At 36.7% G+C, this 69,568-nt stretch overlaps 10 protein-coding genes and 1 pseudogene across 11 annotated transcripts in view; 9 read left to right on the top strand and 2 right to left on the bottom strand.

Moving 5' to 3' along the window:
* LOC122084503 (NAD kinase 2, chloroplastic-like) overlaps window positions 1-7,779 on the top strand; it is a 14,263-nt gene extending 6,484 nt beyond the window's left edge. For both annotated transcript variants that reach the window (XM_042652792.1, XM_042652791.1), the window contains exons 7-8: window positions 6,728-6,829; window positions 7,420-7,779. In XM_042652792.1, the coding sequence (XP_042508726.1) occupies window positions 6,728-6,829; window positions 7,420-7,623 (306 nt within the window). In that variant the 3' untranslated portion in view covers window positions 7,624-7,779. The remainder of the gene's footprint in view (window positions 1-6,727; window positions 6,830-7,419) is intronic.
* A 1,944-nt stretch (window positions 7,780-9,723) lies between these two features.
* LOC122083118 (1-aminocyclopropane-1-carboxylate oxidase 5-like) lies at window positions 9,724-11,640 on the bottom strand. The gene is made up of 3 exons (XM_042650809.1): window positions 11,457-11,640; window positions 11,094-11,323; window positions 9,724-10,604 (listed from the first exon to the last, which is right to left on the bottom strand). Exons 1-3 carry the CDS (start codon window positions 11,559-11,561, stop codon window positions 10,013-10,015), a joined length of 927 nt encoding a protein of 308 aa, XP_042506743.1. The 5' UTR covers window positions 11,562-11,640; the 3' UTR covers window positions 9,724-10,012.
* An 8,397-nt stretch (window positions 11,641-20,037) lies between these two features.
* On the top strand, window positions 20,038-55,496 carry LOC122084796 (caffeic acid 3-O-methyltransferase-like). Its single transcript, XM_042653227.1, has 4 exons — window positions 20,038-20,682; window positions 51,664-52,051; window positions 52,150-52,463; window positions 55,318-55,496. Exons 2-4 carry the CDS (start codon window positions 51,669-51,671, stop codon window positions 55,494-55,496), a joined length of 876 nt encoding a protein of 291 aa, XP_042509161.1. The 5' UTR covers window positions 20,038-20,682; window positions 51,664-51,668.
* Window positions 20,681-22,499, top strand: LOC122084344 (caffeic acid 3-O-methyltransferase-like). The gene is made up of 4 exons (XM_042652515.1): window positions 20,681-21,070; window positions 21,169-21,482; window positions 21,902-21,966; window positions 22,132-22,499. Exons 1-4 carry the CDS (start codon window positions 20,688-20,690, stop codon window positions 22,432-22,434), a joined length of 1,065 nt encoding a protein of 354 aa, XP_042508449.1. The 5' UTR covers window positions 20,681-20,687; the 3' UTR covers window positions 22,435-22,499.
* Window positions 22,907-25,410, top strand: LOC122084347 (annotated as a pseudogene).
* LOC122084345 (caffeic acid 3-O-methyltransferase-like) lies at window positions 27,749-30,840 on the top strand. Its single transcript, XM_042652516.1, has 4 exons — window positions 27,749-28,807; window positions 28,883-29,196; window positions 30,057-30,121; window positions 30,445-30,840. Exons 1-4 carry the CDS (start codon window positions 28,428-28,430, stop codon window positions 30,742-30,744), a joined length of 1,059 nt encoding a protein of 352 aa, XP_042508450.1. The 5' UTR covers window positions 27,749-28,427; the 3' UTR covers window positions 30,745-30,840.
* Window positions 36,892-39,610, top strand: LOC122084343 (caffeic acid 3-O-methyltransferase-like). Its single transcript, XM_042652514.1, has 4 exons — window positions 36,892-37,638; window positions 37,880-38,193; window positions 38,872-38,936; window positions 39,246-39,610. Exons 1-4 carry the CDS (start codon window positions 37,256-37,258, stop codon window positions 39,546-39,548), a joined length of 1,065 nt encoding a protein of 354 aa, XP_042508448.1. The 5' UTR covers window positions 36,892-37,255; the 3' UTR covers window positions 39,549-39,610.
* LOC122084795 (caffeic acid 3-O-methyltransferase-like) lies at window positions 42,848-45,531 on the top strand. The gene is made up of 4 exons (XM_042653226.1): window positions 42,848-43,244; window positions 43,339-43,652; window positions 44,644-44,708; window positions 45,232-45,531. Exons 1-4 carry the CDS (start codon window positions 42,865-42,867, stop codon window positions 45,529-45,531), a joined length of 1,059 nt encoding a protein of 352 aa, XP_042509160.1. The 5' UTR covers window positions 42,848-42,864.
* Window positions 55,497-58,067: 2,571 nt separating the features above from the next.
* On the bottom strand, window positions 58,068-60,104 carry LOC122084797 (scoulerine-9-O-methyltransferase 2-like). Its single transcript, XM_042653228.1, has 3 exons — window positions 59,852-60,104; window positions 59,026-59,111; window positions 58,068-58,292 (listed from the first exon to the last, which is right to left on the bottom strand). The coding sequence occupies exons 1-3, from the start codon at window positions 60,102-60,104 to the stop codon at window positions 58,068-58,070; spliced, it is 564 nt and encodes a 187-aa protein (XP_042509162.1).
* Window positions 60,105-61,640: 1,536 nt separating this feature from the next.
* LOC122085017 (caffeic acid 3-O-methyltransferase-like) lies at window positions 61,641-64,557 on the top strand. Its single transcript, XM_042653443.1, has 4 exons — window positions 61,641-62,243; window positions 62,338-62,651; window positions 63,600-63,664; window positions 64,193-64,557. The coding sequence occupies exons 1-4, from the start codon at window positions 61,864-61,866 to the stop codon at window positions 64,499-64,501; spliced, it is 1,068 nt and encodes a 355-aa protein (XP_042509377.1). The 5' UTR covers window positions 61,641-61,863; the 3' UTR covers window positions 64,502-64,557.
* A 3,582-nt stretch (window positions 64,558-68,139) lies between these two features.
* LOC122084798 (caffeic acid 3-O-methyltransferase 1-like) overlaps window positions 68,140-69,568 on the top strand; it is a 3,192-nt gene continuing 1,763 nt past the window's right edge. The window contains exon 1 of the mRNA XM_042653229.1: window positions 68,140-68,510. Within this exon, the coding sequence (XP_042509163.1) occupies window positions 68,140-68,510 (371 nt within the window). The remainder of the gene's footprint in view (window positions 68,511-69,568) is intronic.

The raw sequence follows: 69,568 nt of genomic DNA on the forward strand, positions 1-69,568 counted from the left end.
CTTGCTATTTTTCTATGTAGATGATCCAACCCCTCCCCCCCCCCCCCCCGCCTTTCCACCGGCGAATGACCACTTCATTTCAAGAGTACAATTCTTCCCTTCCCCACTTTAGTTCTTTCCATAGTTGTCACGGCGCCAAGGCAAACCAAGGCGGTGGAGGATTGTCTAAGCGCTTAGGCGAGAAGGTGCCCGCCTTAAGGCGAACAAGTGTTATTTTTTATTTTTCCTATTTTCTAACATTATTTAGTAAGTTATATATACCTTGTATCATAAAAAATCAAGATTAAGCCACATCAAGTCATTAAAAATCAACATTTAGCCACATCAAATCATAAAAAATTAACATTAAGTCATATTAAGTTATAAAAAATCAACATTTAGAAAAATGCTCTTATTCTATAATAAGTTTGACTGGTCAAATGATTTTATTTTTACATGAGACTTTTTGTATTAGTTATAATATAAAACCAGCTTTCTAACAAGTCTAAGATTACTTAAATCTGAGTTGCAATGACAAAGTTATGCTTCAGTCAAACTTTTTTTTAAGTGCGCGAATACTGTTAAAATCGCCTGAATGAAAATAATTTTATGAATATCAAAACAAAATATTTTTTTACCGGACTTTTGGTTTTTAACAATGTTTTAACATGATAGAATTTATAAAATTTTCATAATTGAGAAAAACCCTAATATTTAAAAGTTGAAAATCGTCCCTATAACCAAAATCCAGTTTTTGTTCTTGGACTGGGGGGTTGACTTTTTATCCTTTTGGAATTTGATTTTTAAACTATTTTTATTGGATTCAAATAGGGGGTATTTGCTTATTTATGAATAATATCTTAAGTAAATGAAATCATTTACTTGAATGATATTTGGCATAAATAAGTGCCGAAACACAAGGTGACATGCAGTGCAACAAGGCGGCTGTCTCCTAGGCGACGCCTTGACAACTATGGTTCTTTCTGATGTAAGTTCTCTAATATCTCTGTCAAGGTAACCCACAAGTTGCAACTATATGATGTTTAGAATCAATTTATGATGAACATTGATGAGCTAATTTGGTCCACTTGGAATATTGCAGTGTTTCTGGATATTTCTTAGACCCTCCAGACTTTATCATCAACAATAATCTTGAACACATTATATCCAGAATCCTAGTCAACGATATGGTAAAAGTATAGGAATAATGGACGAAAATAAGGTGATTGCATTAGGTAGTGCCCTATATGACTGCTCGTATTGTGTAGGATAGTTTCAGATGTCCATGTCCTTTCCCCTTGCTCTGCTATAAAGACCAGATATCCTTGAGAAATGACTTCTATCAAAAATCATTCCAGAGTTGATCACATAAACTTTTGCGACTTTTCAATAGGGATGTGATTGGGCTTCCACAAATCTTGAAGAAGTAAAATCAAAACCTTCGCTAGAATAGCAATCAGCAAGAGTGGATAGAGCTATTGTTTAGGTCACAGAGGTGTAATATAAGGGAGAATTTAGGGTTGCAAGAAGAATTAGGGTTAGAATTTCGAAGGAATGTAATGGATGATTAGGATAGGCACTGCGGTTGGAAGGAATAATGGTTTTCTGGAGTTTGGATGGGACTTTTAAGAGCAGGAATGAATTCTATTATGGGCGGGCAGAAAATAAGAAGTATAGAAAAACTACCTCCATAGCTAGAGTTTTATGATCCCAGTAAACCAGAGGATTTCTTTAGGATTGAGAAAAATAGGTTATGCGAATGGTTTAATGGGAATCTGATAACAAAAATAGTGCTGAAAGACAGCTGATTCTGTTGTTAGAGAAGGCTGTTGTAAAGGTAAGAAAGTTCGGATCTTCGAATCCGAACAGTCAGGAATTTTGGGGAATATGTTGCTTTCGAGTCTAATTTCCAGCTGGACTGCTAATCATTGTGAAATGAAGCTTTTGGATTCTCACGATCCAAAACTAAGCGTCAACAAAAGTAGAAAGTTAGAAGAAGAAGAAAAGAGGATACTACCAGGGCCTGTGAGTCCAAACAGTAATGGGACAAAACTTGGGAGAAAAATCTCCTTATTCATCGGTAAATTCATGCTTAGGTACAAGAATACATGTGTTTAGCATGCTGCATAATAAAATATAAAGTACTTATTAAAAGCAATTAACCTAACACTTTTAAGTTGGATGACACTTAAGTTTTAGAATCTGCAACATAACTCTATCATGGCCCAGTATAGGCCATAAACTCAAGTTTTAATTACTTAGGATACTGCCCCTCTTGACTGAACATAACTTCTAACCTACTCAACCTATAATGGAATGTATGGGGGGCCGCATAGGGAGCATATAGTGCTTTTGTTTTGTTTGATTGTACTGTCATTGATTTGAATTGACTGACTCAGGAACTTTCCCTTAGGGTGCATTCCTGGTGAGCAAGCCGAGTTCTTCCCTTGATACCAACGGACCCCACCTGAGGGAGATAACGCTGATGCAGATTGAATAGATGGATCTGCTGGTGGTGTTCTTACTTTAGAGATAGAAGGGACAAGATTCTGATGATGGTTGATATGGGCAAGATCTGATAAAATCAGAGTTGGTGACAGAGAAGTCGTAGAGAAGAAGAAACATCAGAATCGTGGGGGTCAAGAGAAGATAAAAGACAGGGAAGAGAGATTTTTTTTTTTTTTTGGGGGGGGTGGAGAGAAGTGAGAGAACAATCTTGCATTTCAAACTAACTAATCCTTTAATTCCATTAATCAAATCGTCTCTGGCTGTTAGGCCTTTCTTTGTATTGCTTTTTATAACTGAAAATAGAAACATACTAAAAATTGAACTTCTAAATCTGCCAATCAATGGAGCTGGATTGACAGTCCTAGACAACAAAACAAGGACAGGCTAATAATAGGTGTTCTAAACAGCCATTAAAATAAAAGAAACTACTTAAATCATGGTTGGACAACTTGGACTCATAGAATCCCTAAACCAGCCAATTACTATCACTTTAATGACAAAATAAAGGTAAGACTCCAACTAAGCCCATGGTTTGGGAAAGATAAGGTTCCAGGAAATCTGGAATCTTTGGAACCGCAAACTATGTTGAAACTTCCAAATGGGCCCCACAAACTTGCTAAACCTTATTTAATATAATTTTACAACAAGATAACTTCTTAACAAATAGTAATGGGCCCCACTACTAATACTAATTAGTAATTAAAATACTAATTTCTTATTCATAATTAAAATCCTAAATATGGCTTATGAGAGGTCCATTACATCAATAAAACCCAAAAATTAAGGCCCAACACAAACCTATTTTAAATTCTGGCACAAATTCAACCGGTGCGTTAAACACCGACCCTAGAAAGTAAATGATATTGTATTGATAAAACCAAAAAGAGCAATTCATACTCAGAGTAGCTATACAGAGCCACACAGCCAGCACATGCCCGCAACAAAAAGAGCAGCTATAAATCCCCTTCACAAAAAACAACCCCACCTATACTTCAACATTCTGTGATCTTTTGGAGACATCCAATAGTTTTGATTTGTGATTATCTAAATACAGCCTATCCAACTAGCTTCTGGCTATTTCCCTTCCCTTTCCCTTTTTTTTTTTTTTTGGGGGGGGGGTGGGGGGGGGGGGTGTTAGTCATCTTCGCTTTCCATTCTTGGAGGTCCCTCCATCACACCCACAATGTGTTTTGGTGTTTTGGCATGTTCATACATTAAATATTTGAGAGGTCGGTTGTCAGTTGAAGCTCTCTCCCCCCCCCCCCCCACCCACCTTGTCTGTCTTTTCCTTCCTTCTGTCTGTATATATATTCTCTGAAGTTGTTTTATTTAATTTTTGGGTGGAAATCTCTGAAGGTGTTTTCAGATTGGTTATATCCTGCAGTTATCATTTATAAATCTCTGAAAGGAGAAATCTTTCATCATTTTAAAAGCATATCTTCTATTGTATGACATTCAAGCCAGTGAATGTCAGATTTTTTTTTGGTCTGCAAACTCTTTTCCTATTTTTCCAAAGGATGGCAAGAGATTGAGAGGGAAGCATTAAGAAAGAAGTTCACCTTATTGAGCGTAATGATTCAGTCTATCATCCTGCATATGATTTTAATCGTTTATGATAATCCACCTACTTAAGATCTCAGGGAAGTGAATATTTGTAATAAATGAGTGACTGCTAGGAAAGATGATTGCAACATTCCTCATCAACACAAACTGTTTTTGTCCTCAAAGGATCTCTTAGTTCATCATTTTTTAGTTAGGAATATTGCTAACTAAAGGTAAGTTGAAAATAGAGTTAACACTTTCTTTTTCTGGCTGACGTGCAAGAGATGGAAATCTAATTGGGAGATTCCACAGTGATTATTTTAGGTATCTGGGCCCAATTATAAATAAAGAAGGTGATGTAGTGGATGCTGTTTCATAGAGAATTAAATAGGATGGATGAAGTGGAGAGGTGCATCCGGAGTATTGAGTGATCGAAGCATTCCTTAGGGTAGTCAATCAGTCGATTCGGTCCTGTTTTGGTCAGGCTTAATCGGTTTCAGGTTGACAATGAGTGAATCCAAAACCAAATCATTAGCCAACTTTCGATTTCGGCTGGTATGGTTTCAGTTTTTCTTGGTCTCACATTGTCAGTTTAATATTTGTTTATACCATTTGGCTCAGCGCATTCAAGTTTCAATAAATTTCTACAACATTTTCAAACAATAAATATTTAATACGAAGAAGATATAAATTAATCATTTGATTGCAGACAAGATGATCTTCTTTAAATAATAAAAATTATCACCCACTTAAGCTCCTCATTGTTGATGATAAAAAATTTTATTCTTAAAATTCTCACACCCACTTAGAGTTCCTTATTGGTTATAATAACAATTTAGTTTTTGTTAAATTATTTCCCATTTAGGATTCCTCATTTCTTTTTGTCGAGTTGTCAGTGATAACAAAAACCCATCTTTCTATAATTCTAATATTATATGAACTTAAAACACATTGTACACTTCAGTAGTTCATTAAACCCTATAGCCACTTCCATCTTCACCTCCTCCTGGCCTAGAAACTCTCTTTCTCTCTCATATTTCATTGGAAAGGGGGGAACTCCATGATATTCAAGACAGTGAGTGGACAAGACTCAAAAGAGAGAGATCTTATCTGATTTTCACTGGTGGAAGAAGATAGCTGGCTCTTGGGGAAGTTTGGTGGCAGGTGACGGTGAGCGGTAGGGTGATTTTATAAAGGTTCAAAACAGAATATGTTGGTATTGGTTTCTTCTCTGGCTATATTGGTCTGTTCAGTTTTCAACTGGTTCCATAACAGTCTGGTCCGAAGCCAATTCGACAAGGATTTGGTTTGGTTCGGTTTTTTTTTGGTCGGTTTGACCAGTTCGTTTTAGGTTTTGACAACCTAGTATTCCTTTAAAATTTAAGGGAAATTTTATAGGACAGTATACAACCAGATATAATGTATGGTTCGGAATGTTGGGCAGTTAAGCAACATCATGTAGATAAAACTCAGTGTAGCGGTGATGATGATGTTGGATGGATGAGTAGTAAAACTGGAAGGATCAAGTAAGGACTGATCATATTAGATCTGGTTTGGAAGTAGCTCCGATACATAATACGCTACAAGAAAGTCATTTACGACGACATGACCATGTTCAATGGAGGCCTTTGGATGCTTCAGTATAGAGGAGTGATTTGATTCAGACTAAAGGATCTAAAAGAGCTGGGGGCAGACCTAAATGACCTTAGGAGAAGTGATGAGGAAAGACATGCATTGCTTAGGCCTTGTATCAAGTATGACATCGGATAGAGCTAATTGGAGGGCAATGATCCATATAGCCGACCCCATTTAGTTGGGATAAGGATGAGTCGTTGTTGTATATGTTTGCAGTTCTTAACTATCCTTAGAAAAGGAAATTAAGTTAACCTCAAATTCTCACCTAATTCAACAGTCCTAGTTATTTTCTGTTGAAATTGAAATTTAGTTTGGTAGGTTTTAGGTTCATTATAACTAATTTTATGGATTCCTTGACCCTGATTCTGCCCTATTAAGCAGTTTGAACAATGAACATGGGGCTCATAGTTATAAATTCTACAAGATATATTAGTATGACTTTGGTGAATTTTAGTGCTTTCTGCATATCCTTGTTTGCTTCCCTTTGTCATATTTATTGTGAATTTTGGCTGGCCATTTAATCCAATATTGTAATTTGTAATGATGAATGAGGTGATAGATACTATACTTTGATCTTAGAAAAATAAGTAGCTAGCAAAAGCATGCAATTCGGCAAAACCAGTAATTGATCTCAATTACTCACAAACTTTTTTTAATTCTTCATTTAAACTGGATGGTTGTTCTGTATTCACTTATTATAGGAAAGAATCATAATTGTACACTGTGCCCACACAGTAATTGTTTTGAAGTGCCTATTGTATTTCATCTTGGTATTTTATGAACAAAGGATTATATCAGTAGATGCATATGACTTAGATGAAATCAAATGTTTTTCTTTTACACTAATTTACATAGAATTTCTGTTTGGCAATTATGACCTAAGTGCTTGGTTTCGTGCATTTATGTAATGTTAGAATTTTTTATCCTCCTGCCATTAAATTTTTTTTTTTTTTTTTTTTTTTTTTTTTTTTTTCCTGATTATTTTCTTGTTTCAATTGTTTATCCAATTGCTTTCTTTTTCCTTACATGCATAAATTGCTTACCCTGATCATCTGGAATGCAGGTTCATCCAAATGTTCCTTGCATGCTGTTTACACCAATCTGCCCGCACTCTCTCTCATTTAGGCCCGTTATACTTCCAGATTCTGCACGGCTTGAATTAAAGGTGAACTTTTTTGTTCTATTGAACTAATGGCATTAAGAGAAAATTAATTATGAAATGGCTTATGTTGGTCACTGGGGTAATGCTGCATGTAAGAGACTCATTACTGACCCAATGGAAATGGGCCGCAGACCCATAACCATTGCAGAAAGCATGCTATGTTTATCGTTAATGTCACATTTGTGTCTTTTAAATATGGGAAACATGCTATTTTGTTGAATTTAGACCTTAGGACAGGATGCTTAGATTGCTCAGATTTCCTAACAGGAACAGCAGGCTGTTACAGTGTCACCCGAGGATGGTCCAGCATCTGTTCAGTTCTTAAAAACATTGACAACCAGATTATTGATAGGTTACCTGCCTTTGAAAAAAGGTTTATGCATGTTGGAGTTGGAATTAGATTAGAAGTGAAGTTGTGTAGACTTTCACGTAATGCCTTCTATATTTGATTTTTCACAACTCAATGGAAGAAAGCCCTGTGAAATCTATGAATAATGTGATGCTTTCAAGGCCTTCTGTTCATGTTACTTAAAGACCTTTTGATATGGTTCTGTTAGCCTGATTTAACCTTATAATACGCTGCAACTTCACAGATCCCTGAGGACGCACGAAGTAATGCATGGGTGTCTTTTGATGGGAAAAGGAGGCAGCAGCTCTCAAGAGGAGACTCTGTTCGAATATCTATGAGCAAGCATCCTCTACCAACAGTCAATAAATTTGATCAAACTGGTGAATGGTTCCTCAGCTTGATCCGCTGTTTGAATTGGAATGAAAGGTTGGAGCAGAAGGCACTGTAGGGCTTGGAATTCATATTACTTAATAAGTTCTGGTTTTAGCTTGAGTGTAAATGTTTGTACATAATGTAAGATAAAAAGAACAATAACACACGTACCTTATGAAAAGAGAACGGTAGTCCTCTTTACTGGATTCCAAAGAAAGTTAAGGTTAGCCTACTTCTTAATGTTTGTATTTTGTCATTGCAGAAGCATGCATCACTAGTCTCCCAAATGTGAGAAAATGGGCCAATCGATGAATTTTTTTTTCATCGTTGTAATTATATGAAGTCTGATTGTTGATAGACAGAGGCATGAAAAATGAAAATATAAAGGCATGGCCTTAGGAATCTAACAGGACATGTTTCAATCTGTTTGCAAGGTGGAAGGTTCACATATGACTCCTAACATGCAACTAATAACACTGCTGTTGATTTGGAATTTCAGTGATAGTCAGGGGGAATATCATTTGTTTCAGCACAAAGGTTGAAGTACCTTAATCTTTGGAGGAGTGACATTGATCAGCCTTGTTTGTCCATGTCTCCAATGGGCAGGATTTCCTGATATGTTAGTGCATCTGAAGAGAAGATATTGAGTGGCACTAAGAAGCAATGGGTGATTCAGATGCTTTAACAACCCTGCTTCCCCCCTCTCCCCTCCCCAAGATCATCAAGAGCACATTCCTCTGAAATTTGGAATAAATTGTGGAAATGCTCTACAAATTGTTTGTGAAATTGTGCGTTCCCCCATCGAATTCCCCATTTAAATTATGCAATCCTCCGTCATGACTGGTCTTGGAATCACTGCAAATAATATTGCAAATAAGCCTTGAAGCAGTTTCTTGGATTAACAGGATTTCAGGATTTCATTTCACCTTTTTGAGGTGATAAAAAATGTTCAGAAAGAACTTGTGAACCCTCTTCCCAACTGAAATGTTCAGGCTCTTGTTTGTTCCATTTCATCATTTTCTCTCTCTCCCCAGTAGATGCCGGAGCGGGAATGCATGGCATATGAGAGAAATAGGGATAGATTGGTGTTTCAATACCTTCATTCTTATTGAGTCTCTTTACTCTAGATCAGTCAAAACTACGAAACACATAACTGCCCTTATGTCATAGGTTTTAACATAGCCTGGCTTCATCTAAAATGCATGGTAAACAGGACCTGGGCTATCAAACACAAGGGTCTCTATTTGAATGACCTTCGAGTGAAAATGGTGAATAGGATGGCTCTGTTTGGTTTCAAGGTAAATTAAAGGAAAGGGAAGCAGAAAATTTTAACTTAAAAAGAGACTTTTGAAATAATTATCACACAAGATTATATCACTACCTCTAATTAATTTCGTATTTGATTATTAAAGTTCACTTCACTTTGCATCCAAATCACTTGGTATGAAAAGTAAATTAAATTTACATCTAAATATATTTATTATTATTATTATTATTATTATTATTATTATTATTATTATTATTATTATTATTAAATATGATAAAAAAATTAAGTCTTATATAATCATATAGGTAATGATTACAAAAATTTCCTTCTTAGGTTCTCTTCCCTTTAATTTCCCTTGCAATCAAATAGATTTGCCATGAATGGACTTAACAGTAATAGGATTGGCTATCCGGGCCTCAAATGAGCCCATCCTACTGCCATGTTTAGTAATCTTGTTAGTTGCCAGTTTGTCAGTATATTAACACCCCAACCATTCTAAAAAAATGTTTTGCCTTTTTCTATTGGAACAAGTTTCCCAGCACATCATGAAAAGGGAATCCATTCACTCATGGGTTTAGATGCTTAGATAGCACACCTAGAACAGTGAAAAGGCAGCGTACACTTCTCTCCCAGACCCCACAGTAGCAGGAGCCTTGCATTGAGTTACACTTTTATAACCAATAATTCTAGTGGGCAAGCTGTGGCACATCGGTTAAGTTGCACTATTGCAATGGTTGCTTTTTTATTTATTTATTTTTTTGGTATAACTGATAATTCTATGGTACTGAAAATGTAGGTTACCATATGGAAGTATTTGACAGAACCAAAGAAAATCCCAAATGGTCTTGCAAGTTAAATCTTAACATGCCTAAGAAAGGTGAAGAAATGATTTTAGTATAAAGAAACTGATAACATTGAAAAGTATATTTTATATATGCTAATAATGTGTACAAAGCAACCTTGCAAATACAATGGAAATCCAACATCACCTAGCTGCGTGTGCTAGGGATGGAAAAGCAAGCATGTTAACTCTGAAGCAAACAACAATAACACCCCTTGAACTTCCTTATCCTTTCTACACAAAGTCAAGAGAAGGAAATCTAGTGGGTTTCTGATCTAGGATCACAACTTTTATCACTAAACCTTTAAGTTACTGAAAGCATCAAGTCATTATATAAAAAGAAGCTCTTTCTGCCTCTTACATGGCCCCAACAGCTTGGAACCTTGGTTCCTTTGGAAGGAACTTCTGCTTAGCATAAACAGACATATAATCACCAAAAACAAACTCTGGGTAAGGTTGGGCAACTTCTTTTGTCACTGGGTTGATTAATTCAGGTGCAGGTGCTATGGTTGCCTTGAGAGAGGGATTGTAGAAAGATGCTATGGATCTTCTGTTACCATCTGGAGTGGCCAATACGCGGTGCCAGACGCTCTTATATAGCCCATTGCTCAAGACCTCAATCTGATCTCCTGTGTTGATGACAATGGCATTAGGAATTGTTTCAACATCAATCCATTCTCCATCCTTGAGGATTTGGAGGCCTTTCACCTCATCATCCTGGAAGAGTAGGATGATACCCCCAGCATCGGTGTGGGCACGAAGGCCATTCACTAGATCAGGACGAGGACAAGGTGGATAGTGGCTGACCTTGGTGCCAAAAAAGGCCTGATCCTCACCATTGAATGCCTTCTTAATGTAACCTTTATGTAACCCTAGGTTCTCATCCATTACCTCCATCACTTTCTCAGCCAATTTCTTCAATTCATATCGGTATTCAGACATGGTTTCCCTGTCATACAATTTAATTACAACATTCCATTAGTAATAATCATAAACTCCGGGATTAATGAATTCAGTCAGGATCTTATAATATCCAATCTTAAGAGTAGTTTTTCTGGTTGAAAGTATTGTTTAATACTAAATATTACTAAAAACTACTCATTTTTTATCACTTACTCTCTGGATTTATTTTGAGGGTTTTTTCTATTTTTCAGAATGATTCTTACTAGATTCACATTTGGAATGAACTTGACTTTGTTTGTTTACTCTCCTCGAACAAAAGATTTTACTTTTGCTTCTAGAACTCAGCTTTAAAAGCTAGACCTTTAGGAGAGGTTGCCCAAGTTCTTCACATCTTCACATTGGGCTACTCACATCTGATGCGGAATAATTTCTTTTATGTGAAACCCTAACAGTTATTCATTTACTCAAAGGAATTTAAGAAATGGAGAATCTTCTAAAAGAGTTACTCTACAACAGCTTCCTAGGAAACACTTACTTGAATTCCTTGTATTGGGATGGCCAGTTGTTCATGTCATCTTGAAGTGTGAAGACATCTTCCCAGTCCACATTCTCCAACTTCTCATCCCTTTTCCCTTCCACCAAGTCATTCAACATCTTCACAGGCATTGAGTTCTTGAAAGCTTCTTCTCTTTCCTTCTTGTAGCACTCAGAGCACAACTTTTTGAGCCTCTCCAAGAGCTCCTCTGAGATCCCATGGTTCACCAGCTGCAATAGTGTTAACAAACATCTAATTAGTTCTTCTCAATAAAAGTCAGAGTCCCAACAAAAAACAAAGCTAAAATAAACTACAGTTATTAACTTAATAAAAGTATGCTCATCATGAATTCATGAACTTTACCTGGAAGAATCCCCATTCCTCACAACCATTTGCGATCTGAGACATTGTCTTAGCCCTCTCCTTCCCATCATTAAGCTTTGAAAAGTCAATCACTGGAATAGCCATTGGATCAAACAAAGAAGTTGCAGCAGGAAAACTAAAGAAAAGAGATCTCAAGAGAAGAAGATGACAGAGGTTGAGAATGTGGTGTGAGTGGCTATGTGGGTAACCTTTCCTTTTATAACAAATTTTAAAGGCCTTCTTCCTCGTCAAATGCACTGATATTATATATATAATCTTCTTCTGAAAAAAAGAAAACGGTTAGGTTGAAGTGTTGGACGGTTTCAATTTATTAGAAAGCACACAAGTAAGGTCAAATGCATATGCTATGGATTAATGGTGGAAACCCACAACAGAAGCATCCTTATTAGAGTTGATATGCCATTTTTTCTCCTCTATTTTATGATTTACAAAGGTGGACAATTTCTTCTTATCATGATGAGAAGCCCATCTATAGTTTTTCTATTCTTAACACTTGTTTGATTGTGGTTTGAGGATTGCTGCCGACCCCTACTATCTTTTGGGTTCACCCTAAGACTTTTCACATGGATATGCTCTTGTATGGAAAGAAATTATAATTAAATAATAAACAGATCTTTAAGGGAAGTTATTTGAAGATTAAGGAACGCTTAGAGTTGACTTTGATAAACAAAGCTACCATTATTAATGCTTATTTTAATGCATTTATTGTCAACTCTATTTGAGCTACATGCAGTATATTATTGGGATATTATCAAAGATACCCGAATAATACATATTAGGGTGTGAATGATTTGTCAACTGATTATACCAAAAATAGTTAGTAATAATATTTCAATAGTCATTCACCCAAAAAAAAATATTTCAGTAGTCTACGTGAACAAGCATATATTGATGACCTTTAATATTTTGCTTTGATCCCAAAAGGCCATGTATATATTATGGTAAGGATGTGAATTTGAAATCAAAACTGTTTATCAAAATCAAACCGAGTCGTTTACAACTAAACCATAAAACAGTTTAGTAAATGGTTCAGTTTTGGTTTCAAGTTTCAAGCCGATTAGGTAAACGGGTTAAAATCGAATCGAGCTGTTTAACCTGTTGGTTTCAAACCGAATTGAAACCGTAAAAATCGTAAAAACCAATTCGATTAACCCGTTTAAATATTAAATAAGGTGGTTGCAAAATATCATTAGTATCTCATTTGATTCAAAGATTGAGTACTGCAAGCCTATAAGTAATTCTAGAGGTAGCTTGCTTATTGTTTGGAATGCCGATTAAATTAATCCAATACATTAAGTAGAATGTATACTAATAAAAATGCAATTTTTGCTTATACCATGGCATATTAAATATATATTTTTCAATATTATAACATATTATTTTTGGGGGGGGGGAGAAGAAGAAAATCCCTGTTGTCAGCATTACTTACTGACTCGTTAGATGCGCTTGAGACTATTTTCTGTCAAAATATTTTCTTTTGCTTAGTTGTTTAGTTGTTTTAACAAAATATAATTGTTTGCATTTCACATTCCCAAGATTGAATCGTTTATCACCAAAAGAAAATTTTAATAAACATGCGAATAAACTAGCAAACCGATTACTAACAGTTTGGAAACCGTATGGAATAAATCGAAACTGAAACAATTTAAAACTGTGAAGCCGAAACTGTTTAAAAACCGTGGAAACCGAAACTGTTTATTAAATGGTTGCAATTTCAGAAAGTGCAACTGTTTAGTAAATGGTGCGGTTTTGGTTTCAGCCAAAATATATGTGAACAACCGAACCGTTTAAATAGAAACCGAACCAATTAACACCCTTATATTATGGAACTAATTAAATGGAAATATAGAGTACTCTTCTAATTAACCATTCTGATCAAGAGCATTAATTGGAAAGTTGAGCAATTAATCCAAAATTTGCACTGTATGGAAGCTAATATTTTGTGATAAGTTTAATATTTGATCAAAGCTATTGAATTGATGATGGAATGACCAGAAATAGAATGTACAGTAGCTCTATGATCTAACCAAAAAGTGATTTTAGGCATGGATATATACTATTAATTACATCTAATGGGTTACTAATAGAAAAAAGAAATGCATGAGAAGCACCATGAATCTATGGGGGGCTCATGAGAAGCTGGCTGGTTGGAAGCTAATTAAGCACTAAATGATGAAAAATAATGTGGTGATTGAACATTTAGGGGGCATTTGGTATTTTTTCTAGGCTCATGAAAAGCTGGCTGGTTGGAAGTTAATTAAGCACTAAATAATGAAAAATAATGTGGGGCTTGGACATTTGGGGCATTTGGTATGCTTTCTAGGCCGATGATGCATTCCAAAATGTCATATCAAATGCAGCTTTAGTCTGCCACCCATGGTCTTTAACATTTAAGATCTATACTTATTTAATGTATATTTGTCTCTTGTCTTCTCAATCTCAATATTTTATGGGGCTAGTCAATAATAGAATATTCACCTCTGGAAGTCTCTAGTCTACGAGACACCCCCACCCCCACCCCCACCTAGCACCAGCGCCAAGTGACAAGTGTCAAGCGCCAAGCGTCCTATTCCTTACCAATCTCAACTTAGAATCATGGTTAGATACAATGAACTATACAACTATTTTGAAAGTATTTGAAATGTATAATAAACTTTCTGATATTAAAGTAGTGTTTGGTATGTATATTCGGAATGCATCAGAAGTCAGATTACAAGAGAACATGTGATATGGAGGTGGGGATGGCAAAAAATACCAAAAAATTAAAAATAAAATAAAAATATTAGGGTTTTCTTATTTTTGTTTTCATTATTTCTATAAGGGGTAAGGTGTACGTAGGGGGTCGGCCTTAATTCATTCCCCCAGGCCATCTTCCTGGTGACCACTCAGGAAAGCTGAAGGGATGTAAGTTATGTCTATATATGTGTACGTGGTGGTGATTCCCTGGCTTGCATTCTAAGTTGTAAACCCTAATTTTTTTAGATAGAACTCAGCCACCACATGTAAAGTAAGGGTTTGTCTCAAGGGGTTCATGTGGTGACAAAAGAAATAGTCTAGGGTGCCTGTATATAGATAGATTTGGTTGGTCTTTGTCGTGCATGATTAATTTTATATCTTCTTCATCAGAATAATCATTTCAATTTAAAAAGACAAAAAAAGAGAAAAATAAAACATTTCAGTCCATTAATGAAGCTTTGTTTCATCAGTCTTCCTTCACAGGTGTGTCTCATTCTTATTCAAATGGTCCAGAGTCATTGTATGTTAATTAAGAGGTCATTAGCTAGAATGTTTCTATGGTCGTTACCATTACCATTACAACCACTAACAGCTTCAGGTCGAGAGTTGGTTAATATTCATATAGATTAAGTCTTTCCTGGGCAAGGTTTCATGTTGATATATAAAGCCTCCATCAGAATGGACATCTGAAAAAGTTAGCCGGCTGGTCGTCGTCAAATTAAGTTTCTAAAAAGACTTCTTAAGATAATCTGATTACTTTTCATGGAAATATTTAAAGATGGCAAGTACTATTGGAAGAGTTATAATATTGTCTTCCTACCCATTTTCTCCTATGGGATAGCTAACCCTAATAATAATCAGAATTAAATATGGATTGGGTTAGTTTTAGTCCACAGCCTGACTAAAACTATTTCAGTTTCCACTTGTCTACTGGACTTAAGCTACCCTTGCTAGCTATTCCCACAAACAGATCAGATTTGAGGTGAAACATTAATGACTTGATCCTTTTGATAGGAGTGACATTCTCAATCCTCAGTTCATTTTCTGTCATCACAGCTTGTAAAATCTTTGAATTCAAATGCTTGAGTACACTAAAGAAAAATTATTTCTTTTCCATGGTTTATAGAAAGTTGCAATAATGGAGTCTTGTCCTTAGTTTTCTGGTTCTAGGTTGAATATTCCTTCAAAGGGAGACTCTCTAACAGCACAGTTATATTTTTTTGAATGCCTAACACAATCTACAACTTCATCAAATTGGTATTCTTTTAAATGGTCCTTAGACACATGTACACATCAAACAATTGGCTTAATTATATGCTTATTTATGTGATGAGCACTGTTTTATAAGTTATCATCGAAAGAATTTAAGAAAAAAAAAAATTATAACACAGGTCATTGAATACTGAGTTATTGAATTTTAAAAGGTTAGTTTATATATTCACTTGGAGAAATGAGGACCTGTGAAATATTGGTTCTCTCTCTCTCTCTCTCTCTCTGGTTCTGTGGCAAAGGGGGATGAACACATCCAATGTAGCTGACATGGTACATGAATCATTAAAGCTGCTTGTCTCACGGATATATATATATATATATAAAGACAATTTCATCTGATATATGCATTCTTGTCATAAACGAAACATCAAGTAATGAGAAAGTCCTCCATTTTTCTATTATGTAGTTTAGTCATAGAAGTTATAATTAGAAGCCCACAGTTCTTGTTTTTTTCCTTCTGAAAGAATTATTTTTCTGTGTTTCATATCTAAGATGTACGCAAACATGCACGTAATAATTTTGTTGCACTTACGTCACGGAGAGAGAGAGAGAGAGAGAGAGAGAGATCACTGGTGCCAGTGCCATAGATGAGTTGTTTACTTTTGCATGTGGGTAAAAGGAGGGAATAGAGACCTGAAGCATAGCAAGGGCCATAGACTGTTATCAAAATCCACTGCTTTAGAACCTTTGGTGATGGGTACAAGCAAAAATGGCGGAAAATTGTTCTACACATTTTGAGGCTTTCTCAACATGTCACCTAGTTGTGCCGAGTGGAACATTATAATTATTGTATTTTGGTAAATGTAATTTTGTAGAAAACGAAATGAAAAAAGTTGAAGTCTAGTTTTTGTTTTCGATCATCACATGTGGGAGTCCATTCTATCATTGCTATAATCCCATATCAACGTATGAGGGCTGATCATATATTGATTTTCTAAGAGAATAGATGTAGATTGATATGGTCTTGAATTCCTTTACTTTGTAAGTTGATTTATGGGGTTGGGATCTTTCAAGACCGTATCAATGGTATTAGAACAGCTGATCGTCATCCCAATACACGCTTGAAAGGCAGATATTTCAGCTACGAAGTTAAATCTCTCTTTCACGTATACATCTTCTCAAAGAAGTAGGAGCCCCTTGTGCTTGGGACATGATTTTGATGTCGTTCTCAATTCCCTTGAAAAGATGGGAGGGGACCCATTGTTGAGTAGTCTGTGGTCAGTTTTGACACAATGTCTTAATATATAACATAAGAGATGTGGATCTTAACTGATCTGGCTTCAAATTCACTTAGTCTAGTAAAAGACAGGGAACTAATACGATTGTCTGTATGCTTGATAGAGTCCTCTCATCAAACGATCTTCGGCTATCGATGTCTACCTTGCAACCATGCCGGGTTGTCTTTGATCCTCCAACCATCTCGGATCATACCCCTGTCATCATCCATATTTCCTCTTATGTCTCTTTTAATTTGAGATCCTTTAGATATTTTGACATGTGGATGGAGCATTCAAACTTCCTTGATATTGTTAAAATGGTGAGGTCTCGTGATCAAACCTTCGCCGCTACACCTAACTTCTTAAGGTCACCACACGAAAATTTTTGTCTCGAACTGATCCGATCATGCGTAAACAGTATCACAATGACCCCAGGAATTAGTCAGGTCAAAGTCCTGACACCCTGAGTATCTCTTAACAAAAAAAAAAAAAAAAAAAAAAAAAAAAAACCTATTATGGAAAAAATTTCTCCTCTCCCCCCATTCCGCTATACAAAAGCATCTCAAGGTCAAACTTAGAATCTCACTGAGAATTTTTGGTTGCATCAAATAATCAAACATCACTCGAACGGTGTTTCACAAGGTCCGATTTCGTCTTACTAAAACACCATACACTATGAAGTCCCTAGTTAGGACACTCAAAAGAGAGATGATCTCATACTGTACTAGATCCATTAAAAAAATACTTCAGATATATTTTTTTAATCAAATCGTATACATTGGATAAGTTTTACCTAGTTTGTTCTCAACCTCAGGCGAAATTACTTGAATTATTAGAGTATTTCCAATTTTTGACACATTTAAGTATGCATATATATATATATATATATCTAAAATGAAAGCATTCATCATACAGTCATGTCCTAGTCGGGCTACAGTACTTATTAGATCACCTATAATAGTATGGATCAACTCGAAACTTAATTGGCTTTAGCATCTTTTTTGGGAAATGATGCCTTGGTCTCATTTCCTTGTAGATTAATTTCAAAACTCGCATGAAGTAGCTAGGGGTGTCAATGGGCTGAGTTTTTTAAAACTCCAACCTAAACCTATGTTCTCTTAACTCAACCCTAGCTAGTTTAGCCCAGTCTTAGATCAGGCTAGGACCCCACATATCATATACCATCAGATCACATTCCGTTTCATGTAATACCACATCCATCACATGATATGTGATTAAAAATGCCATCTGCATAATAGAGATATGTTACTCCCATGACCAATAACGAGACATTATTATGATCTTCCATGTTCCAATAATGTGGAAAAATAACAAAAACCACATACTCTATCTCACTGATACTTCATAAGATAGACCATAAAATCTTATGTGGTTGGTTGTCAGTTCCTCCGCATCTGGATGAAAATATATATTTCCATCTGACAGTGATGCAAATATAAATACATGGGATCAAAGCTTCTCCCCATCTCAAGGAGAGCCTACACTTCTCTTTCCTAATAGGTCTTGCTTTTCAAGTAACCCATACTTATAATAAGCCAAGTTACATTTTATGTATCAAAATATGCTAGTCCAACTTGAAAGCTCATTACAATAACCAATTTTCAATTTTTCATGATAGTCTATTATGTGTCATGGTCTAAAAGAAATTATTTTTCATAAGCTTGCTGGCCTTACTAGCCCCTCCAGTGGGCTAGCACATGATCACTATACATGAATATGTCTCAACTTGAAAATTTCATAATTCAGTAATTATTAGAGGTTTAAGGCTTATAAATGTTATTTAGACAACATCACATGGAGGATCACACATTGCTATAGGGAGGGAAATGCGGTGGTTGATAGATTGGCAATGCATATTGCATTTGCTTGGTTGTCTGTAAGTTGGGTCCCAATGCCTTCTTTTGTTTCTCATGACATCAGTTGGGAATCTCAATTGAGACCAAGATTTAGATTCTTTCTTCTGATTAGGTTGCTTCTCTGCTAATGACAATGTCAAAGGTGGAGTGGTAGCCTAATGGTTTCATTCTCTCATTATTTGAGCATGTAATTCTTTATTCATTTTAATATATTTTTTTGTTGACTTTTAGTAAAAAAAAAAAGAATATTGGTTTATATAGGTTGGTAGGTCAACCATTGGGTCACATTAGGTTGGTTCATATTGAGATAGTCTCGCATCGGATGTGGGTGACTCGATGATCATGTATAAAAGTGACAAGAGATCACCATACTTCAAGCCAATTGATTTTGAGATATAAACTTTAACATGATATCAGAGTGGGTACGTTGGGCCTCGGTCAATGATGGACTCCTTACTCGACCCACGAAGACAGAGCCATAAGAGACTTACTCATAAAGGGGAGTATTGAGATAGTCCCACATAAGATGTGGGTGACTCGACGATCATGTATAAGAGCCACAAGAGGCCACCCCACTTCAACCAAATTGGTTTTAAGATTGTAGCTTTAACAACCCAAAATCAGATAGGTTAGGTTTAGGATTTAAAGAATAATCTACTCTTAATTAAGATTCTGTTTTATTAGTGCGAAGTTTTGACGGGATTAGTCTGATGACCATAAACATTGGTCTCCAGTCTTTTACAAGTAGGATTTAGGAATATTCAATTTTGTTAAGGATTGATTGACGTCTAAGCCTTGTTGGTCAAGTTGGCATATGGTGATCATTAAAACCATCGTAAGGATTTATTGGTTAGAATAATTATAGATAAGTATTTTCCAAACTCTTCCTTATCTGACTTTTAATTCCTCGTAGAGTGAATAGTTTTATTTATTTATTTGGGCTGGATGAAATATAATCTGGCCCCATCAATCTCACGATTACTCACTGGCCCAGAGACAAAAAAAAGCCCAAGATCGACCACTAGCTGAATGCCCACACTATGGGCAAAGGAAATTTGTTCCAGAGATGGCCCAACCCACGATGAACAGCCCAAAGCACTGTCGAACCCCAGAATCCAGGCCAAGAGGAGTAGGCGCAGGAGGCCGAGCCTCAAGGTTTTAAAGCTTGGGATCCCATATCGGGATGGGTCAAGGCCAAAACTAAATTGATATTGATTCGGTTTATTCTGGATTAGATCGTATCAAACATATTTATCTTTATTTTTCAATAAAAAAAATATTTTTATTACCATTTTACCCTTATACCATACCATGGATTGATTGGTTTCTCTCCCGAAAGGAAGGCAGGATGCGAAGAACCCTATCAACCGCTGAAACAGTAAAAAACTAAGGACACCTGATCCATTGAAGAGCATCATTGAGAGACTTGTAATTGATAACTAGCCTCAGAACACCACGTTCCTGCTGATTACGGATTGAACTGTATGCTTCTTGGGAGAAAGAACCTAGTCGGTTTGGTCTTGCTGATGCCTAGACACAGGCAAGGGCCATGCTCCCTTCTCCTATGCATTGAAGATGCTCTTAACTGCCGATGTAGACAACACCAAATCGACAGGGTTTTTTCCCCCTGAAATTTATTAAATTACAAGAAAGCCACCTTGTTGTAATTGAATCTACAGAAATTTTTACAAAGGTCTAATGATCTCTCACGCTCGGCATAGCCCACACCCTAAAATATATTTCTTTATTTTGGGTCAAGTTTTTTTATTTTTTTGTTAGAAAGTTTGGGTCAAGTTTGGTGTACTCTTCACAAAGACCCATCCATGTTCCTTCTTTTGGCGAGAAGGTATCAACATAGGTAGGGAGTGGCAGTTGAATTTCATAATCCCCTACAATAATGCCTAAATGACACCATGACACCATTTCATTAAATCGCAGCTTCAAATTGAAGTCTCAAGTGGGCAGCCAAGTTAATTAACTATTTGGAATTATAACTATTTTTTTATTCCAATTAATTCTCTCGCCCATTCTTGGACTGGAATGCTTACTGGGTATTTGATATAAATCCTCAATCAGTCATCGCACCTCAAGAAAGAAGTGAAGGTGATATGGCTTTGACAATGGAAGAAGAACAGAGTGAATTGTTGGCCATGGAAATGGTGAGTGCTTCTGTTCTGCCCATGGTATTGAAAGCAGCTTTGGAGCTCCATGTGTTCGACATAATAGCCGAAGCTGGTCCTAGCGCACGGCTCTCCCCTCTAGACATTGCATCTCGGCTACCCACTCAGAACCCAGATGCACCACGTCTTCTCGATCGTATGCTACGTCTTCTGGCTTCCCACTCTGCTCTCACTTGCTCTGTTCTCAACCATGACAACAGGGTCTATGGTTTGGCACCTGCCTCGAAGCTATTTCTTAAGGACAAGGATGGAGGGTCCTTGGCTTCCTTCTTCACTCATCGTATCCAGGATTATGATATTATCAAGAGCTGGTATTCCTTAATTAATTGATTTTGAATCATCTTCATCATTCTTTGTAATGGTATAACTAAGTTGACTCTTTTTACTGATTGGTTTACTGAATTCTCAGGTACCACTTGAAGGATTCAATTCTAGAAGGAGGTGGGACTCCATTCTATAAAGCACATGGAATGAACATTGTGGAATATGTTGTGAGCGACCCTAAACGGATTGAGGTTTTTGGAAGCTCATTGTCTGAATTTAATGTACTCTTGATGAAGAAGGTTCTTGACACATACGAAGGGTTCGAAGGCCTGCAAGTTCTGGTTGATGTAGGTGGAGGGAATGGACAAATCCTTAGTATGATCATCTCCAAATATCCATCCATCAAGGGTATCAATTTTGATCAGTCTCATGTTATAGAAAGAGCGCCCCCTCGTTCAGGTATGGCCAACTACATGACACCTCTCATACTACTCGATCCCTGTGCTTTATAGAATGGAATCTCACCTCCTTGGAATGCATTTGTTGTAGGATTTGAGCTTCTCTGTTGGCACTTTTCCTCCCTTCTTGCCTAGCTTTCAAAATTTAGGATTGATTATGTTATGTTGTCCAATTTGAATAAAAATCGATCAACCCAGATACTGATTTCATCTGATTCTTAAAAGGGGGGAAAAAAAAAAAATCTTTGGATGCATTCTCTTTTAGGTTGGTGTCTACTTCCAGGGTTCCAATACAAACCATCCAATTCCTTGTCTTAGTCTATATTGTACATTGATTTTGCCTCTTTTTTTTTTTTTTTTTGAATTCTATTTTTATATTAAAATTTTTTTTCTGAAGGATAAAAGATGATTTTGATGTAGGTGTGGAACATGTCGCAGGAGATATGTTTATAAGTATCCCTAAAGGGGAAGCAATTTTCATGAAGGTATGTAAGATCTAACTTCATTGCAAGCTTATCCTTCCTTAAAACATGAGAGGGAGAGAGGTTTTGACCTTTATTGTATCATAGATCTTTAAGCTTAAGTACTGTTTTTTTTTTTCTGGAGTTTCACTATATTTGACTTACTCAAGTTTTGAATGAAACTTGCAGTCTGTACTTCATGCTTGGAGTGATGAACAGTGCGTGAAGGTACTGAAAAAGTGCTACGAAGCATTACCAGATTATGGAAAGGTTATTCTTGCAGAGTTGGTTGCTCCAGCCTCCCCAGAGACAAATGCTGCTACTAAGGGCATCTTACAAATGGAAATGTACATGACAATTCTAAACGGTTATGCAAGAGAGAGGACAAAAGAAGAATTTGCTACTTTGGCAAGGGAAGCTGGATTTGCTGGTGTTCGTGTGGCTTGTTGTGCTTACACCTTCTCAATCATAGAAATCTGTAAACAGATGTAATTGTTACCCTTCTTTTATTCTTGCTGGAATAAAATGCACTACGTCGCAGGATTTAGAGATCCAAAGATTTTGAGAATAGGCATAACCGCATAAGGCCCTTCACTCCTCTAGGCCTTGCCTTGATTCTACAATGAACCATCATATGTCTTCCTCTTGGGATCTTTCCATTCAGTTTTTTTCCCTCCTCCCATTCGGTTAATTTGTATGTTTGCTCAGAAAGGTTGATTGTTTTTGCTTGTATTGATTACCTTCGCTCCAGTTGAAAGCAAAAATCCTAGCACAAAGCCACTGAATGGGGATGAAAAGGGTTTCATTAAATTTCAATCTAAAGCAAATAAATAAGGAAAGTAATCAAAAACTATGTTTAAAATTTGAGAAAATTACAAGAATTCGCATTTACATAATTTTGGGTCACTTTAAATACAATCATGAGGCAACACTCATTTATTTCGGATTGGAACTATGCCAATGAGATGGCAGGGTCTAAACAAGATAACATCAGAGTTATTAGACACCTCTCCAAATTTCTCTTTCTTCTTTCTCTATGGATCATTTGTACGTAGGTTCAGGAGTTAAATCCTCATATGATACATCCAAGTGACCATGCGGTTTTTTGTTTTTGTTGGTGTACTTTTCACGCGACCCTTCCGCCCACCCAATGTGACTGACTGGCTGGTGAATTTATTATATATTTGGGGCTTACATCCATAGATGTTGCCATGGCACTGTTATGACAACATTTATCGGACTTGTGATGTTGAAGTTGGAGTGGAGTGTTTGACTGAGGCTTGGACCGGAGAGGGTTGAACTGGAATGGGAGTCTTACCTGGTGGCTGTAATGGCTGTCGTCATGGATTGGTAAACGATGCAATTGGAAAAACCCAGTGGACAACCAATTTCAATACTCCTTCGAAAGATTACTTGTATTTAGGATTTAAAGATTACAGATTAGGAGAGAAAGAGAGGAGAGGCCCAACTAATTTCTCTAGTTCATTCTTCGATCTCTTTGTTCACTGGGTATTTGATAAAAAACCTCAAAGAAAGGGAAGAAAGTAATTTGGCTTCCAAAATGGAAGAAGAAGAGAGTCAGTTGTTGGCCATGCAAATGGTGAGTGCATCTGTTACGCCCATGGTATTGAAAGCAGCTATGGATCTTCATGTCTTTGACATTATAGCCGAAGCTGGTCCCGGCGCATGCCTCTCCCTCTAGAAATCGCATCTCGGCTCCCCACCCAGAACCCTGATGCACCCAGTCTCCTCGATCGTATGCTGCGTCTTCTGGTTTCCCACTCTCTTCTCACTTGCTCTGTTCTCAGCCATGATCACAGGGTCTATGGCTTGGCACCTGCTTCCAAACTGTTTGTTGAGGACAAGGATGGAGGCTCCTTGGCTCCCATGTTTCATATTACCCAGGATCACACTTTCGTCAAGAGCTGGTATTCCTTTTATACATTATCCATTTAAATGATTCATGATCATAGTTGATAAATGGTAATGGGTAAATGATTAATATTTGCCTGTACACAGGTACCACTTGAAGGAATCAATTCTAGAAGGAGGTGGGCTTCCATTCTATAAGGCACATGGAGAGAATGTTGGGGAATACCTTAGGAAGGACCCTAAACTGATGGAAGTTTTCGGAAGCTTACTGTTAGAATACAATGTCCCCTTCATGAAGAAGGTTCTTGACACATACAAAGGGTTTGAAGGCCTGCAAGTTCTGGTTGATGTAGGGGGAGGGAATGGACAAATTCTCAGCATGATCATCTCCAAGTATCCATCCATTAAGGGCATCAACTTTGATCTGCCTCATGTCATAGAAGGAGCTCCCCCTAGTTCAGGTATGGCTAACTACATGAGAGCATTGAGAGAACAGAAACAGAGTAAACAAAGCAACCACATTGAGAACTAAGATTCTGGTTGATTCTCCACTAATATGAATCAAAATTTGTCAGAATCAATGGAGACTTATCCAATGGCCACTTTCGAGTCATAAAACCTTAATTCCTCTAGCCTTCCATCATTGAAAACTAAGATTGCTAAAATGGTAACTCTTACATCTGTTTTAGTTTAGTGGTTGGTTCAGGGTTCTAACACAAACACATCCAATTCTTTGGCCTACTCTGTTATACCTTGATTTTACCCCCATTTGTTCTTTTTTTTATTTTATTTTTTATTTATTTAAATTAATAAATTGAAGGATAAGTGATGAATTTGTTGAAGGTGTGGAACATGTTGGAGGAGATATGTTTACAAGTATTCCGAAAGGAGATGCAATTTTCATGAAGGTATGTAAGATCTAACATTGTTGCAACCTTATACTTCTGTGTGTGTGTGTGTGTGTGTGTGTGAGAGAGAGAGAGAGAGAGAGAGAGAGAGAGAGAGATGACCCTATGTTGTATCATAAATCTATAAGATTAGAGTACTGAACCCCAACAGAATGTTGTCTCATAGTCATTTTACCAAGACCATACATTGTGAATTTAAAAGTTCATTAATATCTTTGATTTGCAGGAATACTTGTAGGGCTCCTCAGCATTCATTTCTATTAGTTAGATGTGTTTTCTCACTAATTTTTTAACATATGAATGAAACTTGCAGAACATAGTTCACGCTTGGAGCGATGAACAGTGCTTGAAGTTACTAAAAAATTGCTACGAAGCATTACCAGATTTTGGAAAGGTGATTGTTGTGGATTTGATTGCTCCAACCTCCCCAGAGACAAATGTTGCTACTAAAGGCATCCTGCAAATGGAAATGTTCATTGGAACTATAATGAACACTACAGGAAAGGAGAGGACAAAAGAAGAATTTTCTGTTTTAGCAAGAGAAGCTGGATTTGCTGGTATTAATGTGGCATGTTGTGCTTACGCCTTCTCGGTCATAGAATTCTATAAATAGATGTAACAGTTATCACTCATTTAATTCTTTCTGGAATAAAATGCACCATGTGGCTCGCATACTATTTTGTTCAAACCATGTTCATGAACCAAAGGTCCACTGTGAAGAGTAATATAGAGAATTCCTACCTACCTAAGCAGATTTAAAGACAAGAAATCAAGAAGCAGCATAAGTTAGAGGAAGAACTCTTCAACTCATTCCAAAACATGTTCCCATTTCTTTTCCAACCATGAACTCAAAGAGGGAGAACTAAATTTAGTTCATTGCAAATCCTCAAAAGGAAAGGAGATAAGGTAAAGGTTAAAGAGTCGTCATCTAGATTAAGGTGTAGGGTTTGTTGGGAATGAATCTGCAATCACGAGGAAGAAACTAAGAAAACAATCACACACAACATGAGAAATTTGACTCCAATGGAGATTGGATACGTACGCGTCTGGGTACGATCTGTGGAATGTGTTAGGCACCCCAATCAGCCTTACTTAAAATCAACCTTCTAGGATGATCGTCATTGTACTGTAACATAATACTATAAATAAATATGCATGGTGAATGCAATAAGCAAAAAATAATAAGAAGACATTACCTTTGTGTGCTACAAAAGAGAACGTTAGGAAAATATATGCAAAAAATATCTGAGCATACTAAAGCCACAGTAGCAAATTAGATAGATTAACGAAAGGCTGTCTGAGCTCCAACAGAGCTTTGATGGTGGAAGAGTTGCAGTCGATCTTTTACCAATCCATGTATAGCAAGCTTCTATCCTTCGAAGCTCTAATGAAGCTATAATGCAGACCAAATGCAGCCTTGGTATTTGGGTGCAATCCTCCGTTACTGTGTCACCGAAAATACACTTGGATCAAGGATTTTGGCTATTTCCATCCCATAGTTTACCACCCCACCCCCACCCCCCCGGCCTTTTTTTTTAATGATTAGCACATCCGAACACAAAATTTAGCTTGTTCCATTTTGTGCCCGCAACCAAAGAAATGGAATTTTATATAATACTTTGAAAAATACTAAATAAAACCTAGGAGGGTATTTGTGGACCCAAAGGGGAAGTGAATTATTCTATTTCTTCTAGTTTTCCACATCTTATATACAAGACAATGCAATTATTTTAATTCAGCCAATTAGCCAAATGGATTCAGATATTCTCCAGCAGCGTTGGAGACCTAGTGTGCATCCAATGGTTGGGGAGGACCTGGACACTACCCCCAAATCCTCTCAACTATTGAATGTATGCTGGACACCCCAGTGGCTGGAAAGGATATAGATCCCAGCCAAATATGAAATATTAAGAAAGTTGTCCAGGCCCCATAAAGGCCCGACCATTATACCTTGGAGGCTGGGGCCGGCCACACTGGTAACCATTGTGCCGGACTGAGCCACTCAGCATAGCTTCTATAACAAAACCTTCATGTATGTACGGGAGTTTTTGGAAAAAAAAAGTGACTATGTTGTCAATATAAGGTGTGGGTCCCACTTTATGAAACATAGGTTAGACCATGTGATGGAAGATTTCACATTCATCTTACCAATCAAATTCGAAGTTATAATAAAAATAAGAAGTCATTATGAAATGAATGTAAGATGTGTTTGGTTGACAAGAAAAGAAAAAAAATTCTCCGTATTAGATTGATATAGAAAATAAAAGAAATTTTTTGGGTTGAGAAAGAAAGAGAAATAATTTTGATAATTTTTTTCAAGGCTGTGATTGAACGCCAAGAAAGAAAAAAAAAAGTTTTATTTCCCCATTTTAGGTTATCCCGTCGTATGCTTTTCTCACAACAAATGACAGGTCGTAAAAATAAATAAATAAATAAATGACAGGTTCATATGTTTTTATGGGTTTTTTTTTAATATATTTGTAATTGTATTTATCCTATTGGAGGACGGCATTTTTGGAAAGAAGAATGATGCATCAATAATGGCCCTTTCTTTTTCAGCAGAAGCATAAGGAAACGGATTTCTTCTCCATCGTACCCCACTCCCTTTCTGTCTTGTAGCCTACAGCCTTCTCATTTTTCTTTGCTACTGTTGTTGCGGTAAGAATAATCGTTTTTTAGGAGGATGAGTTTTTTTCTTTAATGAAGACAAAAAATTCACCATTCCCAAGATAAAATTTAAAAATCAACCAAAGAATCTTCTTTCAACAGTGGAATTAGCAAATGACACGAAAATTCTTGAAGTTGAAAAATCATTCCAAATTTATATAATTTTCTTTTCTTATTTTCCAAACACAACCGTAATGCTTCACAAGATTGCCACTTCATGGTAGTGGCACTTTTATAATTTTGTCATATGAAAATTTAATGTCTAAGACAAGGGAAGTGGTTAAAGACTAGTAACGTTCTATCTTTTTAACTCTTCTCTGTGTGAGAATCACTATCAGATCACGTGGCCATTACACCCATGTGGGAATCAAACGATGAGAAACGCTTAGGCATACAATCTTTCAGCTAGGGTGGTTTTTCCGCGACCTCCAATTTCATCTCCTGTCCCTTCTCTTATTTTTCTCATCTACAATAGTTGTTTTGATGTGAAGGTTGTCTCAACAAAGGTTTACCAGGAAAAAGAAAAATGGGTGGTGTACTCCGCACGCAAGCCAACCGCCCACTCATGCTTGTTCATTGAGAAATGAACTCCGACATGGTCACGGAATTAAAATAATCCCTAGATGACACCATTGCACCACCATGACACCATTTAATTAAGGGTTAGTCAGCCTAAGACTGTTGACTGGAATTGGAGTATTCTTGGCTAATCTTGATTGATTACTGCTCTGGCAGATGTCATGGTTGTCGTCATGGGTTTCCTCATGGAGAGAGAGAGAGAGAGAGAGAGAGAGAGAGAGAGAGCTGTTGACTAATTGCAATGGACATGCAAGGAAGCTGCTTGAGCTCAATTGGGCAACCAATTTTTATACTCCTCCATAAGGATTACTTGCATTTAGAAATTAAAGAGTAGAAGAGAGAGGAGAGGCAGACTCAGGGTGATCCATCTGTGACCCCAATAATTATTCCAACTTTGATCACTGGGTGTTCGATATAAAACCTCAATCAGTCATCACACCAGAGAGGATTGAAAGTAATATGGCTTCCACAGTGGAAGAAGAAGAGAGTGAATTGTTGGCCATGCAAATGGTGAGTGCTTCTGTTCTGCCCATGGTATTGAAAACAGCCGTGGAGCTCCACGTGTTCGACATAATAGCCGAAGCAGGTCCCGGCGCATGCCTCTCCCCTGTAGACATCACATCTCGGCTCCCCACCGAGAACCCAGACGCACCCCATCTTCTCGATCGTATGCTGCGTCTTCTGGTTTCCCACTCTCTTCTCACTTGCACTGTCCTCAGCCATGATAAGAGGGTCTATAGCTTGGCACCTGCGTCTAAACTGTTTGTTAAGAATAAGGATGGAGGGTCCTTGGCTCCCTTCCTGTTTTTTCTCCAGGATCACGCCTTAATCAAGAGCTGGTATATATTCCCGTATACATTATCCATTTATAATTAAGGTGTCTCTTTCACTGATTAATTGACACCTGTTCACAGGTACCACTTGAAGGATTCAATTCTAGAAGGGGGCGAGCTTCCATTTTATAAGGCAAATGGTGAAACCGCTATAGACTACATTGGGAAGGACCCTAAACTCAGTGAGGTTTTCAGAAGCTCAATACTTGAAGCTAATGTACTTTTGATGAAGAAGATGCTTGACACATACAAAGGGTTTGAAGGTCTACGAGTTCTGGTTGATGTAGGGGGAGGGACTGGACAAGTCCTTAGCATGATCATCTCCAAGTATCCATCCATCAAGGGCATCAACTTCGATCTGCCTCATGTCATAGAAAGAGCTCCCCCTTGTTCAGGTATGGCTAACTACATGAGAGCTCCCATACTGCTACATTATTCCACTTTTCTAGTAGAATGCACATAAAAAGGAAAAATTTTAAGTAAATTGTGTAACTTTCAGTACAGATTTTACTTGCAAATCTTGTTTTTCCATGGCTTTTACTTGGAAATAAACAGAACATTAACTTTTTCTATCTGTCGATACAATGCTGTAAAATTGTTTGAGAATCCCAATTTCATCTACGATTGAATTGCCTGAGGAAGAGGAATCAAAGTTAGTATGCAAAATTAGGAAAAAGAGAGCAAGAGACTAATATATGGTAGGAAATTTAACAGTGGCCTACCCAGAAAATTTCCAATCTACTGGAGGATGACCAAATCATCAGTCCACATATATAGCATGTAAAACTCTTGGATCAGTGGGTGATGAAACCATCCAATGCTACTTAAATTAGGAACTAGTGCAAATGTTCACTAATGATATCTTCTGAAATAAAACAATTCACTGGTTAGAATAATGAGAGAACAGAAACAGAGTAAACAAAGCAACCACAATGAGAGCTAAGATTCCGGTCGATTCTCCACTAATTTGAATCGAAATTGAATGAGAATCAATGGAGACTGATCCAGTGTCTGGTTTCGAGTTATAGGACATTGATTCCTCTAGCCTTCCATCATTGACAACTAAGATTGCTAAAATGTGAACTCTGTCTCTCTTATAAATGTTTTTGGTTAGTGTTTGATTTGGTGTTGCAATATAAATACATCCAATTCTTTGGCCTAGTCTATCATATATTGATTTTACCCTTTTTGTTTATTTTATTTTTTATTTATTTATATAAATAACTTGAAGGATAATGGATGATTTTGTTTATAGGCATGGAACATGTCGGAGGAGATATGTTTACAGGTATTCCGAAAGGAGATGCACTTTTTATGAAGGTATGTAAAATCTAACATTATTGCAAGCTTATCCTTTCTTTAAAACATGAACTGCACAAAGAGAGATGACCCTGCTTTGTATCATAGATCTATAAGCTAGAGTACTGAACACCAACAACAGAATGTTGTGTCATAACCACTTTACCAAAACCATATGTTGTAAATTTAGAATTTCAGTATTGCTTAGGCGCATTGATATTCTTGATTTGGAGGAATACTTGTGCTTCTCAGCATTAATTTCTATTAGTTAGATGTATCTTGTCACTATTATTTTTGTGAGTTTCACCTTATTTAAATTTCTAGCTTTTGAATGAAACTTGCAGAATATAATTCACAGTTGGAGTGAAGACCAGTGCTTGAAGTTGCTAAAAAATTGCTACGAAGCATTACCAGATTTTGGAAAGTTGATTGTTGTGGATTTGATTGCTCCAACCTCCCCAGAGACAAATGTTGCTACCCAAGGCATCTTGCAAATGGAAATGTTCGTTACAAGTATAATGAACACTAAAGGAAAGGAGAGGACAAAAGAAGAATTTTCTGCTTTAGCAAGAGAAGCTGGATTTGCTAGCATTAATGTGGCGTGTTGTACTTACACATTCTCAGTCATAGAATTCTATAAATAGATGTAAGGAAAAAGAAAGCTATCCGCTTGTTTGTATTAGTTACCACTCATTTAGTTCTTGCTGGAATAAAACGCTTACTATGTTTCTCACACCTTATATTTTGTTGAAAACTATGATTAAAAACTATGTTCATGAATCCAAGGTCGATTGTGAAGAGCAATATAAAGAATTCCTACCAACCTAAGCAAATTTAAAGATGAGCAATCAAGAAGAAGGATAGTAGAGAAGGTATAAAGCATAAATAAAAAGTTTGGTTTCGGTGCATCAGGTATTAAACAGTCATGCAAAGGATAATTTACACAGCTAAAGTGAGATGAACAATGGACATAAACCGTTCCAGAACTTGAAAATTAGGAGTTGAGTTTCATATCACACCATTGACATCGATTCTTGCGACCTTCAAAACCTCATAAAATTCTTTGATAAACACAAGTCTACTAGTAAAAGAACAAACAGAATGAGCTTTGGTAGACTCTTTTTTTTCTTGAAGAAAAAGAAGGTTGTTGCCTAGAGTCCTAGACACAGGAAGGGTGAAATGATCGCCTTTCTCCCCCCACCCCCGCCCCCAACGAAATGAAGAATCCCACCCCTGTTGGATGCCTTGCACACGCTCTCATTAGCCCAGGTGTGCATGTGTAAGGCCATGTAGATTGGCAGTGATCCCCCTCCCTTCTTTTAATGAGAAATTAATAAATGTGTTGCTTCTACTTGGGCAGTAGAACCATAGACGAGCATAGCAAGAAATTTATGGGAAAAGATCCTCACAATGGCGACATGGGGATGTTTTCCCACGTCCTCTGATATTGTGACCATGTGGACCCTATAGTGACACTATCTCTCTTATTTGACCATGCAAACTCCTACTCATGAAACCATTTCCCGTGATGTGATTGGTGTGGCATGAAAAATTCCCCCAAGCTGGCAGTGTGGAAAATTGCTACCCTAAATTTATTATACCTCCAATCCTCCCATTAAACGGATTGAATGTGGATTTTTTCTTATTCTTACGGTTTGTTGACATGATCACCCAATGACAGTCATTTCCAGACCAATCTAACTTTTCTATCTGTAATACAATGCTCTAAATTGTTTGACAAATCCCAATTTCATCTCTGATTGCATTTCCTGAGGAAGAGGGATCAGAGTATAGAAAAAATGAAACGCATTTTCTGTCCAGAAGCGCGCCCCTGTGCCCAGACACAAGGGCTACAAAATGACCACCGTACCCCTCCTGGTTGTGCATTCTCTTTGGCCGGGTGCTGGCACAGGGCCATGCTCCCGGACAGAAAACAGTGCTGAACAAATCATCAGTCCACATAGCATGTAAACAAAGCAACCACATTGAGAACTAAGGTTCTGGTCGATTCTCTACTAAAATTAGAATCGAAATTGGATCAGAATCAATGGAGACTGATCCAATAACTCTAGCTTCCATCATTGAAAACTAAGATTGCTAGAATGGTAAATCTTATATCTGTGTTAGGTTAATGGTTAATTCAGGGTTCCAATGCAAACATATTCTTCCTTGGCCTAGTCTATCATACATTGATTTTCCCCCTTTTTTCATTATTATTTATTTATATAAATAACTTGAAGGATAAGAGATGATTTTGTTTGTAGGCGTGGAACATGTCGGAGGAGATATGTTTACAAGCATTCCGAAAGGAGATGCAATTTTTATGAAGGTATTTAAGATCTAATATTATTGCAAGCTTTCCCTTTTTGTTAAAACATGAAGCTCAAAGAGAGATGGCCCCTGTTTTGTATAGATGATCTATAAGCTAGAGTACTGAACACCAACAGATGTTGTCATTGTCATTTTATCGAAACCATATGTTGTGAATTTAGAAGTTCATTATTGCCTAGGCCCATTGATACCCTTGATTTGCAGGAATGCTAGTGCTGCTCAGCATTCATATCTATTAGTTAGATGTGTCTTCTCACAAATTTTTTTTTTTTCAATATGTAAGTTTTACCAAATTTAATTATCTGGCTTTTGAATGAAACATGCAGAATATACTTCACAATTGGAGTGAGGACCAGTGCTTTAAGTTACTAAAAAATTGCTAAGAAGCGTTACCAGATTTTGGAAAGTTGATTGTTGTGGATTTGATTGCTCCAACTTCCCCAGAGACAAATGTTTCTACTTAAGGCATCTTGCAAATGGAAATGTTGATTACAAGTTTGATGAACACTGCATGAAAGGAGAGGACAAAAGAAGAGTATTCTACCAAGAGAAGTTGGATTTGCTGGTATTAATGTGGCTTGTTGTGCTTACACCTTCTCAGTCACAGAATTCTATAAATAGATGTAATAGATACCACTCATTTAGTTCTTGCTGTAATTACTATTTTTGTTGAAAATTATATTCCTGAACCAAAGGTCTACTGTGAAGAGAAATATTAGTTTAACTAAATGAATAAATCAGAGTGTGTGATCCAAATCAAGAACCATCTAAATGCCCCATATCTCCTTCGAGATAAGCCTTAAATCTTAGCATACACAGCCAATTGCTATTGGAAATTCACCTTATTCTAGTCGTCCACGTCTTTTATAATTTTGTCCTATAAAAATAATGTCAATATAGTTGGTGGCATCTGCATTTTGTCACCATGGCTATATGCCACACATGTATCATGTGTGGATTTATTTGGCAGAAGACATTATACCTATTTCATTTGTTGAACTTCAAACCTAAAACAAGTAAGGGAGTTACTTTGGATTCAATCTTGAGAGGCATTTTATTGTTTATTTGGGTTTGGAACTAGGCCGAAGAGGTGGTAGGATCTTTCATAACATGGACTCCCTTAGGTTTTTGTATTTTTCAAAATACTTCTAAGGCTCCATTTGATTGCAGTGGGAATTTAGAGGGAAGAGAAGTGAAATTTTCATACTTTAAAAAGAAATGTTTATAGTCATTACCACATATAATTGTATAAACAACTTAATTTTTTAATCATATTTAGTAATAATGTATTTTACATGTAATTTTTATTTTACATATTATAGCAAAGGGTTTTAGATGCAAAGTAAAGTAAAATTTTATAACCAAATATAGAAAGATTTGAAATTAATTTTAAAGTCACATGGGTAATGATTACATATATTTCTTTCTTAAGTATGAAAATTTCACTTTCCCTCCCTTTTATTTCCCTTACAACCAAACATAACCTAAGGGATTCCATTTACGTATGAGAATGTAAGTAGCGATCCCCATCCCAATAGATAATATCCACAATTCTCAATTAAAAATATTTTACTAATTTTAATTTACATGCAAAATAGATATAACTCTTATATCTCCCAAACTGGCAGATAATTACACCTCCACTTAATAATATCATATGCAAACATTAGAGCAAGGAAATAATTATTGTCACTATATTGTTGGTTATAATTCCATATACAAAAAAAGTAAACAATTAATTGGATCACTAAAATAATTTTCAAAATATTTATATAATAAATATTAATACTAATTAAAATAATGTGCCATTAAATCTAAATTTTGTCAAATCAAAGTTAGATAATTTCTATCTTTAATATTCTTCCTTAGGTTATTGGATTCCATTAGGGGTGTCAATCGGTCGGTCTGGCTCGGTTTCGGTCCGGGTTGAGTCGGTTTCTGTGTGGGAAAGTTGAAACCGAAACCGAACCAATAAGGAAATTTCGGTTTCGGTGCGGTTTGGTTTTGGTTTGTCTTCGGTTTCTTAAATCGATTTGTAACCGGGCTGGTTTTGGTTTTTGGTCTAGTTTGGATTCGAATTTCCATACAAATGTATACAAAACTATGGAAATTTTGATTTTTTTTAATGAATTTTGGAGTGTTTCGGTTTCTTACCGGTTTCGATCCGGGTTTTGAGCCAGTTTCGGTTTGGTTTCGGGTTCATCCGGTTTTCGATGCGGTTCGGTTTGGTTTTAGGGTTGCAATACTCGAAACCAAACCGAACCAATAAGGCTTCAGTTCGGTTCGATCCATGTTGTTATCGGTTCGATCTGGCCGGTTTTACCGGTTCGGTTTAGGAATTGACACCCCTAGATTCCATATTAAACATCTCTTTTGTTCGCAGTCAAACATCATAAATATTACAAAAAAAAAAAAGTCAAACATCATAAATCAAATGTACCGATTTATAGCCCGTTTGACATCAACCATTGATACATCAAAACTCATAATATCTAATAATGATAAGGAAGTCTTATGTCTTGTGACCAATCATAAACTACCAATGAGAATCTTTATCTGCAAGCAATTGATATTAATCATTTTAAGATTTTCATATGATCAAGTTCAATATGCAGATGTATGTACATTCATACTTGTGTCTTAGAATCAAAACTCATAAAAACACACAATGTAATGATGATCTTTTATATGAATAGAATGCTCAATTATGTCTCTAGCGGTGAATAATTCTAGGTTAAGGTCTATGCAAGCATAAATAAAAATAAACACTTGTCAATTAATTTGATGGATGCAATTCCAATAAAATAAACCTTGCTCATTTTTTTTCTTTCTTCACATTCAGTTTGTCAAATGGCATGTTTGACAAGAAATAAAAGGAGGGATCCTTGTTCATGTTTGTCAAATGGCATGTGCTTTGACCCTAAAATGGGAAGTGCAAATTTTTCTTATTTTTATTGTTTATTCTTCTTTTCACTTTCATGACTTGTTTGGATTTGAAAGTTGTCCAAATCCAGGCGCCCATCCACTAGCAGCATTTAAGGGTGTTAATTTGTTTGGTTTTGGTTTAAATGGTTTGATTCATATTTATTTTGATCGAAGTCAAAATCGCATCATTTACTAAATGGTTGTACTTTTTGAAACCGCAACCATTTAATAAACGATTTCTGTTTCCATGGTTTTTTAACGATTTCGGTATCACGGTTTTAAACAGTTTCGATTTCGGTTTATTTCATACAGTTTCTAAACGGTTAGCAATCGATTTGCTAATTAATTTGCATGTTTACTAAAATCTGCTTTTGATGATAAACGATTCAATCTTGAGAATGTGAAATGCAAACCATTATATTTTATTAAAACAACCAAACAACTAAGTGAAAGAAAATAGTCTCAAGCGCATCTAATAAGTAAGTAAGTAATGCTTACAGTAGGGATTTTTTTTCTTCTCCCCACACCCAATAATGTGTTATAATATTAAAAAATATATATTTAATATGCCATGGTGTAACCAAAAATTACATTTTTATCAGTATACATTCTACTCAGTGCATTGGATTACTTTAATCAACATTCAAAACAATGAGTAAGCTACCTCTATAATTACTTGTAGGCTTGTAGCTCTCAATCTTTGAATCAAATGAGATACTAATGATATTTTGCAACCACCTTATTTAATCTTGTTAAGTTTGTCTTGAATTCTTGATCCGTTTTGAAAATTGACCCGATCTGACATATTTTGGTGGCGACCCGAATGGGGAATTTTTCTGAGATTTGTGATGGAAGTAGAGGGGTTGGGCCAATAGCCCCAAGCCTGGAGCCCATCACTGATCTTGTATGGGGGTGCGGGGGCATAGCCCCCGGTATGGTTTGATCGGATCGACCGCGACCTGATGGGTTGACCCGGGTTTTGGAGTATATATAATGTACTCTTGCTTGTTGAGAAAATCATTGTATATTGGGGTTTTTCGAGCTAGGGTTTCAGGGCGAGTTTTTCCTCGCCGCTGCTAGGGTGTAATTTCTCTTCTGCATAGTGAATCATCTTCTTCTTCGTCCGAGGACGTACCACACCACCCTGGTATGTGAACCTCGTTAAATCTCTGTGTCGTACGGATCTATTGTCTCTTTATTATTCGTGTTTCTTGGTATTTGATCTAACAAATCTTTCAATGGGTTAATCAAATCGGTTTTGACTATTTAAACGGTTTGATTTTCATGGTTTTAATTCAGTTTGAAACTAACGGGTTAAACGGATCGATTCGGTTTCAAACCATTTAACTAATCGGCTTGAAACTTGAAACCATAATCAAACCATTTACTAAATGATTTTACGATTTCGATGTAAACAATTCGATTCAATTTCGATTTCAAATTACATGAGGCAGCAGGGCAGGTGAATTTCTTCCGTTTAGACTTTAGAAATCCTCTCCAAGCTTATCCATAAGATGATACCATGGCACCGTTATGAGCCTATGACAACATCGGACTAGAGATGTTGAACGGACGCTTGGACTGGAGACTGGAGACTGGAGACTGGAGACTGGAGAGAGTTTGCTGGATTGAATTCTGGGGCCCTGGGTGATGTAATGGCTGTCGTCATGGATAAGGATTTCCTCATGGACTGATGGGTTTAGAGAGAGAGAGAGAGAGAGAGAGAGAGAGGGGTCTGGCACCACCAGAACCACGTGAAGTGCTGTTGACTAATTGCAACGTAGACTAGATCAACCACTTCCAACTGAAGAACACAACTGGGAAATCAATTTCAATTCTTCAGTCACTTTGTTCACTGAGTATTTGATAAAAAGCCTCAAAGAAAGGGAAGAAAGTAATATGGCTTCCACAATGGAAGAAGAAGAAGAGAGTCAGTTGTTGGCCATGCAAATGGTGAGTGCTTCTGTTCTGCCCATGGTATTGAAAGCAGCTTTGGAGCTTCATGTGTTCGACATAATAGCCGAAGCTGGTCCGGGCGCATGCCTCTCCCCTACAGACATCGCATCTCGGCTCCCCACTCAGAACCCAGATGCACCTGATCTTCTTGATCGTATGCTTCGTCTTCTGGTTTCCCATTCTCTTCTCACTTGCTCTGTTCTCAGCCATGATCACAGGGTCTATGCCTTGGCACCTGCCTCCAAACTGTTTGTTAAGGACAAGGATGGAGGGTCTTTGGCTACCATGTTTCATATTTTCAATGGTCACACTTTCGTCAAGAGCTGGTATTCCTTTTTTTGATAACTGGTATTCATTTATACATTATCCATTTCTATGTTACAAATCTAACATTTTCATGTAAAGCGTACTAATTTTAACTGAAAATTTTCTTTCTACATGATTCTACTGAGAAACAAACAGAACTTTGGTAATTAGTTAATTTCAATCATCATCATCATAGTTGGTAAATGGTAATGGGTATAATTAAGGTGTTCCTTTTCAATGATTACCATTGCCTGTACACAGGTACCACTTGAAGGAATCAATTCTAGAAGGAGGTGGCCTTCCATTTCAAAAGGCATATGGAGAGAACCTTACCGACTACCTTGCGAAGGACCCTAAACTGAAGGAGGTTTTCGGAAGCGCATTGTTTGAATTCAATGTCCCCTTCATGAAGAAGGTTCTTGACACATACAAAGGGTTTGAAGGCCTGCAAGTTCTGGTTGATGTAGGCGGAGGGACTGGACAAATCCTTAGCATGATTATCTCCAAATATCCATCCATCAAGGGCATCAACTTCGATCTGCCTCATGTCATTGAAAGAGCTCCCCCTTATTCAGGTATATGTGGCCAACTGCATGAGACACGAACTCTCATACTAATCAAAACTCCACTATTTCGGCCATGTCGGTAGCTCTGCTTCTTAACTTTTTATCACCTCATGCTCCATCTGTTTTCTAGTAGAACGCACATAAAAAGGAAAATTTTTAAGTAAATATGGTTGGAAATTTGACAGTGGCTTACCCAGAAAATTCCAATCTACCAAGGTTGACCAAATCATCAGTCCAAATTGTATGTAAAACTCTTGAGTCGGTGTTTGATGGAAACCATCCAATGCTACCTACATTGGAAAGGCCCACTAATGCTGTCTACTGAAACAAAACAATTCACTTGTTACAATAATGAGAGAACAGAAACAGAGTAAACAAAGCAACCACATTGAAAACTAAGATTCCGGTTGATTATCCCCTAATTTGAATTGAAGTTGGATCAGAATCAATGGAACTGATCCAATGTTCGGTTTCGAGTTATAAAACCTTGATTCCCCTAGCTTCCATCATTGAGGACTAAGATTGATAAAATGTTAACTATTATATATCTGTTTTAGGTTAGTGATTAATTCGGGTTTCCAAGACAAACACATCTGATTCCTTGGCCTAGTCTATCATATATTGATTTTATCTTTTTTGTTTATTTATATAAATAACTTGAAGGATATGGGATGATTTTGTTTGTAGGTGTGGAACATGTCGGAGGAGATATGTTTACAAGTATTCCAAAAGGAGATGCAATTTTTATGAAGGTGTGTAAGATCTAACATTATTGCAAGCTTATCCTTTCTTAAAAATATAGATGACTCTATGTTGTATTATAGATCAATAAGCTACAGTATTAAACACCAACAGAATGTTGTCATTGTCGTTTTACCGAAACTTTGTGGCGAATTTAGAAGTTCATTGTTGCTTGGGCCCATTGATATCCTTGATTTGTAGGAAACTAGGAGTACTTGTGCTCCTCAGCATTTGTTTCTATTAGTTAGATGTGTCCTGTAATTTTGCTTTTGGAAGTTTCACCAAATTTAGCTTATCTAGTTTTTGAATGACACTTGCAGAATATAATTCATCACCTTTGTAGTGAAGAACAGTGCTTGAAGTTACTAAAAAGTTGCTACGAAGTGTTACCAGATTTTGGAAAGTTGATTGTTGTGGATTTGATTGCTCAAACCTCCCCAGAGACAAATATTGCTGCTAAAGGCATTCTGCAAATGGAAATGTTGTTTGGAACTATAATGAACACTAATGGAAAGGAGAGGACAAAAGAAGAATTTTCTGCTTTAGCAAGAGAAGCTGGATTTGCTGGTATTAATGTGGCATGTTGTGCTTACACCTTCTCAGTCATCGAATTCTATAAATAGATGTAATATTTAACACTCATTTAGTACTTGCTTGAATAAAATGCACTATGTGATTCACATTACTATTTTGTTGAAAACTATGTTCATGAACCAAGGGTCGACAGTGAAGAGCAATTAATATAGAGAATTTCGACCAACCTAAGCAGATTTAAAGCCAAGCAATCAAGAAGAAGCATAGTTAGAGAAAGGTAGAAAGCAATCAAAGCATAAATAAGAAGTTTAGTTTCGGTGTACTAGGTTTTAAATAACCAAGCAGAAGATAATTTATAACAAAAGTGAAAATGTTCTATGGCAAGAAAAAGTGGGAAAAAGATTCTCTCTAACACTAACGACCTTCCAACAACTCATCCTAAGAGCTGAGAGGGCTTGGACATGTATCCTAATGAATTGTGATTTTTCATAGGTTTCATCCTAAATTTTTCCTGATTAGGGCCAAAGCTTGACATTTTTTTTATATGGTCACCCCGTTTTGTATATAGATTGAATTTTATTGGATGAAAATCTTGAATGGAATATTATCAGTTGTTTAAAGGACAATAATCTCATTATTAAACTTAGATTGATCCCCAGACATGAGAGGTCTTTACCGTTACAATCAAAGATAATGGATTTTGATGTACCAACGGTTGATGTTTCTTGTGAATATATATTAGTGAATTAGATTCATAGTGTTTAATCAACTGTAGATGATAGAGAGTAGAGACTCTCAACTAAGAATCTATTCCCATATTAGGTGAATATCGAGACACAGTATATGAAAATGATTCTCTAAAAGCTTTGGTGTTTTAACAATATCTTGATTTGGAAAATAATGATCCTTCTGATTGTATTTGTATAGAGTTCGGAAAATCGAGATATTTTGGTTTCAAAAGTGTAGGCATTTTTATATCATTGATGGAGATAAAAATATTTATTTCCATTAATTATAGCTTGGCAAAGCATAGTTGTACATATCATAGAATTTCAACTTTTTCTTTTTTATTATTTTATTCATCAAGGAGCCAAGTCAATTCTGTGGATGAGAATTCTCATTTATCTTCTAATCATCTTTCTTCCATTTTTCCTTATTCTAACTCTCTTGACCCATTTTTTAAAGAATCACTTTTTCTTCTTTGGGGAGGACACCACATGGACAGAGAATCTAGACTCTTAGTTGAAAGAATGACTATTCTCTCATGAGGATTGAATCAAATTTGTAGTTTTAGCTTAAACACTGTTGGGAGGTTCTTGAGCCTGATGTTTGTGATTTTGTTAGGATTTTTTTCTCAATTGACACTTTAGTATTCGGGGTTAATCATACTCTTATTACTTCAATTCTTAAAAAGGATAACCATCCTATGATTGAAGATTTTAGAACAATTAGTTTATGTAACATGTCTTACAAGATTGTGGTGAAAATTCTGGCTAATCGTCTTAAATATCTTCTTGAGAATTATATTTTCCCATTTCAGGCTGGGTTTATTCTTAGAAGACAAATCTTTGACAATTATTATTGCGTAGAAATTTTTTTTATTACTTAACTCAAAGAAAGAAGGGAGAAATAATAGGATATATGACAATTAAATTAGATATGTCAAAGGCATATGATAGGTTACAAAGAGTTTTCATTGGCTATATTTGAATTTTTAGATTTCAAACCTTCATGGTGTGATTTAATATGTCATTTGATTTCCTTAGTTTTCTTTTAAAGTCGAAGGCAGTTTTATTAATTAAAAATAAAATAAAATAAAAAGTAGGAGGTTGTTGTTTCTATAATCCATCTAAGGGTATGTTGTTTCTATGATTCATCTAACCTCAAGAGCACCCTCCACCAATTCCCTGAGATGGATCATAGAAACAACAGTCTTCTACTTTTTATTTTTTAAGAGGGAGTGTGGCGTCAATATTTACACAAGGGCCAATGGAAAGGCATAATAAAGCATAAATAGAGACATCATTTTGCATTTTATGGAGGCTGAAATGAGAGTTTGAACTCTATGAGAATAGAGACGTCATTTTGCATTTTAGGCGTAAGGGAATAGTGGCTGATATAAGGACCACTTGGGCTTTGGGGTAGTCAGTTGGTTATCTAAAATGTGTTGAGTAGATATAATTATCCCAACTGCTTTTTATTCTGTAAATACTTAAATAAATTTGAAAGAAATGGACTTTAAGCAATGAAATCCTAAATTATCTATCTTGGTGTTATCTTTGGGAAGAGATGGGCTATCTCCAAATTAAGCCAAACTTGGTCTTATCTTGAGAAGATACGAACTCTCCCTAAATTAGGACAAGACATTATCGCTTCATTTGTAGAGTCAATCCTATTTTTTTTTCTATTTTATTTTATATATTCTATCTTTATCTTATTCCCTTTTCCCCTATTTTCTCTCCTCAATCTTGTATGTACATGTCAGATATATTGAACTATATGATGGGGACCTCATAATCATCTTACCAAGTTAAATTTCAAATTCTAATAAAAATAGGAAGCCATTACGTATTGAATGCTAAGTTTCATAAGACTGCCACAGTGACATATTTATAATGTTGTATTATAAAAATTTAATGTCGCTTTGATTGTTGGCATCTACAATTTGTCCCCACACATTATATGCCACACATATATTTGATATAGGGTCATACCCCTCTAATTTGTTGAAATCTCAATCTAAAACAAATAAGGGAAGTGGTTAAAAATAAAGCTTAAAATTTTATACAATTTCAAAAAACCACTTTAATATATTAGAATCTAGAGGTATTTATATAATTTCGGATCAATTTGAATACAATCTCGAGACATTTTCATTTTTCATTTCTGGTTGAGACATGGTGATGGTTTGGCAGGTGAATTTCATATTTTTAAGGGTTAAAATAATCCCTAGCTAGATGATAATTATGGCACTACCAAGATAGGTTGGTTGACTGGATTGGAGTGATTTGACTATCTTTATTTATTGGTTATTGATGTCATTACAGGGCTTTATCAAAAACTTATTTTGTGTTGGTGGAGATCTGGTATTTTTTGAATCCTTACGTAAAGAATTAGTAAAGAAATATTTTTTCAACAAAGGAGTGCGTTAGGAAAGATTGGTTGACGAAATATGAACAAGACTGGATCCTGATGGATTTCCCCAAGGACTCATGGCATATATATATATATATATATATATATATATATAGAGAGAGAGAGAGAGAGAGAGAGAGAGAGAGAGTCCATTAGTGACCCAAAGCATGGATAAATATCTCATTAATCCAACTAACTAATCCACTCGCTCATTCTTCAATTGCTTTGTTAACCTCATCAGCCATCACACCACAAAGGGAAGAAAGTAATATGGCTTCCACAATGGAAGAAGAAGAGAGTGAGTTGTTGGCCATGCAAATGGTGGGTGCTTCTGTTACTCCCATGGTGTTGAAAGCAGCTATGGATCTTCATGTGTTCGACATAATAGCCGAAGCTGGAACCGGCGCATGCCTCTCCCCTCTAGAAATCGCATCTCGGCTCCCCACTCAGAACCCAGATGCGCCCCGTCTCCTCGATCGTATGCTGCGTCTTCTGGTTTCCCACTCTCTCCTCACTTGCACTGTGATCAGCCATGACCACAGGATCTATGGCTTGGCATCTGCTTCTAAACTGCTTATTAAGGATAAGGATGGAGGGTCCTTGGCTCCCATGTTTCATATTGTCCAGGATCAGGCTTCCATTAAGAGCTGGTAGTAATCCTTTATAGATTATCCATTTAAATGGTAAAGATCTGTTAATTTCTAGTTGTTTCTTTTCACTGATTAATTAATTGCCTTTTCTTAGGTACTACTTGAAGGAATCGATTCTAGAAGGAGGTGAGCGTCCATTCTATAGGGCACATGGAGAGAGCGCAACGGACTACGTTTTGAAGGACCCTAAAATGAAGGAGGTTTTAGGAAGCTTACAGTTAGAATACAATGTGCCCTTCATGAAGAAGTTTCTTGATACATATAAAGGGTTTGAAGGCCTGCAAGTTCTGATTGATGTTGGCGGAGGGGTTGGACAAGTCCTCAGCATGATCATCTCCAAATATCCATCTATCAAGGGCATCAACCTCGATCTTCCTCATGTCATAGAAAGAGCTCCATCTTATTCAGGTATATATGGCTAGCTCTGTTCGAGCCCTAGGCTGCACCTTTACTTTCTTTCTTTCTTTCCCTTTTTTTTTTTTTTTCAATGAAGAAGATATTAAAGAGGAGAAATCCAAAATTGGGGGGGGGGGGGAAATGCTGCTGTCGAGGTTGGCTGCAACCCCATGGCAACAGCCAAGGGAATGAATTTTCCCACCTCAACCCATAAAATTTCATTCCCCTAACGGGTAGCAGGGGTCGCAGCCACAGGCAGTAGTCAAGTTTCAATTGGCAAAACAAAGTACAAAGAGAAGTTAATGATACACCAAAAATTAAGAGGGGGGATAACATCAGGAAGGTCCCATAACGAAGCGACATGTCTATTTCTATTTTCTATCGAGACAAAATACATAATTTTGAACAATTTTATTCTTAACTTGGAATATGGTAACATCAGAAATCTGCTCCAAAGTATGCAAGAGATTCTTTTTTTTTTTCCACCAGATATGGTTGATCACTGTACTGAAAATCAACTTATCAAAGTAGTCAAAGGGGAATTTTCCCTTAATTAAAGATTTTAAAATCCAACTCCATTCCTTGTCGAAAGGATTCTTTTACCATTAGGTTTCATTTGTTTTTTAGTAAATTAAACATACAAAAAGGAGTTTTTTTTTTATTTTTTATAATATATTCTTTACTATTATTACAGATTTTAATTGAAAATCTTGTTTTTTCATGGGTTTTCCTTGAAAACAAACAAAATACTTTCAATGCAGAGTCATCCGATGTCCAATATCTAATTATAAGACATTGACTCTGACAGCCTTCCATCATTGTGAGCTAAGATTGCTGAAATATTAAGTCTTAATCTGTTTTAGGTTAGTGGTTGGTTCAGGGTTCCAATATCAACTATCCATTTCCCTGGTGTACTCTATCATACCTTGATTTTAATTTTTTTTTTAAATAGTTTTATTTATCTAAATAAATAACTTGAAGGCAATGGATGATTTTGATGTAGGCGTGGAACATGTTGGAGGAGATTTGTTTATAAGTATTCCAAAGGGCGATGCAATTCTCATGAAGGTATGTAAAATCTAACTTTCTGCGAGAATGAGCTTTGTTTGAGTGAAAGAGAGAAGAGATGACCCTTTATTTTTTAAGTAGATCTTCAAGCTTGAGTACTGACCACTGACCACCAGGGTTTTAGAAATCAGTATTAGATATGGTTTCGGTCTCGACTGATATTGATTCGATCGTTTATATCAGTTTAGATTGGATAAATTTACCCATGGTTTTCACTTAAAAAATGGGTATTTAAATATTTTTACCATTGGTCTATAAGAATCCATCGATACGGGATTGCCCTCAAAATTGGTATCACCTTCCACCGGTACCAGTACAATTCAGACGATTCCTACAATCCGCTGTCTATCCCTAGAACCAGACCACTGATATAATGTTATATTAGTCACTTAACCGAAACGACAATTATGAATTTAAAAGTCTACTATTAAATCTTCTTTGACTATTTTTTTTGGGGGGGGGGGGGGGGGGGGGATAAGTTTCACTATATTTTACTTGTCTAGATATTGAATGAAACTTGCAGAATATAATTCACCATTACAGTGATGAACAATGCTTGAAGCTACTGAAAAATTGCTTCGAAGCGTTACCAGATTTTGGTAAGGTGATTATTGTGGATTTGGTTGTCCCAACATTTCCAGAGACAAATGTTGCTATTAAGAACATCTTACAAATGGATATGTTCATGTCAACTATGCGGAATCCTATCGGAAAGGAGAGGACAGAAGAAGAATATACTGTTTTGGCGAGAGAAGCTGGATTTGACCATACTAGTGTCACATATTGTGCTTACACCTTTTCCGTCATGGAATTCTATAAATAAATGTAACAATTAATGCTTATTTATTCTTACTATAATAAAATGCACTATGTATGTTCATCAAATTTCCAATTAAATAGCGAAGAAATGAGGGGCAAATCTAAATCGATGTGTCACACCCCAATTATAATAAACCCAATTTATCATTAGGAATACCAATAGTGTAAGTAAGACACGTACCTGTCTTACAAACCTACCAAGATCTCTGATAGCAATACCTTAACATAAACAATTTAATAACACAAATTAACCAATGGCAGCAGAATCAAAGTATAATAGCGGAATCATAAGTAAAATGGGAAACATCTATTGATAATATAAATATCCATAACCAAGTTATTCTGTTACAATTATCCAAGAATTATAAATATTAAGTCCAAAGTATACCATCCACGGTTTAATATCAGAATAATCAAAAGTACGCCACACATCTCAGGGTGCTGCATAAACACAATAATCACAGGCATAATCCTGATCTTGCTCCTCGGCCTCTGGCATCCACCAGTCACCTACGTCGTAATCAAGCCCCGCTGAGATCGAGTCACCACCAAGCAGCACTATTATACCTGCATCATCATCTAAAAAGGGATGTTTACATGGGGTGAGTTTTCCAACTCACTCAGTGAGGGGTGGGGTTCATGCATAACCAAGCAAAGTAGTCGCATAAATAATTTATGATACATGATTATAGAAATTAAAATACATAGTCCATGATGCTCGTGATGCAATTCATTTATTTTACCATCCACCTAACAATAGAACTAAGTATGGTAAATGCTACTACGGCACATTAAGTTGTATCCTTGGTCTTGAAATCTCAATCGACTACATAGCAATACAAACCCTAGCCAAGATTAGGAGCTTGCCGATCCCAGTATGAGTCCATCAGTCACCCAACAAACCCTTGATAACCCCCTCCTGACAGTCACGACACTAGTATCACCATCGGCCATGCCGGATAAGTTTCCTCTGACAATAATCACATTGTACGGTGGATGTGGCATTCCAGGAAGGTTAATCAAGCATACCACCATTGGATTATCCAACACCTTACCCCCTGTTGGCAAGGGGACGTAGTGTGGGGAATGTCACCTAACCACAATATCCTACATGCCTTTCATAATGATACAGTTAGTATGGATCATGCAACACCAATATCAACATCCACCACAAAGCGGGTCCATTTCCAAGTATAATCCCAGGGTACACGATATCGGGAGCACATCGGCTACAAGGTGTAACCCATGACTATATACCTATATAGCATGCATAGAAATTGAGTATGGACTACGCAACACCGGGATTCCCAGCGGCCACGAAGAGTAGCCATTTCCAAATGCAGTCCCAAAATACACGATATCGGGGTACACATAGGCCACAAAGTGTAATTCATGATTACAACTAACTCTAATGCACATAATCAAAGCATGAATATAACAAACATACGACAATCATGGAACCGTTACCACCTCGGCCACATCGGATTTCGTCTCATGCATACAACAACCATGTGGTGATCACGGTACTGGAACCAACTCGGCCACACCGGATCCCGCCACACATATCAATATACATCTCATATCATAATTAACATTTCCAATACAAATGAACCGACATAGTTATCAAAATCATGATCGTCAAACTAAACATGTCAATAATAAAATGATAATTTAAATATACGATTGCATGTGAATAGTAGTTAATATTGTAAACATTTCATAAAATAAAATCAATCATCCCTCACCTTGATTTTTCTTGTGTGGATTGGGCTTCAAGTATGGTCACCAGTTGTTCAATTTGCTACCGGCCTCGGGTTACATGCGAATCTCTATCCTAAGCACAAGCACAGTCGAGTGTTATTATGTGTCGAAAACATCGGAAGGGTGCCATAGGGGTTACCCTCAAAGGGCACAGACAAGGTCCCACATTGACTGTACTATCACCAGAAACAGTCATTTTTCACTAGAAACATCAATGTAATAGAGAGCTCCTAAGGCTGAACATGTCAGCGGAAACAGACCCAGTCTTTTAGCTGGGGTGTTTCCGTTGGCAATATAGAAGCTGCCCGTGAGATTTGGGATTTTCTGGCTCGTGCCCGATCACTGGGATTTACTCCATGGAGTTTGAAGGGGATGTTCCTAGTATTATTTTAAACCACTAAAATCCCGATTCCACCAAGCTATTTGGTAGATATGTTGATAGAATGATCAAAACCCTAGATGGTCATTTGGTCTACTTGTTGTCAGAGCTCATTGGACTTGGTTTGAGCTCGGCAATGACACTAGGGAGGTGAAATACATAATCCCCGAGCTCTAGAGGGTATATGGGCCAAGATTCCATCTATAACTAGCTTACCTTAGCATAAAATGAAGAGAGAGAGAGTGGTAGGAGAGGTAGCACTTACCTCAAGCAAAGATTCTGGCAAGGATGCGTGTAATTGGGAGCAAGTGTGAGTCCAAACCCTTCTTCCTTCTTCCCCCTCATTTCTCTTCCTTTCTCTTCTCTCCTTTCACTCTTCCACGTTCTTGTACAAGTGAGATTCCTCATTTCCACTTATATAGTAAGTTAGGTACTTAGGGCCTGTTTGGCTGATCCTAGTTTGGTCCAAGTAGGTTAATCTGACTTCTGAGGTACGTAGACCCAACTCCTTTGGTCCGTAGGGTGCACATGTCATAAGGAAGGTGTGGGGGAGTATTTGAAATCATCTGGTGTTGTTCACGATGCAGGCGGTGGAACCCTCAGGCATCGGAACCCAACCAGCAGCCTAAATGGCCAGCGGAAATAGGTCAGCGAAAATAGACTCAGTGTTTCTGCTGGAGTGTTTCTGGTGATTAAGACAGTTTGTTGTCTTAGCTGCTTGCTGTCCATTAGTTGGTCTCGCACAGGTAGTTGCCCTAGGTTGTACTAATGGTCTTCCGACAGTTTTAGTGGTGCCAAGATTCGGGCGTGAGGTGTCGAGTCACTTACCGTATGGGATCGAAAGGTCTAAATCCACTCCAGTTGGATTGGTGAGCAATACACGAGCACGTGGGGTCATCTCTCCCTCTTTCTGCAATGGGCAGCCGTGAGCCAAAACTCGGTGGTACTTTCCACCTCCGGTCCAAGATCTATCACAACAATTCAAATTAGACCGGATCAGGGCATGGATGTAACACAATGACTTTTCATCGTACACCAAGTAAACTACTATCTTTCCTTGTCTTTTCCTAGTTATTTCCACAAAAGAAATTATTCAATTGAATAACCAGTCTCAAAAGTCACTTCTTTCTCTCTTATTTTGAATGCAATCAGCTTTCCTTCATCCTTTCCTAGTATTTTTCCACATAATGGTTTAGATAGAAAATGATAGATAATATTGATTATTGAAAATCACTCCTTTTTCAAGGAATGCAACCATATTTACTTTATCTTTTCCTAGTGATTTCCATGAAATAGATGACTGAATAACCATTCTCAAAAGTCACTCATTTACCTCTTTTATTTAAATGCAACCAATTTTCCTTCATCTTTCCTGGTGTTTTCCACATAATGGTTTAGATAGAAAATGATAGATAATAACCATTCTTGAAAGGTACATTTTTTTTTAATTAATTTTATTTTTCTCAAGGAAGCAAAACCATATTTCCTTTATCTTTTTCTAGAGTTTTTCCATGAAATTGATTGATAAGAAAGAAAATGACAAACAATAACCATTCTAGAAAGATACCCTATCTTATATTTTTATTTTTCTCAGAGAAAGCAACCAAATATCCAAAATTTAATTTCATTATCCCTGCACTTTTCTTTTCCCTAATTACATGGGGAAGCAACCAACTTTCAAAGATTCTAAAAAAAAGTCCAATTTTCATGTTTCATGAATGGATGTTGATTTATCCTCCAAGTTTGACTCATATGAGTGTGAAACTAGATGTGGATGTAAAAAATGTCTGTTATTCCCATAATTGCTATCTATGCCAATTGATTCAAACATAAGACTGATAAGATTCTCAATGGTCTTGATTCATCCTTACTAGATTTATTGGCTACTGGGCCTGAGTTAGATTCCATAAAATGCTTCCTAATGCACACCTTTGTTGAATAAAATATTCTTTTGACCCAATCTGTTTTTTCTCCTTTTATCAGATTCCATGAAGAAGCCATGACAACAGCCATCACATCCACACCCAGGGGATTAATAATAACCAATAAATAATGATAGTCAAATCACTCCAATCCAGTCAACCAACCTATCAGGTCCAAGCCTCCTAATATCACAAGGTTGATAAATAAAATGGTGTTATGGTGTGGCCATAGTTATCGTCTAGCTAGGTATTATTCTAACCCTTAAAAATAAGAAATTCATCTGCCAGACCATTACCATGTCTCAACCAGAAATGAAAAATGAAAAAGCCTCAAGATTGTATTCAAATTGATTCAAAATTATATAAATACCTCATTCTAATATAGTAAAGTGGTTTTTTGAAATTTTATAAAATTTTAAACTTTATTTTTAACCACTTCCCTTATTTTTTTTAGTTTGAAATTTTTTTAAAAAATTAGATGGGTATAAGATCCTATATCAAATATTCAAATATATGTGTGGCATATAGCATGTGTGGGGACAAATTGTAGATGCCACATTAAATTTTCATATGACAACATTATAAATTTGTCACTGTGGCAGTCTTGTGAAACTTAGCATTCATTACGTAATGGCTTCCTATTTTTATTAGAATTTGGAATCTGACCTGGTAAGATGACTATGAGATCCCATCACATAGTTAAAAATATCTGACACGTACATACAAGATTGAGGAGAGAAAGTAGGGGAAAAGAGAATAAGATAAAGATGAAAAAAATAGAATAAAATAGAGAAAAAATAAAGTTGGTTTTACAAATGAAGCGATAATGTTTTGACCTAATTTGGAGATAATTCGTTTATTCTCCTATATCTCGTATTTGATATAGGATCTTATACCCATCTAATTTTTTAAAAAAATTTCAAACTAAAAAAAATAAGGGAAGTGGTTAAAAATAAATCTTTCAGATTTATATAAAATTTACAGAATAAAAAGCAGTTGGGATAATTACATCTACTCGACACGTTTTGGATAACCAACCCACTCCCCCAAAGTCCATCCAAAGGGTCCTTATGTCAGCAATTATTCCCTTACCCCTATATTGCAAAATGATATCTCTATTTATGTTTTATTGTCCCTTTACATGGCCCTTATGCAAATATTGAGGCCACACTCCCCTGTGGAAAACAATGCTCTCCCCCTTAAATATCAACCTTGTGATATTAGGAGGCTTGGACCTGATAGGTTGGTTGACTGGATTGGAGTGATTTGACTATCATTATTTATTGGTTATTATTAATCCCCTGGGTGTGGATGTGATGGCTGTTGTCATGGCTTCTTCATGGAATCTGATAAAAGGAGAAAAAACAGATTGGGTCAAAAGAATATTTTATTCAACAAAGGTGTGCATGAGGAAGGATTAGTTGGCGAAATGTGAACCAAAGACCTCCACTTAGTTTCATCGAAACTTCATTCTAGTCATAGATAGATCACCTTGGTTGATGTAATGGTGTGTCATGGATTTCCCTATGGACTCATGGCAGAGAGAGAGAGAGAGAGAGAGAGAGAGAGATTTTGCTTGTTTTTGTTTTGGGATTTATTATTTATTCCATAATTTGTAAATATCTCATTTATCATTTCTTATACCTTTCCATTGATCCTTGTGCAAATACAAGGCCACACTCCCCACGAAAAACACTACTCTCTCCCTCTGAAAAAAAGAAAAAGGAAAAATTACACCATAATGACACCATTTGTTTTTGGAGTGAAGCCTCCATGACACCATTTAATTAATCGGCCTTGTGATCTTCGGGGGAGGCTTGGACCGGATGTGGCAATATTAGACTAATGAATATCCTTATTGAACACTCCAGCCGTGGATTCAATGGTTGTCATCATGAGGAGAGAGAAAGAGAGCACCATTCAACCTGCAAGGCAACTCCTTGGCTCAATCCACAACTAGAGTTCAGACTGAAGAGCTCTGGCAACCAATTTAAATACTTCTATATAAAGATTACTAGTATTTAATTAGGAGTATAGATTATGAAGAAAGAGGCAAAAGAGAACTCAAGTGAAGGTGATATGGCTTTGACAATGGAAGAAGAACAGAGTGAATTGTTGGCCATGGAAATGGTGAGTGCTTCTGTTCTGCCCATGGTATTGAAAGCAGCTTTGGAGCTCCATGTGTTCGACATAATAGCCGAAGCTGGTCCTAGCGCACGGCTCTCCCCTCTAGACATTGCATCTCGGCTACCCACTCAGAACCCAGATGCACCACGTCTTCTCGATCGTATGCTACGTCTTCTGGCTTCCCACTCTGCTCTCACTTGCTCTGTTCTCAACCATGACAACAGGGTCTATGGTTTGGCACCTGCCTCGAAGCTGTTTCTTAAGGACAAGGATGGAGGGTCCTTGGCTTCCTTCTTCACTCATCGTATCCAGGATTATGATATTACCAAGAGCTGGTATTCCTTAATTAATTGATTTTGAATCATCTTCATCATTCTTTGTAATGGTATAACTAAGGTGACTCTTTTTACTGATTGGTTTACTGAATTCTCAGGTACCACTTGAAGGATTCAATTCTAGAAGGAGGTGGGACTCCATTCTATAAAGCACATGGAATGGACATTGTGGAATATGTTGTGAGCGACCCTAAACGGATTGAGGTTTTTGGAAGCTCATTGTCTGAATTTAATGTACTCTTGATGAAGAAAGTTCTTGATACATACGAAGGGTTCGAAGGCCTGCAAGTTCTGGTTGATGTAGGTGGAGGGAATGGACAAATCCTTAGTATGATCATCTCCAAATATCCATCCATCAAGGGTATCAATTTTGATCAGTCTCATGTTATAGAAAAAGCGCCCCCTCGTTCAGGTATGGCCGACTACATGACACCTCTCATACTACTCGATCCCTGTGCTTTATAGAATGGAATCTCACCTCCTTGGAATGCATTTGTTGTAGGATTTGAGCTTCTCTGTTGGCACTTTCCCTCCCTTCTTGCCTAGCTTTCAAAATTTAGGATTGATTATGTTATGTTGTCCAATTTGAATAAAAATCGATCAACCCAGATACTGATTTCATCTGATTCTTAAAAAAAAAAAAGATAATAATAAAAATAAAAATAAAAATAAAAATAAATAAATAAATCTTTGGATGCATTCTCTTTTAGGTTAGTGTCTAGTTCCAGGGTTCCAATACAAACCATCCAATTCCTTGGCTTAGTCTATATTGTACATTGATTTTGCCCCCTTTTTTTTTTTTTTGAATTCTATTTTTATATTAAAATTTTTTTTCTGAATGATGAGAGATGATTTTGTTGTAGGTGTGGATCGGAACATTTCACAGGATATATGTTTATAAGTATCCCTAAAAGGTGATGCAATTTTCATGAAGGTATGTAAGATCTAATTAACCTTATTGCAAGCTTATCTTATCCAAAAACATAAGAGAGAGAGAGAGAGATGATGACGCCTTACAGCGTCATAGATCTTTAAGCTTTACTGATCAACACCAACAGAATATTGTGTCATGGTCATTTCACCGAGACCTATATTGTGAATATAAAAGTTTATTATTCGAAAAAAAAAGAAAAAGAAAAAAAGCTTGGTTACGTCATCCCTCTAGACACAAGATGTACAAAATTACTATCCCATCCCTTATGAAATAGTTTTTTTACTCATATCAATGCCCTTGCATGCACTCTCGTTATCCTCCCCTCACTTGTGCAGGGTCGTGCGACCAAATATCGATGTCTTGCCAAAAAAATTATAAATGTTCATTATGGCTTAGGCTGATTGATACCCTTCACTTACAGGAATGCTTGTAGTGCTCCTCATCAATCATTCGTATTAGTTAGATGTGTCTTTCACTTTTTTTTTTTTTTTTTTCCTTTTAGGGGCAGGTTTTTTCTGTCTAATAGTGGCCTTTATACCCAGACATAGGAGCACACCCCCAGGAGGTGCATGGTGGTTATTGCACACCCCATGTATTTGTGGCGCAAGGGTTGCTCTCGGACAACAAACTTTGTCCCTTTTTTTTTATATTTGTTCAGAAGATTTGAATTACCTAAGTTTTGAATGAAACTTGCAGGCTGTACTTCATGCATGTAGTGATGAAAATTGCGTGAAGGTACTTAAAAATTGCTATGAAGCATTACTAGATTATGGAAAAGTGATTATTGCAAATTTGGTTGCTCCAACCTCCCAGGGACTGTTGGGAAATTGGAAATTGGATTGAAGATTGATTGGATTGAAGATTGTCATTGTTGGCAACTATTTTTATTAACTATTGGTTCAACGGTTCAATGGTTAATTGAAGAGAGTTGATGTGGTTCGATTGGTTTAATTTCAAAGTGGAACCGGGTTGGCAACTATTTTAATTATTGGTTCAACGGTTCAACGGTTAATTGAAGAGAGTTGATGTGGTTTGTTTGGTTTAATTTCAAAGTGGAACCGGTAGAGCTCAATTTAATTAGATCAATGTAGCCATTACATGGTGATGATGTCAACATGCACTACAGTCCAATTTCAAAGTGGAACCGGTAGACATTTTGATTAGATGAATGTAGCCATTACATGGTGATGATGTCAACATGCACTACAGTCCAAGTCTTATATGAAATCCTAGAGAAAAAGAGAAGATAATGTCAAAATTTGATTACAAGTGGGACTTCGTCTTATACACGTAACAGAATATATACAAGGACAGATGTTCGGTTTTCAAATCAATTTCTCCCTTGCGCACATGGATCCGATCAGTCCGAGCTTTGGTAAAAGTCAAGAAGTTGAAGTAGAGAAGGAGTTGTTTGCTGAGTTGCTACGATCCCATTGGAGTTTGAAGAATATTTTAATGCCAAATAAAAGGGACGTCGTTTTCTCAAAGCATGGACAGTTATTCTTAGAGTTCTAATTGAAAAACAATAACTGGATCCGAATAGGACTGATCCTCTGCGTGAATGGGTGCTGCTCAAGTTTACAAACAATATAAAATGATTTTTTTTTTGTTTTAGAATTGGGTAATTTTTCTCTACAAGAAGCAGAACCGAGAAAGAGAAAGAGAGAGAGGAAGAGAAGCAACCTTGAGAGAGAGATCCAAAAGGTTGAGATGTTGATGGTTTGAGCATGTTCTTCTATATGTCAAACAAGCAATCATCAACGGGGTTTACACAGGTTGAGGTAATTCGTATCTGAAATCCCTATTTTTATATTCTAGAGTGTTTATTGTTGAGAAACTCTAGATCAATGGTGTATTGGGTTGGGATTTTATTTTATTGATTTAAAATTGTGAACCTAGCAAGTTGGGGCTTGTCTAGGGTGTGGGGTTGTTGCCCTTGTCTGAGTTGCATCTCAGATTGAAGCAGGGATAAGTTCCTGGACCGTTGTAGCGGTAAAAAGTTGAGTATTGGGGAAATACGAAACCCTATATGGGTATTCCTCCGTGGAGTAGGCACTTTAGCTGAACCACGTATATCTGGTGTTATTGTCTCGCATTTATTTTTCTACATATATTTGAAGTGCGTGTTGTGCAGAGTGGTGGGACACTGTCTGGTAGACTCAGCCACATTGTGGTGTGAGGTGGACGTGTCGTTGTTTGCGTGATTGGTAATTACGGGATTGCCTCAGCCAATTTAGAACTTGAAAATTGGAAGTTATTGTTGGGTTGCAATTAAGGAAAGTTTTGAAACCATTGATTCACCCCCCTCTCAGTGTCAATCTGGGAACATCAGGGACAAATGTTGCTTCTAAATGCATTCTGCAAATGGAAATACAATTCACAATTCTAAACGGTTATGGAAGGGAGAGAACAAAAGAAAAATTTGCTGCTTTGGCAAGAGAAGCTGGATTTGCCGGTGTTCGTGTGGCTTCTTGTGCTTACACCTACTCGATCTTAGAATTCTATAAGTAGATGTAATTGTTACCTTTCCTTTTATTCTTGCTGGAATAAAATGCAATATGTTTCAGATTTGGAGATCCATTGATTTCGAGATTAGACATAAGAAGACCCTTCCTTTCCTCTTGGAATCTTTTCATTCAGTTTGCCCCCTTGTCCCATTATAAAGAAAATACTAAATGAATGGAAGGGATGTTTTGAATACATCACCAGATCAGTATTCAGAATTCATTTGCCTTTCCAACAGTAGGGACCCATAATATGATTCAAATTGGACTCAGCGAAAATGGATTGAGTGGTGATTGCAAGAAATGATTCATAGAGCAGAAATTAGCATAGATTTTTTAAAATTAAGTTTTGGGGTTTTGGACTTTAGACATTGGAGAGACAAATGAAAGAAGATTTTGTTGGGATTTGTTTGGGTTTTAACATTCAATTACTTATGGTCCTCGCTGAGCAGGAGAACCGTGGAGACAGGCTTCCTATTCCAACCATTGCACTCTTTCATAATCTTGAATTCCTAATACTCTATTTTCTCACACCGCAATTTTTCCGAGATGAAATTCTACATGGGATTAGAGGGACTTGGGTTCCACCTATCCACAAAATTTAAGCCCATCAAATCTATCACATTGTAGATCTTTATTACGTCTGGCTTGATAAGATTAATAAGGTAAGTCATTCTAAAAAGTTATACCCTTAATAAAAATAACATAAATTAATAATTAATTATATTTTCTTAGATAAAGGGGCATGCTTGGTCCAATGCTAAAGTATGTATGTTGCAACCTAATAGTCAATGGAGCAAAACAACCTCTTAACATTCTTAAGGTAAGATTACGTAGTTCTTATCTCTGGACCTCACACATGCGGCCGCCTCACGCACCAAGTACATCCTTTCTTTTATATTTTCTTAGACAACCCTCTAAGTTGCCACACCTTATGCTCTTTCATGGTCATCTGATCCACCACATGGTAGATATTTGATCTTCCATGACGACAAGTTAACCTCAATGTCCCTCCCCTGCCCAATCTAAATTAAGATTTCTTAAGCATTGCTATTATACGGGGATCTGTACAAATTCATAAAGTTAGCTAGAGAGAACCCATAAGGATTAGAAACTCATTAAAATCAAGAAACATGTATCAATACTTCTGAATAAATTCTGAAATATATGTTGGCATACTTTGAAAATCCCCTAAATGCTTAAAACTGCTAAACCATATTCATGAAAATCTAATAATCATCCATTATCCATTGGTCTCAATCACAGTCCAAACATGTAAATCTTGCTAGGATTGCAATCAAAGTTTTCCCTCCTCCAAATCCATATTTAGTATTGTAACCTAGATAATGATTCAAATTAAATTCCACTGCTTTGATAAAAGTGAGGCCACTAAGTGAGGACAGAGATTTTATATTCCATTTAAGATGGAACCCTAATGATTTGTGGGAAATGTGGATTTCTCCCTCTTCCAAAAGCATCTTCTTGGCATTTTTGAAGAACAAGGTGATCGGCTTTTGGTGTTGACTGCATATGTGAAAAAAATAAATAAATAGAATTAGTTACAGCCATACACCAAAAGGGCAAAAACGAAAAAAAAAAAAAAAAAAAAAAAAAACTTAGGGCCTGTTTGATAACGTAACCAGAAACGTGTTTCTGTGTTTTCTTGTTCTCAGAAACACAGAAACGGCATAAATACCGTTTGGTAAAAGTGTTCTGTTCCACTTGTTTCTTGAAACATAAATTGAAATTTATAACAATTTATGCTTCAAGAAACATGAATGACGAAACAAGTTTTACTTGTTTCGCTTGTTTCTCGAAACAAAAAAGGGGCACAATTTCACGATCGACCGACACACCAACTTAAAAATCTATGAAAATTTATCATGTTCATTCGAAGATCGACACCCCCCTTCCTCTGATTTTCGTTGAAGGAGCTCTGCTTCTCCTGCGTACCCTATGACGGGGAGCTCTGCTTCTCCGGCGTACCTGACGACGGGGAGCTTCATCTCGTTGGTGGAACACCAACCACGATCGTCACCCTCTTCAACAGTACGCCTCCCTTCAACGATAGTGAAGCTACTGGACTCCTTAATCACCTCTGGGTCTCGCGAAGGGGGCGGCCAGGTTCGTCGCCGCTTCTTCCACTCCTCAGGTCCTACCTCTTACATTCGTAAATCGTAATCGAACTCTGGATCTCAATCTGCCGGTGGCACTCCGCTGCAAGGCCCCAATCAATGAGGAATCAACTCCAAATTCTGCCCTAGTTCTCCACTTCTCCGGTAAATCGTAACCTAATTCTGAATCTCGATTTGCCGGGAGGCCCTTCATCTCTTTCATCCAAAATCCAAATTGTCGAGCCTCAGTTGAAAGTCACGACTAGCGACTCCATTGTCTCAAGCTGCACGAAGCAGACAACCACCATCCTTGTTGCTGCTCGAAGCTGCAGGTATGCTCTCTCTCTCTGTCTCTCTCGTTTGCTCTGTCCCATTCTTCTCTCTCTCTCGCATGCTCGTTGTCTCTCTTTTTCCTAGGAACCGTGAGCCTTGGTAAGTGTTAAAACTTTGGGTAACCTAGGGTTTCATATAGTTTTGAGGTTTGTTGGTAAACCTCTTCCACAATTCTTGATCCCAAAGCTGGTTTCCTTTTCAATAACGACTCTGTTCTCATCATTGCCGATATCCTCATATTGAATGAATCCATTTCCTTCACCCGTGATAACAATCGAACTCTGGTGTTTGTTTTGAATGTCGGTGTTGAACCAGAAACCTGGGTTTAACCACATGCATAGAGACTCGTATGGCCGCTAATAAGAGTTTCAAGAAACAAAGTTTATCAAACACCCAAAATTCTGTTTCTGTTCCCAGAAACGGAAATTTATGTTTCTGTCGTTTCTTGAAACAGAAACAGCAGAAGCGTTATCAAACGGGCCCTTAGTTATTATCAAATCAAGAAATTATTCCTTGGCAAAATTTGTGTACATATATAGCTTGGTAAGAAATTAGAAATTTAATTTTAGAAGAGTGAGCCATTATCTGATAACTGAGAATCTAGACCTTGCCAATAGAATTTTTGCTAGCTAATAATTGATTTCCTATAGTTATATTTAAGAGGGGAATTACTAATTAACACATGCAGGAAGGATACAGTAACCAATCAATCTACTAATTAAGGCTGAGATCTCTTCAATTTATGTTCGAATAAATTGACATGGATAGCCACGATGGAAATTTCCTCCATTTTTTTTTTTTTTTTTTATCAATACCAATCACACACTCATAGGAGATGATAATGCAAGAGACATATATGCAATTTGGCTATTTTTGTTGAAATCTTAGATGCATTTGGTTGCTTCCCCAAGTATTTAGGCCAGGGAATACTAAAATCATATTGAATTAAAGTCCTTAACTCGAAACAAATATTTACTAGAGTTGGAGTTCTTGCGACTCTTTACTAAAGAAACCAGCAAGGGGGAAATTGAAGACAATCCAATCAAATTTCATACCCTTTAGGATCTTGTGGCCTAACATATTTGTTACATCCACTCCATGAAGAACCATACATCCTCTATTCTTCAAATCCTTGCTGTTGGACATAGCATTGCCATAGTTTTTCTTTAAGAAACCTGAAATACAAACCCCAGAGTTGCATTATAGACACTACTTGGAGTGGAATAATTGTACTGAAACAACCCAAGGGAGAAAGCATATTTTGTGGTTGAGATTCAACTTCCATTTTTTTTTTTTCTTCTCAGAGTTTTCATGAGAGGATGCATATCCTATGTTCCAATGGGTCATAGCATGCTTTCTTATACTAAATGCAGGAAGATAGAAATTTCATAGTTAACTCCTTCAGGAGGTATATATTATGTAAGATCAAACACTAAGAAACACGAATAATAAAGAGACAATAGATCCGTACGACATAGAGATTTAACGTGTTTCACACACCAGGGTGGTGTGCTACGTCCTCGGGCTAAGAAGAAAATGATTCACTATGTAGAAGAGAGATTATAAAAAGAAGATGATTCACTACGTAGAAGAGAGGTTACACCCTAACAGCGGCGAGGAAAAACTCGCCCTGGAACCCTAAAACTACACACTAACCTAAAAGAGAATGCATCCAAAGAATTTTTTTTTTTTTCCTTTTTAAGAATCAGATGAAATCAGTATCTGGGTTGATCGATTTTTATTCAAATTGGACAACATAACATAATCATTCCTAAATCTTGAAAGCTAGGCAAGAGGGGAAAGTGCCAACAGAGAAGCTCAAATCCTTCAACAAATGCATTCCAAGGAGGTGAGATTCCATTCTATAAAGCACAGGGATCGAGTAGTATGAGAGGTGTCATGTAGTTGGCCATACCTGAACGAGGCGGCGCTCTTTCTATAACATGAGACTGATCAAAATTGATACCCTTGATGGATGGATATTTGGAGACAATCATACTAAGGATTTGTCCATTCCCTCCACCTACATCAACCAGAACTTGCAGGCTTTCGAACCCTTCGTAAGTGTCAAGAACCATCTTCATCAAGAGTACATTAAATTCTGGCAATGAGCTTCCAAAAACCTCAATCCGTATAGGATCACTCACAACATATTCCACAATATTCATTCCATGTGCTTTATAAACAGAGCTAAATTGACTGATCCTGCCGATACAAACCCATCTGAGATCAATATCCTAATACCGATAACCATTGAATAGCCTAATATTGATCAAGTTAATCATATCCGGCCCAAGCCTCCCTCGAAGATCACAAGGCCGATTAATTAAATGGGGTTTCCATGCAAAACCAAATGGCGTCATTGCATGTGGTGCCTTCTACTTTTATTTTTTTTTTTTAAGGGGGAGAGCATTGTTTTCCACAGGGGAGTGTGGCCTCAATATTTGCATAAGGGCCATGTAAAGGGACAATAAAACATAAATAGAGATATCATTTTGCAATATAGGGGTAAGGGAATAATTGCTGACATAAGGACCCTTTGGATGGACTTTGGGGGAGTGGGTTGGTTATCCAAAACGTGTCGAGTAGATGTAATTATCCCAACTGCTTTTTATTCTGTAAATATTTAAATAAATCTGAAAGAAATAACCTTCAAGTAATAAAATCCTAAATTATCTATCTTGATGTTTTCTTGGAAAGAGACAGCCTATCTCCCAATTAAGCCAATCTTGATGTTATCTGGAGAATAAACGAATTATCTCTAAATTAGGTCAAAACATTATCGCTTCATTTGTAAAACCAACTTTATTTTTTCTCTATTTTATTCTATTTTTTTCATCTTTATCTTATTCTCTTTTCCCCTACTTTCTCTCCTCAATCTTGTATGTACGTGTCAGATATTTTTAACTATGTGATGGGATCTCATAGTCATCTTACCAGGTCAGATTCCAAATTCTAATAAAAATAGGAAGCCATTACGTAATGAATGCTAAGTTTCACAAGACTGCCACAGTGACAAATTTATAATGTTGTCATATGAAAATTTAATGTGGCATCTACAATTTGTCCCCACACATGCTATATGCCACACATATATTTGAATATTTGATATAGGATCTTATACCCATCTAATTTTTTTTTTTTAAATTTCAAACTAAAAAAAATAAGGGAAGTGGTTAAAAATAAAGTTTAAAATTTTATAAAATTTCAAAAAACCACTTTACTATATTAGAATCAAGAGGTATTTATATAATTTTGAATCAATTTGAATACAATCTTGAGGCTTTTTCATTTTTCATTTCTGGTTGAGACATGGTAATGGTCTGGCAGATGAATTTCTTATTTTTAAGGGTTAGAATAATACCTAGCTAGACGATAACTATGGCCACACCATAACACCATTTTATTTATCAACCTTGTGATATTAGGAGGCTTGGACCTGATAGGTTGGTTGACTGGATTGGAGTGATTTGACTATCATTATTTATTGGTTATTATTAATCCCCTGGGTGTGGATGTGATGGCTGTTGTCATGGCTTCTTCATGGAATCTGATAAAAGGAGAAAAAACAGATTGGGTCAAAAGAATATTTTATTCAACAAAGGTGTGCATTAGGAAGGATTAGTTGGCGAAATGTGAACCGAAGACCTCCACTTAGTTTCATCGAAACTTCATTCTAGTCATAGATAGATCACCTTGGTTGATGTAATGGTGTGTCATGGATTTCCCTATGGACTCATGGCAGAGAGAGAGAGAGAGAGAGAGAGAGAGGTTTTCTCAAGAGGATCCATTAGTGACTCCAATAATTTATAAATATCTCATTAATCCAACTAGCTAATCCACTAGCCCATTCTTCAATTGCTTTGTTAACTGGGTATTTGATATAAAACCTCATCAGCCATCACACCACAAAGGGAAGAAAGTAATATGGCTTCCACAATGAAAGAAGAAGAAAGTGAGTTGTTGGCCATGCAAATGGTGAGTGCTTCTGTTACTCCCATGGTATTGAAAGCAGCTATGGATCTTCATGTCTTTGACATAATAGCCGAAGCTGGTCCCGGTGCATGCCTCTCCCCTCTAGAAATCGCATCTCGGCTCCCCACTCAGAACCCAGATGCGCCCTGTCTCCTCGATCGTATGCTGCGTCTTCTGGTTTCCCACTCTCTCCTCACTTGCACTGTGATCAGCCATGATCACAGGATCTATGGCTTGGCACCTGCTTCTAAACTGTTTATTAAGGATAAGGATGGAGGGTCCTTGGCTCCCATGTTTCATATTGTCCAGGATCAGGCTATCATCAAGAGCTGGTATTAATCCTTTATAGATTATCCATTTAAATGGTAAAGATCTATTTGTTTCTGGGTGTTTCTTTTCACTGATTAATTAATCTTCTTTTCTTAGGTACCACCTGAAGGAATCAATTCTAGAAGGAGGTGAGCGTCCATTCTATAAGGCACATGGAGAGAGCGCACATGACTACGTTTTGAAGGACCCTAAATTGAAGGAGGTTTTAGGAAGCCTACTGTTAGAATACAATATCCCCTTCATGAAGAAGTTTCTTGATACATATAAAGGGTTTGAAGGCTTGCAAGTTCTGGTTGATGTAGGCGGAGGGGTTGGACTAGTCCTCAGCATGATCATCTCCAAATATCCATCCATTAAGGGCATCAACCTCGATCTTCCTCATGTCATAGAAAGAGCTCCAACTTATTCAGGTATGGTGGCTCAGTAAGAGCCCTAGGCTCCACTTTTTTTTTCAATTGAAAAAGTTTATTAAAGAAGAGAAACCCACAAATGAAAAAAAAAAAAAAAATGGCCACTGTCCGGACTGGCTGCAACCCCATGGTAACAGCCAAGGGAATGAATTTTCCTATCCCAATTCTTAAGATTCCATTCCCCTGATTGATACCAAAGGTTGCAGCTACTTGGCTGGGCAGTGGCCAAGTTTCACCTGACAAAAGCCACAAAGAGAAGTTAATGATACACCGAAACTAAAGGAGGGGATAAGAGGAAGGTCCCATGAAGAAGCGAGATGTCTGTTTCTATTTTCTATCAAGACAAAATATATAATTTTGAACAACTTTGTTCTTTACTTTGAATGTGATAACATCAGATATCTGCTCCAAGGTACGTCTAGCAATTCTTCTTTTATTTATTTTCACCAGAATATGATAGATCATTGTACTGAAAATCAATTTATCAAAGTAGTCACAGGGGAATTTTCAATTTATCAAAGTAGTCACAGGGGAATTTTCCGAACTCCATTTCCCATGGAAAGGAAGAATTTACCATTAGGCTCCATTTATTTTCTAATAAATTAAACATACAAAAAGTATTTTTTTTTTTAATATATTCTTTACTGTTTTTCCATGGCTTTTCCTTGAAAACAAACAAAATACTTTCAAATGCAGAGTGATCCGATATCCGATTTCTAGTTATAAAACATTGACTCTGCCAACCTTCCATCATTGTGAGCTAAGATTGCTGAAATATTAAGTCTCAATCTGTTTTAGGTTAGTGGTTGGTTTAGGGTTCCCATATGAACCATCCAATAATTCTCTAGTGTACTTTATCATACCTTGATTTTACCTTTTTTTTTTTCTTTAAATAGTTTTATTTATCTAAATAAATAACTCGAATGACAATGGATGATTTTGATGTAGGCGTGGAACATGTTCGAGGAGATTTGTTTGCAAGTATTCCAAAAGGAGATGCAATTTTCATGAAGGTATGTAAAATCTGACTTTATTGCAAGAGTGAGCTTTGTGAGAGAGAGAGAGAGAGAGAGAGAGAGAGAGAGAGAGAGATGACCCTTTATTGTTACGTAGATCTTCAAGCTTGAGTAATGAACACTGACCACCAGGGTTTTAGGAATCGGTATTAAATATGGGTTCGGTCTCGATTGAGGTTGATTCGATCGTTTCTATCAGTTTATATTGGATAAATTTACCCTTGGTTTTTATTTAAAAAATAGGTGTTCAAATTTCTTTTACCATTGATCTATAACAATCCATCGATACCGGATTGCCCTCAAAATTGGTATGACCTTCCACCGCTACCAATCCAATTCAAACGATTCCTCCAATCCGCTATCGATCCCTAGAACCAGACCACTAAAATAATGTTGTATCAGCCACTTAACGAAATGACAATTATGAATTCAAAAGTATTATTAAATTTGCTTTCGCTTTTTTTTTTTTTTTTTGGGTCAGTTTCACCATATTTTACTTATGTAGGTTTTGAATGAAACTTGCAGAGTATAATGCACCATTACAGTGATGAACAATGCGTGAAGCTATTGAAAAATTGTTACGAAGCATTACCAGATTTTGGAAAGGTGATTGTTGTGGATTTGGTTGTCCCAACCTCTCCCAAGACAAATGCTACTACTAAGAGCATCTTGCAAATGGATATGTTCATTTCTACTATGCTGAACCCTATCGGAAGGGAGAGGACAGAAGAGGAATATACTACTTTGGCAAGAGAAGCTGGATTTGACCGTATTAGTGTAGAGTATTGTGCTTACACCTTTTCAGTCATGGAATTCTATAAATGTAACAATTAATACTTATTTATTCTTACTATAATAAAATACACTGTGTATGTGCACAAATTTACTCATAAACCTTCTGGTCCTGTGCTTCATCCTCCAATTCGAAAATTTTTGAATACATTATCTTCTTTTCTTTCCTTTTCTTGGAAACTAAACATAGTTGGAGAAAAAATGGAATTGAATACAAAAGAAACAACAAATGAAACTTTCTCCCTATAGGTCCGGTTGTGCATGGTACGTCATTGCAAGAAACATAGAAGGAAGAATGATCTCAACAGTCCAGCCTAGGGGTGTTAATCAGTTTGGTTTTGGTGTTTATGATGCGGTTTGGTTCAGATTTATTTAATTGAAACCAAAACTGCATCGTTTACTGAACGGTTGCACTTTCTGAAACTGCAACCATTTAGTAAACAGTTTTGATTCCTTGGTTTTTAAATGGTGTCAGTTTCATAGTTTTGATCACAACTTATTCCATGCGGTTTCTAAACGATTAGTAATCAGTTTGCTTGTTTATTTGCATGATGATTAAAATTTTCTTTTGTTGATAAACGATCAAATTAAATGAGACATTGAACAAGCAAGGATTTAACTATATAACTATATGATAGGAGTAAATTATTGAATGTACTGTTTGACAACCTCTTTAATCTTTAATTTTTCCCTAAATTAAACCATTATGTTTTGTTAAAACAACCAAACATTAAATCGTTATGTGAGTTAATCGAATCGGTTTTGACGGTATAAACAGTTCAATTTTCACGGTATCATTCAGTTTGAAACCAACGGGTTAAATGGTTAAAACCGACCTAACCCATTTAATTAATCGGTCTTAAACTTGAAACCAAGACCGAACCATTTACTAAACGGTTTTACGATCTTGGTGTAAACTGATCAATTCGGTTTTGGTTTCAAATGACATCCTTAGTCCAGCCAAAGATGATGCTTACATAAAAGGACAAGTGTTTTCTGTTCAAGAGTGACCCCTATGCCCATACAAAGTGGCTGGCGGTAGTCATTGTGTGCCCCTATGTCTGCAAGGCCGCTTTAGAGATAGAAAACTTTGTCCCAACAAAGAAAAAAGATCTGTGGGCAGGTTCAATCCTTGCTTGAATGCTATGCCAGTTTTTTATTTCTTTGAGTTGGATTTGAGTTCACTTAATTTGTCAATAAAAAGACATGAGATTGATAGGTTTGCCTCCAAGTTTGACAAAGTTCATTCAAATCATCAGAGGCTTGCTGCCCATCCTTTATCTAGGGTTGTGCCTGATACCCAAGTATTTCTATTCACAACTCAATTAGTGTCCATCTCTCCCAGACCCCCCTCATATTTCTTTTCGGCCAAAGCCTTTTCCATTTTTTGATATGTGTGTTGAGTATCCGGATTATCTCTCTTTTGTTAGCTTTGCCTGCCAGAAGCCTGTCAAAGAAAAAGCCTCCCCTTTTATCATTCCTGCCCAAAATACTTGAGAAAAATACAAAATTTGATCTTAAAGAATGGAACTCAAATGTTTTTGGCAACATTTATGTTTCTATTTTTTTTATTGCGGAGCTTTTTTGATATCTAAAGGAATCTATAAAATTATTGGATGAATTCTCAATTAATTGAAGATGAAAGAATCACTTCAAAAAACCTTACCTCCATTGCATTTCAAGAAGTAAAATTGGTTCCAAAGGAAATTAAAAGGAAGGGAAAGTGAAATTTTCATACTTCAAAAAGAAATGTTTTATAATAATTACCCCACATGATTATATTACTAATTTTAAACCATTCAATATTTGGTTATTAAAGGACCAACGAAAGCGTGTGCGCTAGCATCTTCAGTGTCCTAGTGCATGGGGAACTTCATCTTTTCATGTGCCTTGTCTATGGGTGTTTCTTATGCCAGTAGGACAGGTTCCTTTTCCCTTAAATTTCATAATTTGGAACCAAAACAATTTTTTATATCTCAAATAAAAATTAAATGTAAAAATATATCATTACTAAATATGGTAATAAATTTAAGTAATTTATACAATCACATGGGATAATAATATCAAAAAATCTTTTTGAAGTATAATAAAATTTCACTTTATTTCTCTTTAAATTTCCCTTGTAACCAAACATAGTCTTTTAAGTGATTCCAATTCGAGGCTTTTTTAAGACTTAAACTAATCAAATTCAATTTATAGATTGGTTTCTCACAATTGGGTATCACTGCCTATCTCAGCCTGCAGAGATTAAGGCTGATCAGCCCCATCCACCTTTCCCCTGGGGCTCCAATTTCGGTTCATCTCTCCTCTAAAAGGTTGGTTTCTTATTCGTTAGGGGTTAGAACAATCCCTAGATGATACCATGGCACCACCATGACACCATTTAATTTATCAACCTTCTGAGATTATACCCTCATTAGATTGAAAAAAAAAAAAAAACAAGTGTTGGACCTGATAGGTTGGTTGATTGCATTGGAGCCTTGGCTATCTTTATCTATTACTACCCTGGTTGGATGTAATGGTTGTCGTCATGGATTTCCTCATGGAAAGAGAGAAATTTAAATACTTCTCTATAAGGATTACTAGTATTTAGGAATTAATTAAGGTTAGGAGAAAGAGGTGAGGCGCAACTCGGGAGGTTCCATCTCTGACCCCAATAATAATATTTCATTACTCCAACTGATCCTGTCGTTCATTCTTCAATATTAATTTGTTAATTAACCGGGTATTTGATATAAAACATCATTAGCCATCACACCAGAAAGGAAAGAAAGTATTGTGGATTCCACAATGGAGGAAGAAGTAGAAGAAAAGAGAGTCAGTTGTTGGCCATGCAAATGGTGATTGCCTCTTTTTATTTTATTTTATTTTTTTGGGGTTTAGAATACTAACATCAAGGGGTAGTGAAGTTGACAAAGGACCTTCACCTTAGGAAGTTTGTGATTCTAAATTTGACACCGTTTATCTTCTTGAGATCACTCACAAGGGGTACTCTTAAGTGCTCTTCATTGCTTTAAGTGAAAGTTAAATGGTTCTCACTCACCTCGTAAAAGCATAATGACCCAATCTATGTGATTGTGTTTTAGCATTGACAACTTTTATTCAACCCCGGTATGACCCAATCCATACAATTGTGGATCAGTATGAATATGCAGGACTAGTTTCAACCTGAATACCTACCCATAAATATGCAGGACTAGTTTCAACCTGAATACCCACCCACCCAAGTTGACACAAAGAGGGAGGGGGGGGGTTTACAATAGCAATCCCTAAATGACACCATGGCACCACTATGTCGCCATTTGATTTATCGGCCTCGTGATATTAGAGGGAGGCTTGGACCGGAGAGGTTGCTTGACTGGATTGGAGTCTTGGCTATCTTAATTCATCTATTACTTCCCAGTATGGATGTAATGAGAGAGAGAGAGAGAGAGAGAGAGAGAGAGAGAGAGAGAGAGAGAGAGAGAGAGAGAGAGAGAGAGAGAGAGAGAGATTTAAATAATCCTCTATAGGATTACTTGTATTTAGGAATAAGAGGTAATTAAGGCACGAATTATAAATATTTCATTGCTCCAACTGATCCTCTCGTTCATTCTTCAATTGCTTTGTTAACTGGGTATTTGATATAAAAGATCATTAGCCATCACACCAGAAAGGGGAGAAAGTATATGGCTTCCACAATGGAAGAAGAAGAAGAGTCTCAGTTTTTGGCCATGCAAATGGTGAGTGCTTCTGTTCTGCCCATGGCGTTGAGAGCAGCCTTGGAGCTCCATGTGTTCGACATTATAGCCGAAGCTGGTCCCCGCGCATGCCTCTCCCCTCAAGACATCGCATCTCGGCTCCTCACTCACAACCCTGATGCACCTGGTCTCCTCGATCGTATGCTGCGTCTTCTGGTTTCCCACTCTCTCCTCACTTGCTCTGTTCTCAGCCATGATCACAGGGTCTATGGCTTGGCACCTGCTTCCAAACTGTTTGTTAAGAACAAGGATGGAGCGTCCTTGGCTCCCTACTTGCTTATCATCCAAGACTACTCTATAGTCAATACCTGGTATTCCTTTATTCATTATAGTTGATAATGGGTATCACTAAGGTGTCTCTTCCACTAATTAATTAATCCCAATTCACAGGTACCACTTGAAGGAATTCAATTCTAGAAGGTGGTGGGCTTCCATTCTATATGGCACATGGAGAAAATGCTGTCGAATAAGTTGGGAAGAACCCTAAACTGTTTGAGGTTTTCAGAAGCTGTGCGTTTGAATACAATGTCCTATTCATGAAGAAGGTTCTTGACACATACAAAGGGTTTGAAGGCCTGTAAGTTCTGGTTGATGTAGGGGGAGGGAATGGACTCATCCTCAGTATGATCGTCTCCAAATATCTTTTCACCAAAGGCATTCTTGGCTGGGCAAGGGTTCTGTGGTCCTTACACCCAACATAGTGGGAGACAAAATGATCACCACACCTTTCAAAAAAGAGTGAAAATCTATCTTTGTTGATACTTTTACTTGTGCTAGTTCCATTGACCCTATACTAGCATAAGGGATATGCTTTCTTTTATTTTATTTTGAAAAAAAAAATTAATAAATTAGTCAAATATGTCCAGGCCTAGCCTGCACTAGTGTAGACTTAGAAACAATTTTTCTTAAAATATTATATGTGAAAAAAAAACGTAGCCTAAGTTATATTTGTTTGCTGGTAAAACTCTATATTTAAAAAGTTTAGGATGAAAAACCCTATCTGGTCAAGTGACCTCCACACCAGCACCTTCAACTGGTTTACATTACTATCCATTTAGGGGCAAGGGCAAGGGCAAGACACTCAATGAGTGGTATAGTGGAACACAACCAGGTATTGAGTGATTATTGTCTATCATGGGTGTGGCGAGCATCGAACTGCTAAAATGACATCAACATGCGTCTTGATATGATTCCGGCCATCGGATGCTCGTCGCACCGCCGCACTCACAGCAGAGGATGTTTTTATTCTTTTTTCATAAAAAATTAATGATATTGTTAAATTTTCGTACTGATTTTAGTTGCAAAATATTTTCTTTTTCCAACAATTTTACTTGGAAACAAAAGGGATTAGTGAAATTATTTACCTTAA

Source organism: Macadamia integrifolia, chromosome 7, assembly GCF_013358625.1.
Source record: "Macadamia integrifolia cultivar HAES 741 chromosome 7, SCU_Mint_v3, whole genome shotgun sequence".
Lineage (NCBI taxonomy): Eukaryota > Viridiplantae > Streptophyta > Magnoliopsida > Proteales > Proteaceae > Macadamia > Macadamia integrifolia.

Excerpts from the sequence above, each read along its gene's own strand:
- LOC122085017 (XM_042653443.1), top strand. The coding sequence starts at position 61,864 with ATGGCTTCCACAATGAAAGAAGAAGAAAGTGAGTTGTTGGCCATGCAA. Across the intron at positions 62,244-62,337 it reads CAGGCTATCATCAAGAGCTG|GTACCACCTGAAGGAATCAA; the intron begins GTATTAATCCTT and ends TTCTTTTCTTAG. Across the intron at positions 62,652-63,599 it reads AAGAGCTCCAACTTATTCAG|GCGTGGAACATGTTCGAGGA; the intron begins GTATGGTGGCTC and ends ATTTTGATGTAG.
- LOC122084796 (XM_042653227.1), top strand. The coding sequence starts at position 51,669 with ATGGCTTTGACAATGGAAGAAGAACAGAGTGAATTGTTGGCCATGGAA. Across the intron at positions 52,052-52,149 it reads TATGATATTACCAAGAGCTG|GTACCACTTGAAGGATTCAA; the intron begins GTATTCCTTAAT and ends CTGAATTCTCAG. Across the intron at positions 52,464-55,317 it reads AAAAGCGCCCCCTCGTTCAG|GGACAAATGTTGCTTCTAAA; the intron begins GTATGGCCGACT and ends TGGGAACATCAG.
- LOC122084797 (XM_042653228.1), bottom strand. The coding sequence starts at position 60,104 with ATGAATATTGTGGAATATGTTGTGAGTGATCCTATACGGATTGAGGTT. Across the intron at positions 59,112-59,851 it reads AAGAGCGCCGCCTCGTTCAG|GTTTCTTAAAGAAAAACTAT; the intron begins GTATGGCCAACT and ends TTTGTATTTCAG. Across the intron at positions 58,293-59,025 it reads TGGTTCTTCATGGAGTGGAT|CGGCCATACGAGTCTCTATG; the intron begins GTAACAAATATG and ends AACTCTTATTAG.
- LOC122084345 (XM_042652516.1), top strand. The coding sequence starts at position 28,428 with ATGGCTTCCACAGTGGAAGAAGAAGAGAGTGAATTGTTGGCCATGCAA. Across the intron at positions 28,808-28,882 it reads CACGCCTTAATCAAGAGCTG|GTACCACTTGAAGGATTCAA; the intron begins GTATATATTCCC and ends ACCTGTTCACAG. Across the intron at positions 30,122-30,444 it reads GAGATGCACTTTTTATGAAG|AATATAATTCACAGTTGGAG; the intron begins GTATGTAAAATC and ends TGAAACTTGCAG.
- LOC122083118 (XM_042650809.1), bottom strand. The coding sequence starts at position 11,561 with ATGGCTATTCCAGTGATTGACTTTTCAAAGCTTAATGATGGGAAGGAG. Across the intron at positions 11,324-11,456 it reads AGGAATGGGGATTCTTCCAG|CTGGTGAACCATGGGATCTC; the intron begins GTAAAGTTCATG and ends ACACTATTGCAG. Across the intron at positions 10,605-11,093 it reads TCCCAATACAAGGAATTCAA|GGAAACCATGTCTGAATACC; the intron begins GTAAGTGTTTCC and ends ATTGTATGACAG.
- LOC122084795 (XM_042653226.1), top strand. The coding sequence starts at position 42,865 with ATGGCTTCCACAATGGAAGAAGAAGAGAGTGAGTTGTTGGCCATGCAA. Across the intron at positions 43,245-43,338 it reads CAGGCTTCCATTAAGAGCTG|GTACTACTTGAAGGAATCGA; the intron begins GTAGTAATCCTT and ends GCCTTTTCTTAG. Across the intron at positions 44,709-45,231 it reads GCGATGCAATTCTCATGAAG|AATATAATTCACCATTACAG; the intron begins GTATGTAAAATC and ends TGAAACTTGCAG.
- LOC122084343 (XM_042652514.1), top strand. The coding sequence starts at position 37,256 with ATGGCTTCCACAATGGAAGAAGAAGAAGAGAGTCAGTTGTTGGCCATG. Across the intron at positions 37,639-37,879 it reads CACACTTTCGTCAAGAGCTG|GTACCACTTGAAGGAATCAA; the intron begins GTATTCCTTTTT and ends GCCTGTACACAG. Across the intron at positions 38,194-38,871 it reads AAGAGCTCCCCCTTATTCAG|GTGTGGAACATGTCGGAGGA; the intron begins GTATATGTGGCC and ends TTTTGTTTGTAG.
- LOC122084344 (XM_042652515.1), top strand. The coding sequence starts at position 20,688 with ATGGCTTTGACAATGGAAGAAGAACAGAGTGAATTGTTGGCCATGGAA. Across the intron at positions 21,071-21,168 it reads TATGATATTATCAAGAGCTG|GTACCACTTGAAGGATTCAA; the intron begins GTATTCCTTAAT and ends CTGAATTCTCAG. Across the intron at positions 21,967-22,131 it reads GGGAAGCAATTTTCATGAAG|TCTGTACTTCATGCTTGGAG; the intron begins GTATGTAAGATC and ends TGAAACTTGCAG.